General features: G+C 48.5%; 2 protein-coding genes across 3 annotated transcripts; both read right to left on the bottom strand.

Moving 5' to 3' along the window:
• Window positions 1-17,966: 17,966 nt before the first annotated feature.
• LOC122363544 lies at window positions 17,967-71,405 on the bottom strand. 2 transcript variants are annotated; one of them, XM_043332959.1, is made up of 13 exons: window positions 71,186-71,405; window positions 47,525-47,621; window positions 32,849-33,096; window positions 29,949-30,043; window positions 26,824-27,032; window positions 26,166-26,305; window positions 25,278-25,401; window positions 24,644-24,808; window positions 21,857-22,252; window positions 21,292-21,432; window positions 20,738-20,879; window positions 20,176-20,431; window positions 17,967-19,806 (listed from the first exon to the last, which is right to left on the bottom strand). In XM_043332959.1, the coding sequence occupies exons 1-13, from the start codon at window positions 71,260-71,262 to the stop codon at window positions 19,179-19,181; spliced, it is 2,718 nt and encodes a 905-aa protein (XP_043188894.1). In that variant the 5' UTR covers window positions 71,263-71,405; the 3' UTR covers window positions 17,967-19,178. The 2 variants fall into 2 exon arrangements, with proteins under 2 accessions (XP_043188894.1, XP_043188895.1); XM_043332960.1 differs by lacking the exon at window positions 71,186-71,405 and adding an exon at window positions 60,507-61,395.
• On the bottom strand, window positions 63,006-65,202 carry LOC122363545 (microfibril-associated glycoprotein 4-like). The gene has a single exon (XM_043332961.1). The coding sequence runs from the start codon at window positions 65,164-65,166 to the stop codon at window positions 63,976-63,978; it is 1,191 nt and encodes a 396-aa protein (XP_043188896.1). The 5' UTR covers window positions 65,167-65,202; the 3' UTR covers window positions 63,006-63,975.
• Window positions 71,406-72,089: the final 684 nt, after the last annotated feature.

Here is a 72,089-nt window from a genome sequence, read left to right as displayed (position 1 = left end):
AATTCAAATAATTCCTGTCCTCACTCACACCGCACACACCACGTGGCACACCGCGCGCGCAACTGAAGTCCAACGGCTTTCTAACGGTTTTCCTCAAGGTCGCACTATTTCGTCTTCGTGGTGGACCGACTAACACAAATGACGTCACAAGGCAATGCAGCCTGCTGATTGGCCTATTTCATCTTCGTGGCGGATCAGCTATATGGCTAGCACACACATGACGTCACTCGGGGCATTGACTCAAATCACTGAACCTACACCAGGGTTACGGAGTCAGAGTTGGAGTCCGTTGGAGTCGACAGTTCTGACCGTAGTCGGAGTCGGTTGGAAACGACAGTTCTGGCCGTAGTCGGAGTCGGAGTCGATATTGGAAGCCGGAGCTGGATTCGGAGTCTGATTCACCGAAAATCTCTTGACTCTGCAGTGTTGGTTCCTACCACCAGTGACGTCAAAACAAGTTCTGTAATAATATAGTGTTTTTTGATACTATCATGTGGAGTTTTTGAACCCTATGGGTGTCATTTCACTCAGTTGAGCGTTTTCGTAATCCGTGACTCGCTTATTAGGTGTAATTTGACCCTCAGTGGTGCCATAATATTCCGGTGTCATTTGAAACCAATGGGGCTCAAATGACACCGGAATATTATGACACTACCGAGGGTCAAATTACACTCAATAAGTCATTTGAACGGAATATTATGACACCACTGAGGATTAAATTACACCTAATAAGGGAGTCACGGATTGCGAAAACGCTCAACTGTGTGAAATGACACATATAAGATATAAAAACTCCTCATGATAGCGTCACAAAACGCTCAGATGTGTCATTTTACACTGACACCGTGCAGGATCTTTTGACACGACACCTAAAATGGGAGTCAAAATTTTGGGAGTCAAATGACCCTTGGGTATGTGATTCTGACCGAGATCAATTTACACTAAAAAACGGTGTATGGACACTGTTTTTCAGAATCGGATTACACCATGGGTGTCAGTTGATTCCCAAATAGGGGATCGTGATTCCCGGGGGGAGTAATTATTTTTCTCCGTGTACCTGATGACATTGTTTGGCCTAGGAGTTCGCAACAGATGCTCTCGACAGACAGGGCTGTTGCATGTACCGTAAACGACGGCGCTCCGCGCCGCCGTTTATAGCACACCTGTTCATGCATCTTTCCCGCACATGTTTTTAAAATTTCAGGCCCTGGTCACTCAATGTCAGGTCACCAGGTCACGTCAAGTATAGGATTAGTGTGATTAACGCGAGGGTATTAAAAGTTTGGTCGCGATCGGTCTTTTTTTACGCGAGCTATTTGCGAAAAAAACGATGTATCGATATATAGAGGATTCTTCATGACTCCGAGTGGAAGATAAGGATATCATCATCATCATCATCAATTTATTACAACATCCTTGACGGACAAACACATATACACGTACGCATACACATACACACACCTATACCTACATACACTACGAGTACGATCAGTTTTTCAGCCGACGGGGCCTATGAATGGCCTTGATTGAGAGCATCGCATGTCAACAGTCTGACGAGGCTCCAGGCACAGGTATCGTTCTGGGCCATCAGCCATCGTAGTGAGTCGGTTAAGCCACAGGGGACAGTAGGACATGTTACCCACTCGGGCGATACGTGGCCGCCAGCGATCCTGACAATGCTACCAAGGCTTCCATCACACAAGGCGAGCACATGGTTTACAATCGAGCCAGTATGTCACGTAGAACTTGTGTTCAGAAAAATTCGCGCTAATGCACTGAACAAAACGTCACGGAGACGATGGTCCCCACCAAAAGCATCCCTGAGGGCAGCAAATTGCGAGCGGCGCAACAGTGCCTGAACATTGGGGATGTTAAGTGCTTTCATCAGCGCTGAGTGATGAGCACTTCGCGGTAGCCTTAACGCTGCCTTAAGCGCAGTTGCCTGCCACCGTTCTAAGCGTTCGATGTCCGCGGAACTCAAAAGGGAAATAGAGCAGCCATAGAGCATGGTTGGGGACACAATCGCACGCCAGAGAAAGGCTTTGTCTGCCTCCGGTAGAAGCGGACTGAACATACCAGCTGGGTACAGTCCGAAAAATGCGCCTCTGCCCCTACGGATTCGTTCGGCTACCTGGTTGGCGCCCTGTAACTGCGAGCTCAGTTGGACTCCCACTTCCCAGGTGCTCTGTCTTTGGTTGGTATCGGAGAGTTTGCCCACACAGATGCAAGCAGGGTATTTGCGTAATGAGCTCTGCGCCGAAAATGAAGCTGTGACTTTTTGTCATGTTAGGCGAATTGTGCACAAAATCTATCCTCCTCTTGCTCGCGAAGCTAGTAACAACGTTCAGCATGCCTTGCAAATCACTCGTGTTACCAACTTACCGGACATCGTTAGCGTATGCCACTACTGGGATATGGTGACCGAACAGGATGGGGCCGAGGCGAGAGTCATCAAGCTCCTGAATCAGTGGCATGAAGAACATGTTTGTTAACCCGCGCCCCGCTGGGCTATTCAGCCATACGCGCCCTGCTGGGGGGGGGGGGGCAGATTCTGCCCCCCTGTCTAACTTCCGAACTGATGGTCGTAGAAAGACGGGGAAAACGGGCAATCGAAAGCTCTCAACAAGGCGGATCTTAAGAGCCCAAAATTTTTTGCTTAAGTAGGTCAGAGGTCAGGTCAAGGCCAGGTCAAGGGTACAAAATGCAAGTTTCTACAGTATCGGCCTTGCACCGTAGTTGCCGAAGAATGGACTGAGACTGATTGCCCAAAACGTGTTCTTAGACTACCAAGACAATATTCGTTGCATACAATGTCATTCAAAGGTCAAGGTCAAGGTCAGGTCAGGTCAGGTCAGGTCACCAAAAACAAAATATAGAAAAGGGCATGTGCGACACATGTTTTATGGGTCATTTTTCTCATAGAATTCAATAGGCACACTCAATAAGTGATATGGACCACCTCTGGATGAATTTCAGGTCGAGGTCAGGTCAAGGTCAGGTCAAGTGAGGTCAAATTTTGAAGTTGGTTGTTAAGGCCCAAAAAGGTGTCTATCTGATGCAGTTTTTCACGACGAATCGAATGGTGCTATTTTTGTTTCCGTACAAGGTATAGAACTTCCAAAAAAATCATTTTTCAAAAATTTTGTGTGTCGTGACGTCATAAAATTTTGAATAACTCCCACATTTTTGAACCGATTCTTCTAAAAATTGGTATGTAGATGCAAATTGACCACTTCTCTGACATATATTCCGTTTTTTTCGATACACTCAAAGTTTTGGAATTTATAACTATTTTCCCAAAAAAATCAGTTTTTTGAAAAATTTTGGGCCAAAATCCAAAATTTTCAAAAACCGAGATAGCCATTTGATAGACAACGTGGAATCACGTATAACCTTTTTGTTACGTCTTGATTCCTTTAAAAATGAAGATGTTAGCGGCGTTTGAGATTTTGCCGTTTTTGCGGCGAAAATGGCGAACATGACGTCACTTAAACGTCAATTTCTCAAAAATTTTCCGACGGATTTCGTTCAAATTTTCAGGGAACGTGTCAAATTGATGTATAATAAGGTACTGAAAGTTTGACGTTGCTGGCGTAACGCGTTTAGAAGTTATTGGCGAAAAACGGGAGGGGGGGGGGCAGATTCTGCCCCCCCCCCCCAGCGGGGCGCGGGTTAAGCATGGTGACAATAGAGCTCCCTGTCTTACCCCACGATGAATTGCGAAAGCATCTGACCACGCTCCAGCAAAGCGCACTCGGGAAGTTAAATGAGCGTACCATTTAGTCAAGAGCGCCCAGCTTCTCTTAGGTAAGTGTTCGTGTGCACGGAGCAGAACAGCTGAGTGCCAGAGCCGGTCGAAGCACCTCCGAGCGTCTAAATTGGCCACAAACAATGGAACCCTATGCGACAGGAAATGCTGCGCTGTCTCATGAATAAGGATAGAAGCCTCTCGTGTGCCCCTGTGACCAAGAAAGCCAAATTGCAGCCCTGAAGGTCTAAATGATTTGCTGATATGATCCAGCAAAATAAGCTCTAACAGCTTCGATAATGTACCTACTAATGAGATTGGTCGGTAGTTATCGGCGCAATTGGAATCCAGTTCTCTTTTCTTCATAATTGGCACCACTGCACTGTACGTGAAGCTATCAGGGACTCGCATCTCGGTTAAGCAGGCCGTCAGTAAGCCGGCAATGACCTCATGCAGTATCCGAGAGGAGCCGTGAAGCAGGTGCTCGACAGTGATTCCGTCAAGACCAGGGGCAGCGTTGCGGTTCAACTTGGAAACGAGGCCGTCAGCTTCATTAGCTGAGACGACTCTGGCGGGCCCCGGGTTCGCCTGGGCCTGGGCCAACAAGCCTGCTACTCGCTCACGCACTTCCTCTTGCTCTGTGGATAGTTTATCGCCATCCCTGTAGAGACGGCGGAAATGTAGTTCAAAATCACTTGCGGTGAGCGACGAACAAGAAGCGCGTGAGCCTCGCCGAGCTAGATCAACGCGTCGCCAAAATGACTGAACGTTTTTATTTCGACGCAGAATTGGCAAAAAGTGGGCGTAGGGATTTGGCTGCGTCGGAGCGAGCCCGTCTGTAAGCCCTTCGAGAGGCCCGGAAACAGTTGTGTAGAGCTGTATTCCGGGGCTGACCGGCATCGTTCCACATACGGTGCCACAGGCGGGTGCGATCTCGAGCAGCCGACACAGATGGAGTCCACCAGGGCTTCGGTGGTCTCCGGGGCCGAGAGCAGCCTGCTTCAGCTGCTGCCTCGTGGATGCATGATGTGAGATGCCTGTCCAGCTGATCAGCATCAAGATCAGGCAACTGAACCAGCTGGAGGCGCTCAGCAAGGATCCTGCGATACTTTTCAACCCGACTGCTGTCTTTCCAGACTAGGACCGTGGGCTTGCTTTCAACGAGGTTATTCACCAGTGTTTGTTTACACTTTCTGCCCTGATACTTAACTGTCAGCTCCAGTGTGCATTGGATGGGCAGGTGTGGGCTAAGGTTATCTGGGGATGCTGGGACTGTGGCACATGCCTGAAGCTGATGACCGACAAACAAACGAGGTACAGCAATGTGATCGATGTGTGTCCTATGGCCACCGCGCTCATAGGTAAAATCTATAGACTGAGGAAAACAAAACTCAGCAATGGCCATGTCATTGTCGTCTAGTAATTGCTGAAACTCCCCGCTAAACGCATTAAAACCACGCAGCCGGGGCCAAAAGTGGGGTCTTCTAGCTGGAGACAGCTTTGGGAGGGGACAGTTAAAATCACCGACTACCACTAGTGGAGCAGTGTGTGCACAGAACCACTAGTGTGTGCACAGAACAGTGATTCTAAGCTCGCGCAGGCGTCTCTGTAGCTTTCTAACTGATCTACATTCCCAGAAAAGTAAGGCATATAGCAGCCAACTATGATGAGACATGGGGTTTTGTGACTGTTTATCTGTATGGCTAGCAGCCGGTTGCATTCCGACTGCAGGTGAGAGAAGGAGAAGCAGCCACCTCCTCTGCATATCATGGCTGTACCCCCGTGACGGCGCCCTTCCCCCGCACCAGGCGGCATTTCCATCGCGTGCGTCTGGAATATCTGTACATCGTCTACCTCAAAGCTTAACAGAACATCAATTAATTAACATGGAGCTTTCGGCGCTGGAAACCCAAGTCTCTGAGAGAAATAAAACATCCAATTCTCCAATGAGCTCAGCTACGTAGGCAGCAACACTGAGAAATCCCTCACAGTTATAGGATCCAATGCGAAGTGGCTTGGAGCTACTGGAATCCCAACACCCTGCTGTGTCTGTGTCGGGCGAGTTACCAGCCCGACCAGTACCTTTGATGCTGTAGGCCAGTGGTTGATGCGGGCGCTGCTGTGCCGGGTGCAGAAGTTGAGACTGCCCTTGGGCAATACTCCGTTCGCAGCGGGTCTTTTCCTTTCGGGGTTATATATCTTTTCCAAGCGGGTTACTGAAAAACCGAGCGACGAGGGAGCGAGGTTTTTCTGTAACACGCGAGGAAAAGATATCCGATCTTCCACGAGTGAGCCATGAGGAATCCTATATCTTTCTAGTTGAGGTTTATATGCCATTGGGTCTACAGTGCAGGGATATTTCTATCTCGCACTCCTCTGAGATGCAAAGATAAGAATTTGTTATATCTGCATCCCTCTAAGATGCAAAGATAAGGTCTCGAGGGTTCATAGCGAGAAATCAAAAGTTCAAGTGATGATGGGTCAACAACCGAACGACATTTTTAACCCGCGCCCCAGTGGCGGTCTCAGCCAACTTCGCCCTAGTGGGGGGGGGGGGGGGGCATATGTTACCACCCACCTCTAACTCAAAAACTAAGAGGGCTAGAAAGACGCGGTAAAAAGCAGTCGATAGCTCTCAATGCGTACGTTTGAAAGTATTTCGGTCATTTTTCATCTTGGAGCAATATTGGGGTCACTGGAGGTCATCAAAGGTCAAAATTTGCCAAATGTCATTATATTTTTCAGAAAACATGCTTTTATCTCAGGAACTATGATAGCTAGTAAAACGCATGGAAAAGCAATCGATAGCTTTTGAGCTCTTCTTCGATAAGGTCATCATCAAAATTGACCTCAGGTCAACGGTTTAGCCTGCAGAGGGCAAAAACTCCAAAAATAGCTGTTTTTTCGCAAAGTGTTTTTGGACAATAACTTTTGACTAGAAAAAGCCACGACATTTCTATTGCCAGAATCGTGTTCCTCTCGACGAGACGCGTCGAATGAACTATAATTTGACCTTGAAAGGTCAACTTGAAAATTTGACCTCAGGTCAAGGTCATGACCTGACCGGAAAAGGTCATGTTGCATATCATTCGATGCGTCTCAACAAGACAAACACAATGAAGCCATCCCCACTCTTTCCAATCGCGAGTTATTGGCAAAAATCTGTTTGTAGCCTCAAATGACCTCGGATGACCTTTCTAGAGGCTATCAGCAAAAATGACACCTTGGTCATCACGGGCGGTTCAAATCATTGTGATTCTGAAATATTTGGACTGTTCCTATGCGTACACACGGATCTAGAGGCATTTTCATTTTTCTCCATTGACTTATAATGGTAAGGTCACGCCACTGACCTGACCTTAGGTCCCGGATATAAAAAATCCTAGATATACAAATTGTAGGCGCCTATAACATCATGCAATCCACCAAGTTTAAAACCTTTCTGAGAAACACTGCAGGCTGGACATGATTGCAAACTTTTTTAGGCCTGGTCAGTTAACTTGACCTGGTGACCTGACCTGACATAACCTGGGGTCAAAATTTCACACATGGTCTAAAATTGATGTACAAAAAGCTATGCCAAGCGGCGCGGCGCTACGCGCCGCGGTTTTTTATTTATACGCAAAAAACGCGACAGGGTGGTAACATATGCCCCCCCCCCCCCCACTGGGGCGAAGGTTTTAATGGTTGTTTATGGATGAAACTTACGAAATAAGAACAAACTACTCGGAATCTATTTTTACATAGATGAATGCATTTAAATATAATATTTTATTAATTAAGAATAAACCTCAACATAGAAAGATAATCCGTATTCCGTTTGACCCCCTTATACGGGTGAGGGTTAAATGTGAGTTCCACTTATGACCATGCCTTCTCCGTATAGTATTGCAATGGTTGCAATTCAATGACAGGTATCAAAGCAGTGGGTAAGCACTATTCACCGGATGACTAATCATGTCATTCATTCGGCTATTCATTCATTCATTCGGCTCCTGCAACGCCTAAGGTTCACGAAATTTCGCCATTTAGGTATCATTCATAAAGGAAAACCAAGTTTTTTGTATGAAAGGTTTGTTTGTAAATGCATGACGAGGCATAAGAAAATGAAATTCGAGGATGCTTTTTTCGAAACTTTTTTGAACAGTACGCCCTACAGGTAACGGCATCTCGACTCGCTTTCCTGTGTCCGCCAGTGGCACTATTGCCGAGTGCAGGCCCATGCCTTGAACCCATGATTTCTCTTCAAGCCAACCAGATAATTGTCTAGAGTTTAGAACATTCTAAAATGAGTTTCAGTTATCGAAAAGTCGTCTTTGCCATAAAAAAGCTCGACAGAAGCCGCTCTGTACCCATCAGTCCACGGACCACGGTGACCTGGTTTAGCTCGGGTTTTGCCCCCCTCTCTGTCTCTTCCCGAGGCGGGAGCCCGGCACCTCTGCTCTATACCACCTGCAACGGCTGCTGTGCTCTCAGGCTAACACCACAGAGCAATTTCGGCGCCACCATTCGTCATCGTCGCGTCGGAAAACTCGCACCGTCGACGTTGCCTCTCGCCCGCTGCCAGCACCGCAATTAGCTCCGACCAATCAGAGAGGCCCTCGTCCGCCCGGCGCCGCCCGTCCACCAATCAGCGCTCACCTCGCGCGGTAAATACAAAATGGGCAATCATAGACACCTGGCGAGTCCCAGCGAAATCATGGAAAATAGAAATAAAGATAAACGGTGGCGGCACGGATGCAGCGGCAGAGATTGCCGCCAGGTAGGCCGCTGGGGGTGAGAGGTGAACAGGAAGCTGACGAGGGAGGACGGCTGTGCTGCCGCTGCTGATAGACGAGGACTGGCGGAGGATTGCAAAGAACAAGAAGGGACTGAGAAAGAACAACAGAGGACGAAAAAGGACAGGCAAAAGATAGCGGAGGAGAAGCGACAAAAGGTAACAAACGAGAGATCCAGGACAATCAGAGAACAGAAAGAGGATAACAGAAGACAGGAAGAATCGAAAGAGGAGAGAAGATAGTAGGAGGCAGAAGGGCGCAGTCAGTCGTCGTCAGATGACAACAAAGGACAGCGGAGGAGGAGAAACAAGAGGATAACAGAGTTAGAGGACAGTACATACAACAAGGAGAGCAAGGGACAGTCAGAGGACAGAACTTCTGCCAGAAGACAGCAGCTCTCCTGTGAAAGACGAACCGGGAAGGACAGTCGCTTTCCCACGGACAGCTGTGAATCCCAAGGATATAAATTCCAGCCTCTACAGCTATGTCCGAGTGTGCCGACACAGCCGCAGTCTCGCGCGACTGCAGAACTCTCTCTCCCATCGCCACAGACGTTTGTCCAGGACTGACCGAGCTGTCGTCCACACCAGCCGCGCGCGAAGGGAAATCACACAGTTTCAGCATCGCTAGTCTACTGAGGTGTGATGATGTTACATCAAAGCAGGACGACGGAGATGACGTCGCAGTGCGTCAGGATGATGAAGATGACGTCACTCCACGTCAGGACGGCGTGGATGACGTCACTCCACGTCAGGACGGCATGGATGACGTCACTCGGAGGCAGGACGGTGCTGATGAGACCGACCAGGTCAGTTCCACCTCCGGTCCGGCGGAGGAACCAGCGCCCGCCGCTGCCGACCTACGGATGACGCCAGTGGCGAGCGCGATGACGGCAGCGCTGACGCCGTCATGCCGAGCGATGACGCTTCCCGCGGAGCTGACGCCGCTGGCGGCGCCGTGTCCGTCAATGTCGTCACTGTTCTACCATCAGCTGATGACGAGGGGACCGCTCTTCAGCCTACAGGGTGAGCCGATTAAAACATCTTACAATGCACACCTTTTCTTACCTTATTGTATTTGAAAGCATTGAAAATGCAATAAGGTCAAAATAAGCCCGAAATATGCATTTATGAAAGTTATTCGCCTCATCTTTCACTATCTTATTTTTATAGTTTTTACTCCAGATCAAGATTAGGGGGTCGTGCCCGATTAGGCCTCCCCGTTTTGCATTGTTTTTAAACAAAATAGGACAGGAATATGCTTTGTGATGTTGTAAGCTTACCTACTCTATATAATCATTTATCTGCAATCTTAACCCTATTAGTGGCAGGCTCCTGGCTACCCCTATTAGTGGCAGGGGGGGGGGGGCTGTTTACGACCCCCCCTTGATATCTCGAGATCTAACGGGCCGATTTTCAAAATTCAAACGGCATTCGATTTCGCTTAACGTGATCTACATTTCTAAAAAATAATTAAAAAAATGTCAATAGGGGGGGGGGGGGTAGAGGGGGTAAAAACGGGCAAATTGCAGATACATTTTAGACTGTTTATCACGGCCAGGTTTCTGAACCAATCTTAACGCAACTTTTGCCGATCGATAGAGAATGAACCAGGAATTCACATGGATCCTAAAAATATGCATTTTCAAAAATCATAGGCGGATACAGATAATTGAGATTGGGGGTACACAAAAAGTACAGTAAATAAGGTTTTTGTTGGTACTGTTTCTAAAAAGGGTGGCAATGGTCTTGTTATGTTACAATTTTCTTATGAGAGAACGACTACAATTGTATTGGTCATGCATAGGCGGTGTCAGGGCACCTATGTTGGGAGGTAAAACATAACCCCCCTTTTTGGACGCCTGGATCCGCCTATTATAGCAAAAACGTGTCAAAAGAGGAAGCACAATAACTGTATATGTTATCACATGATACCTTTCATTCACTGTTCGTAAAACTGGTGCAGCATCGTGATCTTCGCCCAAATGACTCGCTTCACGAATAGGACCCCCCAATTCCCAGTGCTCTGGAGCCGCCCCTGGTAAAGTTATGAACTTGAAATTTTCAGGGGATGTGCCCAATTTAGTTTTAGGAAAAGTCAGAAAATTTCAGCATCGTAGCTTCAGCGGTTTCGGAGATATTCCCGAAAAACCTGAGGGGTGGATAAAAACAACCCCCCCTGCCACTAATAGGGTTAATTGTATGCTGTCTCTTCTCTGTTGGAAGGGCGCTTTAATTTAAGCTTTGCTTTTGCGCCTATCCACTATTTTGTTGTTTCTTTTCATGTTTTGGAGAGAACAAAATAAAATGAACTGAACTGAACTGAACAGGAAGCACATCTTTGATGTCAATTGACTGGTTATTGCAGTCCAGACAGGCCCCTTTTAGTGACTACGAGTGATGAACTTTCCTTAACCCGCGCCCGGCTGGGGGTCCTGGATTTCCACGCCCTGCTGGAGGGGGGGGGGGGGGTGTTTGAACACCACCCTCCTAACTCGGCGCCAAAAATAATGACGAAATCACTTCAGTCACTTTTTTGGTCAGGTCAAAGGTCAGGTCACCAGAGGTCATTGAAGGCAAAATTTCGCCGATTTCCAGGTCGAATGTCGACAATTTCCAAGAAGCCAACGCATAACTCGGGAACCAATAGAGCTACAGCGCCGCGGAAAAGCGCATTCGATAGCCCTATTACCGCCCTTTCTGAATAATTCTCTCAGATTTGACCTAACGTCAATGGTTTTGCCTTCAGGGGGCAAAAACTGCAAAAATTGCCGATTTTTTCGGAAACTGTTTTTCTGCAATAACTTTTGACCCAGCCCTTGTACGAGCTTACTTTTACCGGCATCGTGTTCCTCTCGTCAAGACGCATTGAATAAACTATAATTTGACCTTAAAAGGTCAACTTGAAAATTTGACCTCAGGTCAAGGTCATGACCTGACCAGAAAGGGTCATGTTGCATATCAGTTGATCCGTATCGAGCTGAACACACCTAAGGCGTTTTCATCGCTCTAGCATGCCTCTATCAAAAGTTATTTGCGAAAAACTGTTGGATACCATTCGTGACCTGAGATGACCTCAGGGGTATAAACAGGGGTCACGGACACCATTTTCATGATCAGTGTGTCTAAACCACTTGTAATTGAGTGTTTGGGAGTGTGTATAATGTCTTTCGTCCAGAAGAAGCGCATTTCAATTTTCTCCCATTGACTTATAGGGGAAGCGGGGGGAACACCGCCACTGTGGGAAACACCGCCACCCCATCTGGCGGCGAAAGTATGAAATGTGAAGTGTAAAAATCCGTTATTTCCTATTAACCGCACGAAGGTAAGCGTCTTCTGATTTGTGTTCCGGTGTTTCAGTGTAATCGAAGCTCAATGTGGGCATTTAAAGAAAAATGCACATTCTCTTATAAAAATTCGATGAGTTGGGAGCACTTTTGAATGTCTTTAAGTAGAGACTCATTTTGATTTACTTGATTACATCGAAAAATAACTGATCGGCTTTGTCCAGTAAGATAGCTTTGCTTGAACCGTGTAGTACATTCTTGCCGCTGGCGATTTTTGCTTGTGATCACTTATTGGGGAACACCGCCACCCCGTGGCGGTGTTACCCCAATCGAGGTTGCGGTGTTTCCTGTTTGTAGCGTGATAAGTGATGAAACTCCAAAGACACGCTTTATTTATGTTCGTAGATGTTCCTAAGTCGGGAATAAGCAGCTTATTTGATTTTTTTACTTTATATTTTTCACGCATCCCGACCAAGCACTTGCCAGCTGTATAAAACTGGTAAACAGCTGATGAACCTATACCTATTTAGGTGTCCATTACCGATTATTTGCGAAAATTACCACTTACCGACAGGAAACACATCGCACGCGATCTCTGAACAATTAAAAGCTTTCGTAGGAATGGGCTGGGTTAATATCAACACCGGTGGCGGGGTTACCCACACAATTTGTAGGCAGCAAATATGCAAGGTATTTTTAAAAGTCGTGATACATGAAAAACTTTTAGGAGCATGCAAAATAAGTACCTAAAACACGTGAGAAAATGTTTAAATATTGTAACCAAGACAATAACTACCAAGAGACTTCACACATATTCTCTCATTTTGGCGAAAAGCTTAGGGGGGCGGTGTTACCCCCGCTTCCCCTAATGGGGAGGTCGCAAAATTGACCTGACCTTAGGTCATCGATATCAAAATTCTGAGATAAACATTTGTACATGTTATTGCTCTTAGCAATCGCTGAAAGTTTCAAAGCGATCCGTCACTCGGTGTAGCTATGGCAGACATTGAAACTTTTTATGAGGTGAGGTCACTTCAAGTGACCTGGTGACCTGACCTTGAATGACCTTGGTCGGAAAATTTCTCAACATGTGTAGAATTGATGTGTGATAAGGTGTACGCCGTTTTTTTAGATATTCGCGAAAAACCACACGGGGTGGGGTGTTCAAACGCCCCCCCCCCCCCCTCCAGCAGGGCGCGGGTTAACAAAAAACTTGTGGTTAAATTTGGACAAGAAACGAAGTAAACACACATGATTTGCCCCCCCCCCCATATCTTGATTTTTTTACGTAAGGTATTCAAAATTTGGCACCGTCATTCCAATAAAAGGTGAACCAATCAAAGATCAAAGACGAGGATTGGCTGGGGTCTAAAACCGAGCCGGGTGTCGCTCAGTCATAAGAAGTGCGATGAGAGCATACGACACATTTGATTAATGAATTCGCATTCAACGAATTGAACGAACGCAGTGAGAAAAGTTTGGACTACGACATTATTACACCACAGTTTGTCTCCTACATATAGATAACAGCCGCAATAAATAAAGTCATGGCTTGAATGATTAAACCTCGCATGTGTGCGGCGTTTGCCAGCGTCTAACGTGTAGGGGGGGGGGGGTCGGTTGGACCCCTCTGCCATTCGGCCCCTGATTGAGCTAGAGCCTCGCGAAAAAAAGAACGAGCGTGTTGCCCGTTACGAGAGGAAGCCGATGATACCCAAGTTTAAGGTCCTAGGTCATTGGTTGACCTTCCAGGCCAGGTCAATGACACGAAAGTCAGGAAAGTCGGGACCTGCTAGAACTTCGTAAAGGGAAGTTGAAATGCTTTTCCGTGGCGCTAATCACGAATATCATGTTAGTTTTGATCACAGATGATGCCTTCATGCATTTAGGCGAGGTCGGGTCAGGTCAGGTTAGGTCAACCAGTAGGTACCTAGGCGTCCTGCCGGCTATCCACAGTAGGTGTCAACTACCACTAACGGCGTCGTAACATGTTACGAAGGTACTAAAACTACTTCGTAAATGTTCAAATAGATGCTAAATTCGAAATCAGCCCGAAAAAAACTACCATAGAGACATGTAACACTCGAAAAAAGTGACCCGAGGTCATCAAAGGTAAATGACCTGACCTGACCTTGACACTCACCCTAATGCATGGGAGCAGCATCAAATCACATGTTTGAACGTTTATAGTCACAAAAAGACTGGAAATGCGCGGATAATTTGAGCTGACATACGCTGAATCGCTATTCCGACCAAACATGGTCTCGAGAAATAGGTCACAGGTCAAAGGTCATTTGGGTCAGGGTCCTGACATTTTTAAAGAAGGTGTAAAATTGATCAACTCGATAGTGCTGAAAATTTCGTCGTGGTCGGCCGCGTTTTGCGCGAGTTATTTTGGAAAATCCACTAGGGGTTCATCCGACCCCCCCCCCCCCCCCGCCTGCACATGCGAGGGTTAAACAAAACATCGATCGAATGCTTGAATGAACGGGCTGAAAGAAAACGGACTCTTTGTCTTTACAGCCCAGAGTGATGTGAAGCTGAATGATGAAGAACCTACGTGTGCATTGTTTTTACGCCCGTGTTTTGCAGCGCCCCGGCCGGCGGGCAGACGTGTGCGGAGAGTGGGGGTGGACCGAAAACCCCGCCAGGCCTACAGCAGCCGACAACTGGAGGTGTTGGAACATGAGTTCAAGGTGGGTCAATGGGTCAACTCAGGCCAATGCGCATCATGCGGTTGGGTCATAAGGTTATGGTGGACAACACTTGCAGCTCTGTCGTAAGTGAGTCGATAGTGAAAAGGTCTATCGTAAATTATAAAAGCTATCCTTGCCGAAAAACAGGCCAGCACGAGGTCAAGATAGGTCAACAACCGATAAGTTAAAAAAAATCAAGCTGGATCGGCAGTTCATGAAAAATTGAAGGCTAATATTTATATCAAAGTGAATCAAGTTTGGACACTCGCTAATGCTGAGAGGCTACGAAACAAAATGCTTAGAGGTCAGTACAGCTAATCTATGGGTCGCTGGTAACAGATACTGGAGCAAGTATGCTGTCTTTTCTTTCCATCACTCTTTTTGTGGTCCTGTTAACCAACACCAACATCATCTGATGTCCATCAACCCTCCATCAGGTGGACAAATACCTCAGCGTCAGCAAACGCATGGAGCTCTCCCGGGAGCTGCAACTAACCGAGGTGCAGATCAAGACATGGTTCCAAAATCGGCGCACGAAGTGGAAGAAACAGGTGGCTTCTCGTCTCAGACTGGCTCCACGCCCCGGCCTGCTGCCGCCACTGCTCGGCGCTGCGCCACTTCTTTGTCTACCTGCGCCATTTATGTCTGCAGCTCTGCGAGAGGCAGCTGCTATGGCGGGAGCAGCTAGTCATAGTCGCGGCTCGAGCAATGATGGACCACATGGTTAGAAACGGTTAGCAATGCTAGAGAAGGCAGTAATGCTAACCCCTTCCAGAGAGGGGAAACAAAACCCAATACTCTAGTCTGAGGGATGAGTTAGGATAGGGCAGTAAAGTCGTGCATTGCTAGAAAACATAGGCGAAGCCTAGGAAGAGTGGCAACGGGGAGAACAACTAACTAGATACGGAGTGGCAATGGTGACTAGAACGGTGGAGCTATCCGTGTGAGTACCTATTTACCAAAGATTGGGTGGCCCTTGCCGTGTTAGATCAAGGGATGTAATAGTTACGGTCTGTATAACGAGTAGGTATATAATATACAGACCGTAGTATATGACGTATTATGTGAGTACTGAGTATATAATATGTCCCGTATTACACACTCATTCTCATTCGTGAAGTCAGTACTAACGGCAGATGATCCGGTGCTCGTAGTCGAGCAGGTAGGTATGACTTGAGTCTAAGCACAGCATGTGTATGGCAGAAGACAAATGTATGGCAGGAATGAACGAAACAGGGCATACCCTTATCAGGCTGTCCACTGTCCAGTGGTAGCCTTTTAGCAGGCAATATGCGGCACTTGCTTATCACTAGGAACCTCATTCAGAAACCAGTCACTGAATGCACTTCTCAAAAGAGTATTTCGCAATAGAGACACTGAGCTACTTCACCTCACTATATTACGAGTCCTTCAATTCTTCTGAGCCACCGCACGAAACAGCCACACGACACGCATACTAAACTAATATTGTTTTTACCACGTCCAATGCCAATGCCACCCGTTTCAATTGGTCTGCGCCTGTGACCTGAGACGGTCACTGACTGGCTGGGTCATGGGTCACCACCCCACAGCGATCGAGTGCAGGAGCGGATCCAGGCAACGGAAAAGGGGAGGACATTTCAGTATGCAACAAAAGGCATCGGAACTAAAAGCATTGGCACTAAATGCCAACATTGGCATTTAGTGCCAATGTTGGCGCCAAAGTAGGATTCAAGTAGGCAAGTAGGTATGTGGCTATTGCAAAGCAATGTGACCGTTGTACGTACGTTGACCGCTGTATGTGTAACTACGCGTGTATGCAGTGTGTGTGTAACTATTTGAGTTGGAGGAGGTGGGGAAAATATGAGTGGTTAACCCTATTAGTGGCAGGGGGGGGGGGTTGTTTTCATCCACCCCTAAGGTTTTTCGGGAATATCTCCGAAACCGCTGAAGCTACGATGCTGAAATTTTCTGACTTTTCCTAAAACTAAATTGGGCACATTCCCTGAAAATTTAAAGTTCATAACTTTACCAGGGGCGGCTCCAGAGCACTGGGAATTGGGGGGTCCTATTCGTGAAGCGAGTCATTTGGGCGTGCTGATGTATTAGGTATAACTGTATGCACCAGTTTTACGAACAGTGAATGAAAGGTATCATGTGATAACATATACAAAGTTATTGTGCATCCTCTTTTGACACGTTTTTGCTATAATAGGCGGATCCAGGCGTCCAAAAAGGGGGGTTATGTTTTACCTCCCAACATAGGTGCCCTGACACCGCCTATGCATGACCAATACAATTGTAGTCGTTCTCTCATATGAAAATTGTAACATAACAAGACCATTACCACCCTTTTTAGAAACAGTACCAACAAAAACCTTATTTACTATACTTTTTGTGTACCCCCAATCTCAATGATCTGTATCCGCCTATGATTTTTGAAAATGCATATTTTTAGGATCCTTGTGAATTCCTGGTTCATTCTCTATCGATCGGCAAAAGTTGCGTTAAGATTGGTTCAGAAACCTGGCCGTGATAAACAGTCTAAAATGTATCTGCAATTTGCCCGTTTTTACCCCCCTCTATCCCCCTAATGACATTTTTTAATTTTCATTTTTTAGAAATGTAGATCACGTTGAGCGAAATCGAATGCCGTTTGAATTTTGAAAATCGGCCCGTTAGATCTCGAGATATCAAGGGGGGGTCGTAAACAGCCCCCCCCCTGCCACTAATAGGGGTAGCCAGGAGCCTGCCACTAATAGGGTTAAAGAATAGGTTGCACTTATCATGCTTCCATATAAAAAGTTACCTCTGTCTAGCTTGAAGTATTCTTATCAAACTGGTGAATTCTGATGTGCCAAAGACGAGCATTTAGCAATACTGCTTTGAGCGACAAAAAATGTGCTTGGCTACCGGGGCAATTCGTGTTTTTTTTTTTAACCGCACCTATGCACTACATCGTGTCTGCGCTGCGTGTGTCATGAGTGGTTTCTTTTTTTAATTCCTGTAGTAAGTAGGATGCCTATGATTCGACATTAATGTAAAGACGCTGTGAATTAGTTTGGCTCAGTGTTACAAATAAATGAAATATATCTACACCGACGTACGTACAGTCCACAGCAAAAGTAATGTGCGGTTTCAGTCATGGGTATGTTGTGCTTCTAAAGCATAGGGGCTATTAACCAGACTACAATGAAACTGTAAATGTTGCTTACATGTATCGTCACCACTGCAGCTTGAACTTTATCCATTGACGTCTTCTTTTAGATCACTCCGCATTAAAAAATCGCCAGTCAAAGCCATCCATTGAGATTGGTAAAACCGCACATTATTTTAGCGGTGGGCTGTATGTACAATACTACCGAGTTTTCCTACTATCATTCTATGCATGCGACCACCAAGACGCATTATGGAGACCTTTATGTCACAATATCTTATGTTCTCTGGCGAATGTCTAAAATTCATCATAAAAACTTCGCTTATTTCGGGACTAATGCTTTATTCACAGAATGTAACACGCACCAGCAATTCATCCACTTCGCCGCAGGCGCTCTATACGAATTTGTCTTCGGTCAAAGCAGCAGCACAAAACGCGGGCTCAAATCCGCACATAACCACGCTATTTCAACAGGCTGATTTAACTGTGTGCAGAAAATAAATATGTGAATGAAGCGCGACTCCATTGCTTGCTTTTTCTAACAGTTTGCCATCTGATACGAGCATCCTTATGAGACGAGCAGCGACTTATATAAAAAAAACGGGCGCTCCGATGTCGGTAACCAGCAACCGATAACCACAGCGGGTAGTGCGGCTGTAAATCCAATGACGTCATATTCATAAACACGCGATTGTCCGCGATACAAAACCACCTCACATAACTCACAGAACTCCGACTTTCCAACGGTAAAACGCACAGCGGTACACGCCTAATTTGGGCCACAAGCACACCAGCTCTTTCTAAAAGAAAGAGTCTGGGTGAGAGGTTAACGGGCTTCCATGGAATTTGTCAAGGGTGCATCTGTTGGTTTCAATCCACATCTCAAACCACTGTGCACCACACATCAGTCTTGCGTGCACAGGTGAACGTTACGGGTCAACACGCAAGTCTATTTACACGAAAAACTTCATCTCGATTCACACACGAGGGTCCGGAAAATCGCACTGGAAACCAGCTTGACTGGGCGAACCGAGTCGCGAGATTTCCGATTCATCATCGAAAAGCACACAACGCATATCAATAACAAACTAAACATAAGACATGAGGCGAGCTTTGTCAGCATCGTTACCAATACGCAAATACACGGCTTTGGCTATTGCTGACACGAATCAATACTCTTCTTACCAAATGGGGTCAGCCAGGTATCATCAGCTGTTGGTCATCAGCAGTAATTATGACAGTCAGATCGATGTTTATCAACACCGTCAACTGTCAGCTGACCCAACTGCCACAAAACCGCGAGATGACACCTACATGACAGCATAGTGACAGCACACAAGCACCCCCATATCCAACGATGAGATTCCCTCTGTACAAACATCCCAATTACCGTGCAGATAATCGACCCACGAAATCTCTCATGTGAAGCTTCATACTATGCCAACACACATGAGATTTCACCGCGGGTCGAACGTACACACACTCACTCAGTGCCAAACCTTCTCCCCCTCCCGTCCCCTCCCTCCCCGGCCTCTCAGTACATTGCTGACGGCATGTCCATAATCCTGTTGGAGATGTTGAGTCTCACCACGGTGGATAGCGTGCTTCCACTGCTGTAGTCCGGAGAAGGAATACGAACCGGTCTCTCCGAGTACAGCCCCGCATTGCGAGGACCTCTACGCAGGAACCCCCTCGCCTGGGGTCGGGGACATTCGGTTGGAGGTGAATCAGGGAGGGGTTCTTCGGGAGTTCTCCCGCGGCGAGTCGCTGCAGCTCCCCTCTCCGTGATCCACTGATCCATGCGCCTCTCAGCTGCTTGATGGTACCTCTCTGCGCCTCCCCCACTGGGGGAACGTTCGAACCTCTCCGCAGGCCAGCGAGGCTCTTCGACACGTCGAGAGAACCGGTCGTCGAGAGCGTCTCGGGAGCGAGACCGCGGCGGCGGACGGCGGCTGGAGGAGGAAGGGGCGGGCTCGCCTCGCCGACTCGCACGTCGCTCGACGCTCTCCCCCGAGACGCGGAGGGTCGGTGGATCTCCCAGCTGGAAGCTACCAGCGCGTCGCACGGCGGCCGGTCGGGTCGACTCGTCGGTGAAGGTCTCCCGACGGCGCAGCTGGGGCCGGGAGAAGTGGAAGCTCCGGGCGCTCTCAGAGTCCAGTGCGCTGCAAAAGGGGAGAGGGATAGAGTTAGATACACCCCGGGTTGTACTTAGTTTCCATGATAAAATGGATGAGGTTTATTTTTTAGTTTATTCATTTCTTATATGCAGCACCAACATATTAATTTTTTATTATGCGTCGATTATCACCCCAGGCTCTGCCAGCATGCTCCCTCGCTCATTCTCTCCGCTACGAATTCAGTGATACCCCCATCTGTCTCTCCTTGTCTTTCCGCTGTATTGACCTAAGATCCGTTCCCTAGCCTCCAACCCTCCCTCTTCTCCCTCCCTCCCTCTCTCTCTCTCTCTCTCTCTCTCTCTCTCTCTCTCTCTCTCTCTCTCTCTCTCTCTCCTCCCTCCCCCTACCACTAACCTGGAAGCTCTATGCTCCTGATGCCGTGCTGTCCCATAAAAACTCGCTGTCGTATCGCTTCCCTCTGATGTCTCCGGCTGGAAGAACAGCGCCGCCTGCTGCTCAGCGCCAGCCGATACGGAGCGAACGAACCGAGCAGGGGGCTGTGGGACGCGGTGGGGCACGATGGCCTGCTCCACGGGCTCCTCGGGAGAGGTGGGCACCGGCGCTGGCTCCGGGGGAGGGCGAACGGTCTCTGCCGAGGAGCTGCTCCGACCTGTGGGAGAAGGTGGAGGTTAGAGAGTGTTTGAAACAGATAAAGTAAAATAGTGCAAAGCAGAAACTTAGTAGAGAGGATAAACTGCGTTATGTAGCAGCTGGGGTACTTTGAAGAAAATATTTCTCACTTATGAAATCCATACTGATCTGTGGACCCCAGAATTCACTCTGCATGTACTCAGCGTAAAAAGCCAGCCATGTACTCGATTTAGACTCGAATTACAACTCGTAATCGGTTGCAATTTCCACCGAGACCAGGTTCAGTGTGGACTCAGAGTGCACTCGGCGTTGACTATGAACTCACCCGAGGTGAGGCTGAGCGTGGACTCAGCGTTGTGTATGACGCTGGTCAGCTGGTCCATCGCCTCCTGGATGGCCGCCGCCTCGGAGCGCCGCTTCAGGGTCTCCTCACCAGGTGTCGCCTCGAACGCTCTGTTCTCGTACACCTGGTGGCGTCAGCAAATAAGAACGAGTTATAATTCTGAACAGAATGACGGTCTAGGCATCACGGTGGACGATGTATGAGTGAATTATGTGTGGTTCATAACACAAAGCAAAACAGCAATCTTCTGAGGCAACGGTGCAAAGTTAATGACGAAAATCAAATGCCATGGTATCTGGGCTTGGTGTTTGAAACAGTTCACACGTTATTCAGAGATCGAAATCAGTGCCCTTAGACAACTAACGACGTTAAATATAACCTGCTTTCGCTCTCCTCATTCCCCGAAAGAGTGAATCAGTGCTCATCACTAAACTAAGTATTACTGCGGCACTAAAGACGCAGCAGCCATTACCCCCCCCCCCCCCCATCCTTCCGAGTGTTTTTTTTTTATTCGATCAAATTTGGCCAATACGAACCTCCTGCGGTTTGCGGCGCGGCAGGGTCAGTGTGTCCGAGCCGCGGTGAGGGTCGAACAAAATCATATCGTTTTTGACCTCGATCGTTTCTTCGCAGATCTTCTCCTTTTCAAAGTCGTCACCGGCCGACCGGGAGACCGTCTGTGGAGATAAAGTCAAGGGTCAATGGTGACAGGTCAGAGGTCAAATGTCAGTGGTCATGCGCCAGAGGTCAGTGTCGGCGGTCACAGATCAAGCCGAGAGTGCAGTTGTCAGGTCAGGACTAGACTGAACCACTCTCGACTAGACGTCACATGTAGGGCCACGGGCCAGGGACTTCTAGGTCAAAGTTAAGGTCAGAACTCACAGATAAGGCTCGAATAGTAGGGGGTGATTGATGGGAGATTTAGTTTAGCAACCAGAGGCCCTGACCTGAAGTCGAAGTCCCACGTGACGTTCTATCCACCACCGTCCTCTGCCATCATTAGGGCATTCCTGCGTTCAAATTTACCCTCTGCACCGCTTTAGCATTTTGTCCCTATTTTCTCTTCCCGACCTCCTCCCGCCGTCCTCCCGCCATTCTCACCTGTTTCTCATTATCCTCTTCACTGCTCTCCTTCTCTTTCTCCTCCACCTTCCCCTCCTTCACACTCGCCGGCGATCCTGTGACGTCACTACCCCCGCTCTGCACTGACGCAGACAGAGAGGAGAGAGACGACACACCCGACGCCGTGGAGCTGACCTCCACCCGCGCGCCATCTTCCGGCCGCGGCGAGAGGCTCGAGTACCGCGGCCGGCCGCCGGGCGGCGCTGCAGTCTGCGGGGAATTCTCTCGGCTGAGCCGTTTGCTGAGCGAGTCGCATTCTTCCTTGGTGAGAAGGAGTTGTGATTTGTAGAAGTCGATTTGTTTTTCGAGTTCTTCGACACGGCTCCGGTAGCGCGCCTCGTTCAGTCGTAGGGTTTGTATGGTATTCTCGTGGCGCTGCCGATGGAAGGAGGGGTCAGGTCAGGCCAGGCCAGGTGGCAAATGGCCACAGCACTTGAAAATTGAAAAGTATCTGACTGCTGACAGACATGGGCGCCGCCACCGGGGGGGACGGGGGGGACGCGTCCCCCCCCCCACTCTCAGAATGGAAGGGGGACGTCCCCCCCAAACTCATTACCGAGCGAGCGAAGCGAGCGTAGTCTTTCGTAGGTTAACGGAAATTTCTGAGTATGCCGTGGTCACGCTTTTGCTAGGCTTATAGGTATCTCAGCAACCACTTGACCGATTTACATGCGGTAATTTTTGTAGGGTAGCACTAGATTCATTCCTTCTAACGAGCATCGGACTACTCCCGATGCATGTGAGTGACCCCATATGCACGTGCCACGTGAAAAACGAAGAGTTGTCAGTTTTGTAACAATTTCAATATCTCGGCAACTACTGGGCCGATTGCGCTGAAAGTTGGCATGTAGGTAGGTATACCCACTAGGCAATGCATATCCATGTGCCAAAGTTGGGGTGCTGCTGCACGTGCGCACATGCAGGGGTCGATTCCAGATCTCGAGAACGGCTGAACCGATTGTGCTGAAATCTGATACATGGTTAGGGACCGGTTAGTAGGGTGCGCCGTGCAAAAGTCAGTTGGAACCCATTTTGCACGTGCGCACGTGCAGGGTGCCGCTTCCAGATCTCGAGAACGGCTAGGCCGATTGCGCTCAAATTTGGCACATCGTTAGGGACCGGTTAGAAGGGTGCAGTGCACAAGTTAGTTGGAGGTTTCGCAACTTCGCAATTTCGCACGTGCAAGGCCCACTCCACCCTCTCGCTCGCTCCGTTGGTCGCCCCGAAAGGCGTTTTACTGGTTGCTATCCTACTCGAAATTTGATTAGGCACTTCGGTCCAGTGAGACCATTTCAGAGCCGCAAGTATGAAAGAATTAGTGGGAGACATTGGTCGGGGCAGCCACCCCAGTGAGCCACTTGGGATGAACCCGACCAATTGAACAGGCAGCCCAGCCCACTGGCACTCACTGCACCCGGCAAAGGACTATAGCTCCAGTGGAGCCATTCCCGCATGGGATAGAGTTGCCCGTCCAGCCCGGAGCAGGGGGTTGCGGCGTGGAGGAGAAGGATTTGACTGTCCTGAGGATGGAAGAGATGGAACGGCCGGTCCCGAATCTGAGAGGGTCCAGGAGGTTTAGATACCTACTCAGTATATGGGGTGTGGGCCTACATGCATTGGTCTGATCCCTGCCACCTCGGCCAACAAAATCTCCAGCTCTTATCCGACCTGTCATCGCGGAACTGCCGATTTTTGATATCGTGATCAACGTGTGTCGTATAACTTGACTGGCCGAACACGGGCCAAATATATTTCGTCTAACCAGCCAAGAGCATTACTTTACACCAATCCGACCTCGAAGTCAAAATCCGAACATTTTCGAAGACTTCAACTCCGACTCTGGCGAAAACTGGCCAAAACAGTCAACTCCGACTGATTCCGGCTCCGACCCCACACTTCTGCAGTCACGCTACACTAAATTTCCAGCTTCTAAGAAACAAGCTATACGGTTGACAGGACCACAAAACTTTGAGGCGACTTGACTACTTGACTTGGTTTTCCTGACCTAAGGTTTTCTGGTATCAAGCTTGTTACACGGGCTGCAAAATTCGTATTTTGGAGCAGTTTTGCATAATGTTTTTTTTTTTGCCAATTTTCGCGGCGCTTCGCGCCGATTCGTGCACAAACCAAAAAGAGAGATTTGTGACTATACAACGCCCCCTCCCCCACGCGGGTATGCAATATGCATTACCTATGCAATATGCATTACCTATGCAATATGCATTATCGATCATATTAGTGGCATACATCAGCAATTATACCGTGATAGAACACGAGGCTTTGCCGTGTCAATCCGACCGAAAAAGCCACGGTAAGAATATCTACTTTTGGGTTTTCAGTCGGTCAGTCCGTCCCCCCCAGTCAAAAATCCGTGGCGGCGCCCCTGCTGACAGACACACAATAGCTGTGAGGCATCTGTAGCAGCATTATTAGTTATCCACACTGCAACACAGACAACATAAAAAAAAATAATCTAGTGCAAACAGCATCTGCCAAAGTACGGTTTACGGATGCCTTTTACCTATGGTGAGCGAGACAAGAGACTGAAAATAAATGCTATCATATCGAGGAAATAAAGATATACCTACCGTTGTTCACATCTAATCACTCATGACAAAGCAAATGAAAAAGTTTCCATTGACTTTAAAATAAAATTAACATGCTGGACCAAAGAAGAGTACGAAATAATTTCTACATCATCAGCTCTGCCTAGGCTCCCAGCCCCTTCTCTCCCTAGATTCTCTCAGCAAATTTGACGCCGCATACCTTGATGTCGTCCTTCAGCTGATCTTTCTGCTGTCTGAGCCGTGACGACTGTTCCCGCTCAGTCTGCAGCAGCTGGTACAGCTCCTCGACGTCCGTGTACTGCCTCTGCCACCTCTCCAGCTCGGCACGGATCGCCGCGTGCTCGTTATTTGATGATGACAGGAACTGGGGAGGTGTGGGGCGCAGTGTCAGAGACTGGACTGGAGTCAAGTTGTCAGAGGCGGGCCAGAGTGCAAGTTAGAAGACCACAAAGAGACATGCAAATGTCTTAGCAGGCTTCACTCAAGCTTGCAATGAATCATCAACCAAGTCCTGCTAAGAGGTTGTTATATCGTGGCTGGCAGTCGAGATATCTGGCTCAATGATTTTCCCGATTTGACTTTGCCGAAGAGTTAAATGTATGACGGACTTAAAAGAGAACCCCATTCTTTGTTGGAAATGTTTTGCTTTTATCGAATGTAAAGAAAACATGATCGATTATTTTTACGAACCGTTGTTATACAGGCGGCCACGTACCGACCACCACAACCAACGGATCGTTTTGATGCGATCAATGAATAAAAAACATCAGCAAGCCAATACGTCCGACCACAAACATCAGCTACCACTGCCATTTCAGCGAAATGACGCGCACCTTTTTGATGACGTTGACGTCGAAGCCGGCTTCCTCAATCTCGGCCTGCAGGTGAACACGCTCCTTTCTGTCCGCTGCCGTCTCGGCCAGCTTGTTCAGGAACTGCAGACAGGCCACCTGAAAACTGCAACAGCGGGGGAAAGAGAATATGTTAGAGTGCCAGCTTGTTCAGATCTTGGGGAGGGGGACAAACCACCCAAAAAACTTCAGCGGCATTGGAAAGGGAAATGCGTTACAGACTTAGTCAGCTTGTTTAGGAATTGGAGACAGGCCACCTGAAAACTGCAACAGCAGGGGAAAGGAAGCATGTTACAGACTCTGGAAACCAAAACCACACGGGGTTAGGGAGTATGTTACAAAATCGGACAGCTTGTTCAAATACATAAAAAACAGGCCACCTGGATCTTAAACAGTGCGGGGAAAGGACGGCTACAGGACTGCTCCAAATCGCACGAATGCAATATTGCATTCCACGAAGTTCTATGTTTCCACGATTTCAGCATTGAGTGTTGTTTAGTGTACGACGAGTTACAGCTAGGAATGGGCCACGATCAGGCGAAACAGAATGTCTAGAACTGCTACTGGCTACAGGTCGGCTGCATAGTTACAACATTGGAATGGGAACGAAATCATAATTTGCAGCCCACTGACATTAGAATACGTGCGTCGTGTGGCTGCGAACAACAGCCTGCATTCTTACGTGCCTTACAGAGAAATGGTGCCCACTGAACTTTGTGTTGTGAAAAATTCCAGCATGCAGCCAGTGCACTACTATCCTTGCCAATAGGGAGACCTGAACTCAGAATCAAGGTTGCCCCCCCCCTCTCTCTCTCTCCCTCTCTCTCACTCTCTCTCTCTCTCTCTCTCTATCCCCTCCTCTCTCCTCACCTAGCCACTCCAAACGAAGTCAGCATGCCGATGAGAAACTTGAAGCGGACTGGCTCTCCGAATCTCAGTCTCAGAGTGGAGGCTGCTTCCAGTACCTGCTCGTGACCGCGTGGAGGTGTCTCACAGGCCACAGTCAGCAGCTGAGACACAGAGGCAGTGTCAGCAGTCAGCAGGGTCAGCAAAGTCAACAGTCAGCAGAACATAATAGAACAGAACAGAACAGGACAGGTTCGAGGGAGGGGAGGTGCAGGGAGGGTCGGGTAGGATCGGGAAAGGGGTGATGTATCAACTGAATAGACTGGTAAAGCTGGACTTTGTCCACCCGCTCCAGGTGAATTTCGATAAAACGGAGTAAAAGCGCCAGTTGGCATAAACCACACTCGGAGGCTCGTAGAAGTAGGTAGGTATATAAAATTCAGCCTTGAAGTAAAGGTAAGTAGTAGCCTTGCCTTTCTAGCCTTGAAGCAAACTAAAGTATCATGGACCTAAAACATTGACATAAACAAAACATTTTGACGGATCAACTTACGTTCCGACTTCAGATAAACAAACCAAATGTATGATTAATTCAATCACGCTATAAAAATGCGAGTCGAGGAAGCACTGCGCTAAGAAGTTACAGCTCCCTCCATTAGATGGCAGCACTATCACCGCTCACCTCCAGAGCCAGTGTTCTCGACTTGCTGAAGTTGCTCATGATGCACACTGCCACAGTGTAGAGGCCGTGGGAGTAGCCCACCAGTTTGCCGGCTGTCTCCTCACAGCGCAGACAGTGTTTCAGACACAGCAGACAGTCGTATTCGTCCGTCAGAGCACGGCGGAAGAAATTGTGGTGCTCCTTGGAGCGCAGAGTGCCGTTCATCGAGGCTGAAAAACAAAAGAATGTTCGCGTGTAGGTTACAGAGTAACACAGCTAAAACTAAGAGCCAAACACTTATGGTGTTAGAAAAAAATGGGTAAATCGTAAAATGTTTGTTCAAACAGCGGTCAAATCAATACCAGAACCAGGCTTATGTTGCCCGTCACACGACTCAAATACCTACTCAAGAAAACGTAATTGGATCGACGATTGTATCCGAAGGTTGAGACTTTGCAATTAGAACATCACTATTCTTTATACTGTAGGTAATCGCAGTTCAAAGGTTATGCCTACTGACAACTGACAAGTGATAAACATTCATGTTCGAAAGACGATTAGGCCTCTTCAAGTGCGTACCCACTTCATAGCTGATCTAACATCGTGGTACGGCGCACCTGCATCCATCCGACAAACACGCATTTCCCAGACACCCAGCGGACCCACTTCCCATAGTAGCCAGAGCGTGACGTCACGGTATGTGCTCCAATGACGTCACGGTATGTCACCGCTGACGTCACGCCCCACTAAGGACCGAACTGTTGTTGATGAGCCGATCAAACGCAATGACTCGGTCCGACGGCTAAACAACGGTATAGGTTAACCGCTGGGGCGAGACGCACCGGTGTGGGTAGAGTACTGGGATGACCCCTCCGGCCTCTACCTTCCATAAATCTTGTCATTTTTCACCAACGATGGTGGTGATATTTTACCTAACGAGGTTTTTGAGATCAGAGCGACCATTTTCGCTTTGTGAGGCAGGTGCTAAGTGTTTCTCCAGTCTCATATCTTTCGATCAGAAGTCAGTTTCTGAACGATGACCCATATCTTGTGACCCGTAGTCCACTTTTTATCACATATCTCCCCATTTCTGTTCGGCTTCCGTGAGCCACCGAGTTCCATTAGAAGCTGATCCATCACCATCAAATTATTCGCGGCCAATCTGATGAGCTTCCAGCCTCCAATGATGGCTTGAACGCGCGCCAGTGGAATAATCTCCATTGGTTCCATTTGAGCACCAACATGTCATTAGAACCACACAAACCAACATGTCGGCGAGGTCGGGTGCGGTTTTGCGTTTTAGCAGAGCTAAGGACTGACTTCTCCAACCATTTAAAACACCCACCAATCTTTTTTCTCTCAAGAGACATCGACATGACGCACTGGCCACTGCAGCGAACTTTGCTCTCAGGGATTGCAGCGGTCCAGAGCGGAAGAAAACAAGGGAAGTGATGTAAAAACTCTAAACTGCTGACAATGCAGCAGGGTTGCAGACAGGTGGGAATCCTCGCGTAACTAGCCTGACGACAATGGAGTCCGTGGAACAATGGGCAGGTCAAAGAACAGCGACAAAAAGCTTCGGCGGCGTACACGGCGTGAAACACGGGCGACTGAAACGTCGCACCAATTACGGGTTCGGAAATGCAGCATAATTGACGTGAAATACCTAATGTCCGGGGCCTGCAACCATGAGAGCAAAAGTGAAGGAGCAAAAATCTTATGGATTTTAACTCTGGTTTGTGCCGAATTTAGGATGCAGAAAGCCTTGTTAGTGACAGTGGCAGTGACTTGTTGAACATAAAGGCTATTGAGTATTGATCTATCACATTCAGCAACCGTCCTAACCGATATCGTCAATGTATTGACAAGGCTCAACTGAAGTGACCTGAGCTCTCAGTACGCCTCTCCCTCCGGCCTCCTCCTCCCCGTGACACGCGGAAGACAATACTGATCCTAGGCTCCCCTCTGCCGAACCTGTGTGGTCTCCCGTCTCCCGTGGCGGTAACTGACAGACCCCGGCTGACAGCGACCACAGGGGTGCGATGGAGTCGCGTCTGAGACGGTTTGACAGACAGGTATATGACGGATGACGGATGAAGGATGACAGACGGATGACGGGCGGTCAGCGTGAGTCCTGTTGACGGGTCAACCGAACCACTCAGAGTGACGGGTTCCATCGTGATGGGTTCATATGTGTGTGGTGGGTCAGTGCGAGATGATTCGGACGACGTGTTGTCTTGTTGGGTCCAGCTAGGGTGCCTTTTGGTGACGGGTCATTGTGACAGGTCTGTAAATGACATATATGAAACATAATACTCTACTTGTCTGTCGTCTGTCTACACGTCTTCATGTCTTCGACAAGTCAGTGTGACTGTGGACATTTATTTAGTCAATGGAAATACAACGGCTTGACCGGTCGTTTCATAAACCAATGTCGAACAGTCATGTATGTTTGCGAGGACTAGACTGTACTCTTTTCTTCAGCCCACATCCGGATCTGTAACACTAGGTCCTACCGCTCAAGCCAAATTCGAGCCCGACTCCAACCACCGCATTAACTCCGTTCCGGTATAGCGGGTCGCCCTCGTCTGGTGAAGCGTCACTAACACCCGTGAACAGCGCTTACTCGACCGCGCCCATCGGATCCGGGTACGGCACCGATCGACAATCGACATACCGAGACGACCGCCGACCGGTCAAACTTAGACCGCCGACTGGTTCAACGGTGACTGACAGGCTGGTGAGAACTGTGCCAACATGTGACCACTTCTCTCAAGAGGGTTAGACGAGTGCTCTGGTTTTGTTGAGACGCAATCTCTCATTCGAGGGGTGAGGAATGGTGCAGTGGCCATAGGCTGTTACAGAAAAGCTCACTCAAAAGGTTCGCACAAGGACTTAGAAGTGAGTGTGTAAAGCGGCGTTGAGCTGAGAGAGTTCGTAACTTGAAAGTTGGAGCTACCGAGATTCAGCGAGTGTTCATCAGCAGGACTTTGTCATTCGCAATTTCTACGGCAGCCTTTCGATTCCACACCGACACGGCTGCTCGACGGCTGAATTCCGTCGCGATGAAAGAAGTTGTGGTTCCACCCTGTTGGATGATCTTTCTTGCCTCCCTGCCACCTCTGGCTGTATCTTACCGCTCTTACCTGCGTAATCGGTCTGTGAGAGCTGGATCATCTTGAGCAGGTCCAACAGCGCCGTGACGCCATCGTAAGGCTCCGCCACGAACTCACGAACGAAACTGGAACACGATGACGGCTCGTCACGGCAAGTCACGAAAAGTCACGGCGAGTCACGGGGAGTGACGAAACACGTAGAAGGTCACGGTGGCCAGTGCACGACTGTTTATTCACTTGGAGGACGGATACTGCATGCCAAGGGCAGCAAATGATGTGTAACGAATAACAACAAACGCTGACGAAAACCGTCTATCAGCACTTGAACTCAATTTAAGATGAGGCGTCAAACATTCAAGAAATTCAAACGATTCAAACTCAATCAAGCAAACTGTCATTCTGCATTCAGGTGCTGATGTAAAAGCGACGGTTAGCTTGTCAGACATCACGTCAATGTACTGTTGTCGGTGACATATTCATTGTCCTATGACAAAACTACCACTGACGTCGCCTCAGTAAGCTTCAGCCGCCTCAATTCTCCCGTGAGCCAATTCCTCTCGTCACCACACGACACGTAAAACGAGCCACTCGACCCAAAACCAGGCCCTTCAATTCAGCCGCCGCCGCCGACCCTAGCAGCGCTTACCATCTCCTGCGCTCCTCAGAGAAAGTATTCAGCTCCCACATAGATTTACGGCAGATTTTACGGCTGGGGACGCGGTGCGGACGCGAGTCAGCCGCTCAAGAACGGCGGAGTGCGTCACGAGAAACCTGTCAGCGCTCGACAAAAAGGTTTTAAGATGAGCGCTAATCATGACCTCTGACCTGTCGCCGACGGGGACAGGGCGAACGGCTTTACATCGTTCGCTCTGAGAGCTGTGCCGCTTCAGAACAGCCCGACACATGACAGGCACTGAGATGCTTATGACACGGTGGCTGCTGGGGTACGAGTATTTTAGGTTTGGCAGTCACGATCGCGCAATAAATATTTCAATATATATATTTTTTTTCGTTGCAAATAGGTTTTGACATAAAAGTGCAAAAATTTCCTTCACTCTACGTAAGAGGAGTTGAATGATTTTTACCCTACAACTAAGTTGACAGGCTAGCAACTCCGCTCTTAATAAAAAAGTTGACAGGCTATCCAGATAAGGCAGCTTGGTAGCTACTTTAGTTGTCAGCTAAAGCTGGAAATTCCCGCCCTTGATAATCTTTTAGAGCAATACCGTTTAAGGCTCATCACATTATCGCATTAAGCATGGAATACTACTGCTATTAGTTAGCCTAATTAGACAATAAGACATCTCAAAACGGTCCCAGCCTTTCCAGAGCGGTATGGACTCTCACACTCAGTGGCCTTTTATTCGGTGCTAAATTCTCCTCCACCCATGAGGTCCACCGTTTTTGTGAGACGCGCTCGCCCACGTTTTTGTGTTGTTTTCCAGCTTTCTGCGGCTGACGAACGAGGTAGCCGACCTGAGCGGTAGGTTGGGGTCTGTCTAGTTAGGGGCGGGGCTGCTGGGCGCGGTAATTGGTCGTAAAGAGCCGACGGTGGCGGCTACTGACGAATGGAAGGGCTGACGGACAGCTGCGGCACGCAACGTCATGACAGCCAAATCACGCGGCACTGCATGGCAGTTAGTTTTATCAGCTTTGTGGGATACGGAATGGTAATGCGATAGCGACAGTCTGACTCGTGTAGATCTAGGGCAGTGTTCGCCACGGGCCGAAAAATCCCAGCCCAGCCCGGCCCAGGCCCATGGGTTCACAGCCCGGCCCAGCCCGAGCCCGTTTACGGTAAAAGCGGCAAAGCCCAGCCCGGCCCAGCCCATCAAAAATGAATGAATTTAACATTATGGAAAGAAAAAATATAATGAGAGCAGCATGCACAATGCATATTAAACATGCATACTTCATTAAGTATGTCTTCAGTCTTGCACACTGCAAAATAAAAAGATAGTTATGGTTTTTGCCCCAGTCGCGAACTATTCCACTTCAGTCCATTTTCAAGTTCTCATGGCCCAGCCCGTCCACAGCCCATCAATCCTTCATATCTGAGGGCCCAGCCCAGCCCGTAGCCCAGCCCAGCCCATAGCCCACTGGGCTGGCCCGGCCCATGGCGAACACTGATCTAGGGCGCTCGATGTGCGCACTGTTTGGGGCGATATCCGTGACAAAATCGCTGCAGTGAATGTGTCTTCCCAATATTATTCATATTCTTTTGTTCCTCCCCCTATATCATTCATATTCCTTTGTTCCTCTTCTTTGCCTATATAATTGTTATTTAAAGCACCGTTTTGAACCACTTCAAAGTCCCCTGGCCCCACCAGTCAACAATCACACACGCGTCGTCATACCAAGCCTCGCACTGCACCGTAAAACACTCGGCCGTTCCCTCCCCTCCCCTCCCCAACCCCCCTTACACCGCCCATCGCCGCCCCACGGCACGTCCATGAATACACATTGTCCCTGATTGTCTATGCTTCACCACGGTCCGGTCTGAGACCAATTCAACTGCCGGCCTAGGAGCCGTTAGAGGCGGCAGATGGCGCACTACAGTGCGCCAGGATGGTCGCAGTGACGGCTGTGGCACGTATGGGATCATTGACATGAGACCAGGGGAATTTATCGGACTTGACTGGATAACGGAATAGTGACGAATGATAGCGACAAAAAAGGTGAAGTGTTTCATACATAAAGCTTCTTGAATCAAGCACACTTCAAGCATGCTTCAAGCACGCCATCGATAGTTCGCGGCTACTGAAAAACAAGCGAACTAAATTCGGACCTAAAAGCGAACATTTATGTACATAAACTCACGTTTGATTGATACGTTTGAGCTAGAAAGCATGCGGTTAAACGAAGATTTCTTTTTATCTTCATCTTTGGCTCAGCATTATATACAAAGTAAACTCTTCCCATTGACTCACCTCGGGAAGGAGAGTTTCAGGTCCTGTTTCAGCTTCTTCAGCAGCTCCGAGACGTTGGAGAACTGCCTCATCGACATCTCCTGCTTGCTGCTGCGCTCAGACTTGTTATCCTTCTTCTTCTTCTCCTTCTTTCCTTCTTTCTCTTTGACTTCGGATCCCTCAATGTAGAGCTTGGTGCCACCTTTCTTGCCGAATTTCCGCAGACCGACGATGTAGTCCTCGGCATTGTAGAGAGGCGGGCGAAGTTCCTGAAAAGAAGAGAAAAACATACGTCATTTCGTATGCTTGCACACCTGACAAAGCTATAAGGCACTGGAGTGGAACTCTAGTGTGTAGATAGCCTAGGCAGGTAGGGATGGCTATTTAGATGACACGGCCTGTAACTACCCATAGCGTTTGTTCCTGACGTGAGCTTCCTAGTTCCCACGGCCGCACTGAGGGCAGTGAAACTGGCCACTGAACCAGGACCATCCATGTCGCGCCAGGCTCCCACGCTGAGTATGAGGTGGGTACGGAACACTCGAACCTATTTACCCATCCAGGCAAGAGTCGTGGCACTGGCACTATAGCAACCCATCGAGGGCAAGTTGGTAATGCACTGCCATGATGAAATGACGTGTTTATGCAAAGCTGCTCTTCATTCCTTGTGCCATCGTGATCGCTTTTTATTATCGTTTTCTGTAGATTTAATGGTGTTTACTTTCGCTTCGCGCTTCCACTTCAGCACAACAAAGGTAACCCTGTTTGCATTGCTTTCTTTTCCGCTTTTTAGTTATTTCACGCTTCCATGCTGTGCTTTAAGTTTTTTTCCAGCTGTGGTATGTTCTTACCTAACGTCATAGCATGTCAAGGATAATGTAATAACAGATTGCAATGCTTCGAATGGCCAAAAATGAGCTGAACACGACAGTTTTGCACGCTGGAGAACAGTTGAAAGCACATCAGTTGAGCTCCGCTAGCGTACTGTTTACGGATCCAGACCTTACAGGATGGCATTGTCTACGGTAAAATATAGCCAGCGAATACAATGGAAGCGTGAAATCCTAATGGCACATTTTTCTAATGCCATAACAGCATCCCGCGCAGTGTTTTGGGGCCGTTCACCTTGTGATTCGTCTAGTGGAAACAGGTCAGACCACTTCATTGTGTGAGCGATGTCAGGAAGTGCCGTAAAGACGTCACTTTAGGTAACAGCTGGCGTGGCTAACGCTCCTACTTCCGGTCTAAGTAAAGGACCATTTATACCAGGAACACGAAGCTTACGGAGACGGAGACGCAAAGTGAAAAGTGTGTATAGTGGTTAGATCTGGGATCAAAGTGTGGGTGATGTGTGTGTTTGGTGGGAAAGAGGAAGTATGCGAAAGGCAAATAGGAAAATGAATGCGGGTTCCGTTCAACAAAGCACTTAGCGCACTTCCTTTTTTAACAGGAAAAAACTTTAAATGCAGATAAATGAATAGATACATCACATCACACCAGCCTTTACTTTGAGGCCAAAGATCACTTCCATAAATCCTGTCGCGCTCAGGCCATCGCCCGGCCATCAGTTCGTTCCTGACCCAGGCTGTCAGTTTGGACCTACCACTCGCTCTCAGCACTCCTTGCCTCTCAATCGACTCAAACTGCCCAATAGAATTGTAAACACCGGCGCAATGGGCCATTGCCAGCTGCGTCGGGTGATTGAAGCAGATGGAAACATGCGTGTCGCTCAGCGTTTGAGACGAGACGATAGAAGTAGGGGTCAAGATGAGCTCAGAAGTACGAGAAGGTCCGCTGACCAGTCATAGGGTCAGTGCGTCAGATCTTCGGGTCACTGTGTCAGGTCACAGGGCCAGCGCGGTTGACCATCAGTTCAACGTGTCACATGTCAGGGCCAAGTAAAGCTGCACAATACACCGTGTCGTGGTATATGCAGCTTTACTTGGCCCTAACATATTTATTGCTGCCAATAGAGCACTTCTGACCACTGTGTTACCAACATGTTGCTTGCTTGGCCACAGCGCGTGTATGTATGTATGTATGTATGTATGTATTGACACCAAAAGCCTTCCACATATGGCGTGGCGATTACGGCTTACGGCTTTAATAAGTCCCAGTCATATCTGCCTCTCAAGTTTCCTACGACTTTCAATTGGCACCCAAAGTCAAACTCGTGCCTACACCGGAACACCGGAATGGGTGCCACTGTACGGTGACACCGACACCACCCATGCCCACCTGTCATCATCCGTCATCCTGACAATACCTGTCATCACCTGTCACCATTCCGCTACCTCACATCTGTCAACTCTAACCTACCATGACCCGCCAAACCGTTTGTGACCTGTCCACCAGGCGTGACGGCGGGCCCTCTTCAATAAACGGTCCGGTCCACACTAAACGGTCCGGTCCACGATGTGACAAACGGTTTGGTCTCGGTCCGATCCGGTCCGGTTCGTACTAACGGCCGGGGCAGTTCCGCGGTCCATCGCTCTCAGGGTACTTTAGACCAATCAAGACCGTAAACGGGAGATGAGCGAGCGAGAGATTCGAGTTCGGAGGCTCGTAAAGATCTAAACAAAACGGTACAGTAAGGTTTATGGCAGAATCTTTATAACTCCTCTCTTTCCAATTCCATCAGTCTCTCTGTGCTTCTGCCTCTGTCTTTATTATCTACTCCTCCTCTCTCTCCCTATTCTCCCCTTTCTTTCCTTCTCTCTCTCTCTCCTCTCTCTCTCTCTCTCTCTCTCTCTCTCTCTCTCTCTCTCTCTCTCTCTCTCTCTCTCTCTCTCTCTCTCTCTCTGACACTTCCTCTCTTTTTCTATATCTCTGTCTCTTCCTATCTCTCTCTACCTTTACCTCTCTATCCTAGTTATTATACCTTGTCCAGCAGTCTGATCAAATTTCACAGCCTTGGACCCTGGGTACAGGCGACAGTCAGCAGCTGGATGACAGGCTGTTATAAATATCACGTAACGGGTCACTGGCCGCATCTGCACCGCACGCCACTCCGCTCGAGCGTGACGGATGCACGGGTGTGTCACGGATTCATCGCGTTCGTCACGGACGTAAACATTTCGCTGTGTAACAACTGTGGGCGTGTGACAAACAGCAAACATCCACGCGAACAGCTATTCCAAGTGGAGTTGAAGCTTTATGAGGACTATTGCAAGAAGCGCACTGTAAGAGGAGCATGATTAACGGAACTAAGTGTATGCAGCCCTGGCAAGAAATAACACTGCAACAATATTATCCAATATCAGCTAATTACGTGATGCTTAAAAGCAGGAGTGTCCATAATTCTAAAGCCAGTATAAAGCCTATGATGCATTGCTTCTCTTCCTGTCAGTTTTCTCGAGAGCAAACGCATCACGCGACTGCAAAACACCTTGAAACCACGTGAACTTTTATCATGGCAGTCATGCAATCGAGATCAACAGAGCAAATCCTCTCCGTAGACGGGGAAAACACTGCAATCAGCAGGCTCCCACTCCCTAAACTGCACGTGGGCTTATGGTTCACGAGTCTGAATCGCTCGCTACGACTCGAGGAATGTTTGACACCGCTTGGACCAAGGCTTGGACCACGCGTGGCCTTGCAAGTCACCGGTGCAGCGAGGAAAACTAAGAGCAATAGGGTGTCTTTTCGGCCAGAACGGTTTCAAGAGCTAGACACGACTAGTCAATGGTCATTTGACTCACGATTTACCTTTTTAGTGCCAGTTGAAGCAGCTGATGTTGTTTTCCACTACCGTAACAAAACAAGTATATAAATCTGGCATGAGATTTAGATGAAATATGGCAGAGTAGTACAGGTTTAGAACGAGAGAAACTGTATGAGACAGGAGAGAAAGGCTGGGAGACTGTTTTGTGAAGAGTTGAGCTGCCACTGCTTGAGAAATATGAACGACTGACTTATCTAAACTCAGGACGCTGCGTTTCAGACTGGGTGACGTGACCGAGGGGGGGGGGGGGGGTCCAGCACTCAACAGGTTGAAGTAGAACAGGCATAAGACAAATACTACGATAATGTTCCGCAGGATTTGCCACATCATAGCAGCAGGACAATTTTCAAATGGCGAGATCCAAATATAATTTTTTGGAATGTTCAATTTATAATTTTACCCATTGCTCCTAAATGAAAAATCTCCAGACTTAACATTCGAAGGTATTTGTCTCGGTCTCGACTGTCGGAGCTGTTCTGATTTTAATAGGTTTGTGCAATATACAGCTATGTCCCAGTTTCACCGTTCACTTATGATGTTTCAACACGATTCTTCTCCAAAAGACCATCATACTTCATGAAGCTCCTGAATACCCAATTTACGCAGACAGTAGCCCTCTCCACTGTCTGTAACTAGCCAAAACCTGAATTAGCGACCTCTGTTCGGCTCAGAGAAGAACAAAGCGGGCCGACTGGGCCTTCCATGACCGAGATCCGTCAGCCACTGCCGCCGGCTCGTCTCCACCAGAACCCCGGGCCAATTACACTTTATAATGACGCCACCACCCCCATTATCGATTGGCGGCGAGCCATATGAGACGATATCGGCGCACCGTAGACGATATCGGCGCACCAGAGACGTCCAGCGGCGCGCCAGATCACGCTCATCGATCGGATACGATTCTGGCGCGGCGGGGAGCCGTGATCGTCGCGCCGTGATGGTCGAGGTGGCGCGTGTGACCTCATTATGGCGCACATCAATCATGTGATTGGAGTTGGCAAGGTTTTCGGAAGGTGGGGAGTAGCTGAATGAAATGGGGCAATATCGACGCGCTTGGTAATTTATGCCACCATTCAGCACCTTGAAAGTGTAAATTTGGAGCATCGATGCTGTCAAATAACTTCAAAGCCAAATTAGTTCCGCAGATTACATAGCAAAGGCGCTTGTAAAAATAGCATTTTGTTTTGCATAACCACTGTGCCTTTACCCGATAAACTATGTTTTGCAATCTACACAACACAGCAATACAACATAATCCAGCATTGAAAGTTTGATAATTTTTAAAAGTTGAATTATTTTTAGTTGTTTAGTTTAGCTGTTTACTCACTTTAGTTTTATTATCATCCACGCTAACGTTCATCTCATAGCGCGCTCCTGCGCCTGACCAAAGCGACTGTGCGCTCATAAGCACGCCTCGTCTCTCCCAGCGCACACAGGGCCAATTGGCTGTCGACACGTGATAAATCGGCGAACCAAACTCCTAATGTGGCGAGCCGCTTTAGGTTCCAGGCGCCACGTTATTGATATCACAACAGGAGGCCACTCATTGGGGTGATCACGCGCATACCCAGGGCTTAACTTCACAGAACACCCAACGAATAGACGACACAGAATGGAAATATCGGGGCACAATGGCTATCCCGTTAACCTCATCGGCTTAGTTCTAAATTATCCACAAGGTTACTCAATAAATCGTTGCGATTTTTTCAGATTGTTTAGTCCAAAGTTTGCTTCCGGTCTCCAAGGTTGTCTCGCCTCCCCCAAAGTCGTCGCTGGCTACGCCTCTGCCGGCGCCCGATTCTTCGACAGGCGATAACGATTCTGTCCCAGATAGATTGAATTCCGTGTGATTTATTTTCGTCGGCGATGGGCCCGCCGTCGGGGCACATCTTCGATTCATCAAGTAGGAGAAATAAAACCTCTCAATTGGCCCATCCGTCTCTGGGACTGATGGAGAGCATCTCATGTGGAACTGCTCCACATACGGATTACCACATTGGAATACGTTTAAACATGAGCCTGGAGACCCCACACGGCACACAGCATCTGCACACGCACTAAGCGGTGTTCTTTCTATTTCATGGCCTTTTTTATAGTCAGTCTAAACTAGAGTTCGAACGCTAGGAAATGCCTAGAGTGATTAGACTTCTGTGTCAATAGATGCGCAGCCCGACTAATGTCAGCAGTTGCAGCTCACTTTGAGCTAATTGGTCGGAGAAATCGTAACCGCTTGGCCGCCTGCCTTCACCTCTGTTTTGCAGTAGGATAAGTGTTAGAAAGTTACCAATTCTACCGTTTTTAGATGACCACATGCCATGCAAGCGGTGACGGTGTAATTTTGGTCAGTTGCGTGACGCGTCTGGCGCCTGTATAAGTCAGGTGGCCAGTCCCGGGATGTTCTTGGTCACTGGGACTCCCAGGTCACGAAATGAAATGACCGCAATATCACGTGACCGCGCCACTAACGCATGCACAAAGCCATGTGACACGAATGAATGGGGTCTGTGTGTCATTACGCAAAGAGTGACCCATCTAGTAAGTGTGAAAAAGCACAGATGTTGACATCAAAACTTGCTTATAACATTGACAAATTAATGCGGGTGCCCTTCCCCGATGAGTTAACCTATAGCATACCTTCCGGAAGATATTCCGTTGTCATGCAATCTGAAGCAAGAAATAAAAAGCATCACATTCACAAGATGTGGAACCTATAAACCACCATGGTATCGAACCTATAAATCCATGCCATTCACACTACCATACACAGATATTACATATTGAAAAATAGTGCTCTACGGACCGACATTGCTGCTTTCAAAACAAATGAAGCGTAAGTGATAGACCACCCATGCACTGTGCCATCTCACAATAGCCACTCTTGCTATGGCTATAATTATCCCGAGACCCCAAGTATCACACCCCTTCCTACCCATCCTTTGTTGTCCAGTCCCATCGACACTAAGACGTCGTCACGGTATTGAACTGCAGACCGGTACTTATCCTCACCCCACTATTCGCCTCGGGGCTGAACTGAGGTCAGTGGTTCGACCGTGGCCAACGCGTTACGGTTGACCGGCGCGGCGACCCGACAGAGCGAATTGTCACGCGTCGCGGACGGTAGGGGTCACGAAAGGTCACCCGAGACGAGCGAGCACGCGGGCAGGCGGATGGAGCAGAAAGAACAGCCACGCAAGAACGACCGCCGACAAACATGGTGGGGGAAGGGGGAGGAGGGGAGGCGGGACAATAACGTAGCTGAGATGACACACAGTTAAATAGACGGAGGATTGTGTGTGGGGATGAGCGGTGGGATTGTGAGGGATTGGACTGCAAGAATTAAGATGGAAGAGTAAAGGGACAAAGGGGGTATGGAAACATGCATGAACTTACAGTTGATTGGCGATTAATTTGGTAAATAAACACATTGCAGAGAGCACCTATATGGTAGACGAATTAGGCAATATAAGCTTACATGGCAACTACAGCCTAAATAAGTAAAATACATAAAGCGCTATCCCAGGGCAACAACCGTTTACGCATTCAGAGAACCATACTAAGCGCAATCGATCGATTTCAGACATGCTCAATGAAAATTGGCCATCATTTTGTGTTTACACGAAATGAGCCACAATTGCTCACAGATAAATCTACTAAGTGCCTTTCATCTAACCACCGAATATCAATCCATCAGTGTCGTCGGAATTCATCGCACGCGGTGGTCCGCCAATGTTTCCCAATCAGGGGTCGAGTGCCGGCTAAGCGGGCCCGGCGCACGACCGGCCGATCTTTCGGTCACGTCATAGGGACCGAGAGCACTATGGGGCCAGGCGTCCTAAGAGGTGATGTCCTCAAATATGTGACCATCTCATGCTGAAAACAACGCAAAAATATAGACTTCTGACCGATAATATTGTGAAAACATCCTTTTATTAGTTCGGAAGAGGTAATTATCGATCTCAATTCTCAAATAATTCACACCGGAACGGGATGGCAAACCCACTCCCAGTGTGTGAATTCGATCACACCAGCATCCCCAGAACCGACCCTGTCCGCACCAAGGTCCCTCGCTCCTGGCCCGCCGCCGCGGGGGTAAACCACACTCATCTCAACTTTCATCGGCGATTAACTAATGAGGCGGCAGTGGGAGGAAGGCGGCGGCAGAAGCCAAGAAGAGGCAGCAGTCGAGACCTAAACAGTAGCACCTCGGGCCGGGAGAAAGCCCCGCTGATTGGTCATCGGTGACCTCGGGTCACGAGGATCTGCATAATAGGAGGGAGGGTGAGGGCTGGTGGAGCGTCACCGAGCCACTGAAGGTGTTGGCTCCATGTGATGGCTGAGGGATCGTTATTTCACACACCGATTTGGCTTACCTCAACGGGGAAGAAAAAAAAACGGGGGATAACAATGCCCTTTTTAGTAGTGTTAGCATTACCCATTCTACTGAGAATTATGAACTGTAGAGCGTTTCTTTCCTGTATCGTCTCCTTTTACCATCATATTTTCTCTCTCTCTCTCTCTCTCTCTCTCTCTCTCTCTCTCTCTCTCTCTCTCTCTCTCTCTCTCTCTCTCTCTCTCTCTCTCTCCCTCCCTCCTCCATCCCCCTCCACCCCATCTCAACTATGACCATCGATAAAGGCAACAGTACGGTACTCGCGTCCACCGTTAGGGCACCACCCGGCCCTATCCGAGTGCCTTTGTACTCAGTAGCGCTGCCACGCTAACGTCACGGATCACCGCCGCTTACAGCGCCTTCCGTGATACGGTTCGGTGAGCGCGACTTCGGGAGATGAACGCCAAACGGTCACGAAGTACACAAGACCAGTTATGTATTGTGGGATGGCGGTTAGGAAGTTGTTGTTTTAACGGTTGGTTGGCGATGCAACAAGTGATTGATGGAATACTGGGGTTTAGCTGTATTTTTATACACTGAGGAGCAGGTAATATACTATGCTTATACGAGTTCTACACAAGATAGATTACGGGGAATACCATGCGACGCTGACGGCACCCTGAAATTGCCCGCAGTGTAACGTAACATGACAAAGTGCATCAAGTACAAACAGTTTCACAACAAGTGCGAAAACTACAATGGACGGAGGATAATCTCGCAAATTTTACCAGAGACTGCAACTTTGCACAAGAGCGTATCACCAAAAGTACAGAGACTGCAACGCAGGAAGTACGATATCACCACCACAATATATATATACTGGAGACTGCAACAGTGGGTTGTAGCATAGCACCAATATCTCGGAGGCTGCAACTGCGTGGAATAAGGTAGCACCGATGCTGTAAGATTGCATCCGCTTTGTTACTCTTGTTGGAAATTATAAAAAAAATGACTACGAATTTGAAATCACGTCAGTAGAATGCTATCATATTAGGAGGGGAAAGGCTCTAATGATCGAGGGCAAGACAAAAAATGTCGAAATTTTGAATGAAAACATATCTCGAAGGCTGTGACTGTGGTGATTTGCATCAAGAGCATCTCTGCAGCAGATGCTTTCAGTACGCCACTTTTCTAGTCTTCAAGATGTTTATTTTAAAATCAATTACAATCAAAATTATAAATATCTATGAACGGCCCACATATCCACCACCTTTTGTATAGCTCACCATGATCGAATCCATGCCAATAATGTCCCTGATGATGACCATCGCCTGACTCCTGTCTTTCCTCCGCTGCCAATTCTCTCAGTCGGATTCCGCAATGGATCGTTCGCGCACGATTATCCACTGAATCCGCTTTCTGTCTCCTTATAACTTGAAGGGAGAAGTATTTATCCACCGGATGCACTTCTACGCTGGTCAAACTTGATCTTCCACAGAAGCCCGTTCCTCAGACAGCGGCAACGAATGCTTCTAATGTAACCAAAGTCAGGCCGTTATGTTCTTGCAACTGACAGCAGGGTTTTCCACCGTCCACTGTCCAACGTCCACCGCCCACCATCCACTGTCCACCTTCCACCATCCAAAATCCACCGTCCACCGTCCACCGTCCACCGTCCGCCCGGCGCCACCTCTCGACTCAGACTGACTGCCACTGCCCCGCCGCCTCCGCTGCCGCGCCGATGGCCGCGACGCCGCCACCCGTACCGATGCGGTCTACGGCTCGCTACCTAGCCGTCCATCAGACGGTGCTTAGAGGAGACGCAGCACCGCGTCCCCATGGACGCTATAACGGTTTTTTCCTTTCTCAGTGTAGGGGTGATGTGATATTTTCCCAGTGGACGTATACACAATTACGGGATAAAGGTAAGGGAAAAATGTAAAGGCAATGGTTATTTTGGGGGAATTACCTCGACTTTAACCCGAGATAGCCCGAGAAACGGGTGGGTCTCTTTGTGAATCCAGACGTCTTCTGCCTCGAGGGATTCAGCCGGGGATATAATTAAAATTTAATAGTGAATATGATCACACTAGTATACGGGAAAGTTTGAATAACATACTAAGCCACTATAGCGCACCAGCCAGCATTGATTACACACTGCGCCTTCGCCAGAACACTGGACAGCATTAATTACGTACCAGCAGCCGCCGGGAGGGAGGGCAGGACGACAGGACCTGAATACGTCAATCAGTGATGGCTGTCAACAGGATGACGTCCTGATGTGTTATTCCATCAGACGGGATGGGAGGGAAGATGAGAAAGTAGAGGAGAGGATGTGGTACACCCTTGTGGTAACTAAGTAGGATATCGAGAATGAATGTGACAGTAACAAAGAATACGGATGCTAGCATGGCCGTTATTTTCTCATGAAGGGTTTAGCCAGTAATCATCTTCTATCTGACATTTAAATCACCCCTCGTTCTTAGCTACCCAGCTCAGCTAATAATTGCACACTTGCTTGGCGTCACGGAGTCTATTTTGCATCTATACTGTGAAGTCTAGCTCAACTAGTCGGATGGCATACCATTCCATGGATAACTGATGCCTGCTGGAAAGAGAACAAGCCCCACATCCCCCTCTGTAGTGATTGTGAGTTATAGCGGCTACTTCGGAAGATCGATGATCTAATTGTGTCGGCAGTTGGGTTTTTATCGGCCCCAATATTGATCAGTGCCGACTGGGAAGTGGTGTATGAGTTACTGGACGCTGGCCCGGCCAGTAATCATCCTATCAGGCGGCCGATTTACAACACAGTGGCTGTCCGCGTCGTCCCGCCTTCCGGGACTGCCTCTCTGCTCTGCTCTGCGCTCCTCTCTCTCTCTCTCTCTCTCTCTCTCTCTCTCTCTCTCTCTCTCTCTCTCTTTCTTTCCTCTGCTCTATGTTTTGTTTTGTGCTCTTCTTGTCTTCTCTCCTCTGCCCTGCTGCCCCTGCTCTTCTTCCTTTTTCACTCTTCCCTTTATTTTCTCCTCTCATCTCCTCTCATCTCCTCTCCTCTCCTCTCCTCTCCTTTCCTCTCCTGTCCTCTCCTATCCTCTCCTCTCATTTCCATTTCCTTCTTCCCATGACCTGACGATTCTATAGCTAGCAGAGCCCGCCTCAACACAACATGGTGTGAGAAAGGATGACTGGACCGGATCTCCCGGAGTTTTACGATAATAATGAGCACATTCTGCGAATAACACATCAGACAAATGTTGCCGTTTGCTCGATGTAAGCCATTTCCAGGTGTATATTGCAATTCAAGCAATTCGTTAGAAGGCCGCATCTTGCAATTGCCACAGAGTGTTGCTGATAACCGCTCTTTCATCCACGTAACACCCTGCCACGCTTATTAATGGCGACAGAGAGGCGTTGAAACTCTCAGCTCATGACCTGGCCAAGACATCCAATACGCCCCCGTGGTGAAGAGTGCACGCAGGTTGCACTAATTGAACACGATCGCACCGTCCCGGTCAACCCTACCTGACCCGGTGCAGGTATTGACGGATCGCCCTCCGCTGAAAGAAATAGACTGGCAAGACAGAGCCAAGCGGCGGGCATTGAAAGCGATGCATTGAATTGAAGCCAGTGCTGACTGCTGGCAGGGGTATTGAGACTTGTTGATTTTCATGGATGACGAAGGCGCCCAAATAGTGAGGGAGTTTGGCCAGTGATTCCATTTACTTTAACCACTCCTATTTTCCACTGTACTCTATTTTTATTTATTTTCCACTGTATTGTATTTATGTATTTTCCACTCCTATGTAGGATTGCCATATATGTAATGTTGGTATTTTAGTATCACATTTAGTTATAAAGGACGGATGAGTGTTTTTTCTGTACGCACACACGAATGTTGAACCTCCACGAATGTTGAATGAGGCCACTGACTCCCAGTTCATCTCCCATCCCCACAGAACGGATGGTCCCGAGTGCACCCACGACCAATCATCCCAGCTCTCCCAGTCACCATCCCGTCATTCGTGACCGAACTCCAACCTCTCCGGAGCTCTATTGTATTCTAATTTCGGCACGCTTTCGGCCACGCCGAGCTACGGACAGCCACGAAAAGGCGGCACTTTCCCATGCGTCGCTCCTCCAAAGGCACACGGTATCGTCCAGAGCCGATTCAGAGCCGCTCAATCTCTGCCGCGATCTTCTCGAAGTCAGGTTTCTCTGTGCGCTGTTTTCCGATGTCTCTTCACCGATATCGATCGATATAGTTTCGCTTCATTTGGGTGGATTGTCCAGGGAGTGTGCTACCCGAACAACACTCGGGTGGTCCTTTAGAGGAAGAGATGGTCGATTCTCCCATCACTATCGAGTGGTAAGTTCCGTGAGACGGCGATCTTACCAACAGTTTGGGAGGATCTCGAATCAAATGTCACTCCTAAGCCTCAGTGATACAATAAACAATAAGCTGGGAATCAGTACTATGAGCGGTTCCGAGCAAGCCGATCTACCGATAACATCTGAGAGAACTGTTCCTACAGTTTTAGTGGACCAGAAAACCAAATGTCACCCCCTTAGTCTCCATGATACAATGACACGCCTTCGGGCAGCGCCATGAGCCGTTCAGTGCCATCACGCTCATCAAACGACAGTTGGCGGCCGTCAGTCTGGTCACACCCAGCTGGCGTGGACGTGGTTTACGAAGCAGGAAGCAAACGGTCCCATCAGCCAGCTGGCAGTTCAGTGCAGTTCAGTTCAGTGAACCTGGTCAGGAACATCATTATACCCGGCCCCGCCCGCAGCTGGGTGATGCTGCAATAAACGCAACAGATGCAACAGCAACGGGTTTGAATATTTCGGAAGTTTAAGCATAGGTGCCGCAATCAGAATATAATGAAACTGCGCATTTTCGCTGTTATCTAGATTTGCTGAAGGGCAGCCAAGCCCGATCTTTATTCATTTTTCTCTTATGATGATGAGCGTTAAACATCACATTTTAAAAAAGATAGATGCAATAACGCATGATTCATTATCCTCGACAACGGTAGAAGCAACCAGAAAAAACTGATATGCCCACTCGGAGACTCTCACTTGGTGAGAAGCTTTGCACTCACACTCTAACTCAAAACTCAAACAGTCTCGCGTGTGCACAAACACTCCACACTTCCCGTCAAACAGACGCCGTATTTCACTCTCGCCCCTGTGCGAGCGCGTCTCAAGTTTTCACTTTACCACCATCGCCCTCCTTCCGTGCGTCTCCAGCGCACAATACCAGACTAATCACACATCCATTCAACATGCTTCCAGCGGCCGGAACACACCGCCTGAGTAGCCAGCTGATTGCGCGGCGACGCTCGCGATGCAGCTACGACGATGCCGGCGCGTCACGAAATGTGACGGACGGCGAGTGAAAGTGGGCGGTGCTCGGGTGACTGTCATCAACCGAGCTGAGAGTCAGAGTGTTATTATCAGAACGCGCTATTAAGTCGCCGTCCTGGTACGAGAGTATGATTGGGGTCGGCAGATTACGAGAGGAAGGGTGAAGCTGGGAGCGGGAACTCGGTCACGTCCAAAACGGGAATGTCAGTAACTGAGCTTTGGGGTGGAGCGAGAAGTAATTGACCTGTAGCTAGGAATCTGCGAAAGAGAATAATCTACCTATTGAACAGAAAAGGTGGTCTATTTCATTATTTTGATATAGGTCATCTTTTTATATTATTTTTTAAAGTTTTTTTTTTTTCAAAGCGTTTACCGTCATTAGGAAAATGATGATGGTTTTCAACATATTTGATATGACCGAATTCTCGGGAAAATATACCTACCTACCTAAGCATGACAAGAATTCGGGTATATTAGAGTAAGACTCTTTATAGTCCCAATCAATAAAGCACGCACTTCAACAGAAATGCAGCAATACGACTGCAAAACAGTCCAAATGCCACCCTACCCTACTCTTACCGGTCTTCTCTGTCTTTGTATCTCCCTCTTCCCAGCCGCCCCTGCATCCCCTAATAGCTGCATACTCGCCACTTAGAGAAGGCAGCTTTCACCATATTTACGCACCGCCATATTGAACCAGTCCTGATAGCGCGGCGCCCGTGGCGCAGCTGGGGGCAAGAGTGGCGCTCCAGAGACGAGACAGGCGCGCCGCGGGCGACCGCCCAGATATCCCAGATAGGGACAGGGATGATATGAATGAAAGTTAACTGGATGGCCGCAAACAGGGGCTCGGGAGTCGGGCGAGTGCCGGTGGAATGGCTTAGGTAGTGTAATGGATCCGGAACGTTAATGAACCAGACATGCATATATGTCAGCATTTACGTGCTATAACGGCTAAAATCACGCTAGTAAAATCATCTAGAAAGAGTCAACAATGAAGATGTTATCTCAATGGCACCTCAATTTCCTCACAACGCATGAATTAGAACGTCTTTATGTTAGTTTTATCCGATACCTTTATCAAAAATCGTTGGGAAAGAGGGAGATAGTCATGTCAGCACGTCGATTGCACTACATGCTACTTCATCTAAAAAATGATTTGACTGGGTTCGACCTTCACCTTGGCATCTTAGCTGCTGCGACCGATCACACTGGCCACAGTGCACCTGCTCAGTGAAGCTGAGGTCGCTGTCGGAGCCGTAGCGCCACCTACCTGAGACTCGGAGTCGGGCAGAGTGCCATCTGTCGGCAGTTTTCGGAACTCATCCTCTTCGGTCTCGGGCGAGATGTCGAGCTCATCGTCCAGTCCACTGCAATCGAACCAGGACGGGCGTTAGATATTCTGTCAGTGACAGCAGCGTGTCATAACCCACTTGTATTCAATAGTGGACAGGGAAAAACGACGGCACAAGACAGAAACTTGCATCATAAATGGCGAGATCAGCGACAAAAGGAACGAACTATGCAATTACCAATGTATTATACCAGTAAAACGCCTTTTGGGCGAAGAACGAGCGAGCGAGATAGTGAGCCCTGCACATGCGGAAGGGCGAGAGGGTACTTCCAATGGGCTTGTGCAAAACACCCTTCTAACCGGTCGCTAGCGGTGGGCCAAATTTGAACGCAATCGGCCCAGCCGTTCCTGAGATCTGGAAGCGGCATTCTGCACGTGCGCACGTGCAAACGGGGCCCAAACTGACTTTGCACGGCGCCCTACTAACTGGTTCCCAACCGTGTACCAAATTTGAGCGCGATCGGCCCAGCCGTTCTCGAGATCTGGAAGCGCCCCCTGCACGTGCGCACGTGCAGTAGCACCCTAACCGCAACACATGGGAATGCATTGCCTGGTGGGTGCCTACCTGTATGCCAAGTTTCAGCGAAATCGCCCCAGTAATTACCGAGTTACTGAAATGGGAACAAATTTGGCACCTCTTCCTTTTGTATTTTGCACGTGCAGTGGTGGGCCACTCACATAGATCAAGAGTATCCGACCTTTGGTAGAAGGGATGCAGCTACCCTATAAAAGTTACCGCAAGACAATCGCTCAAGCCGCTGCTGAGATATGGGCCTCTCAAAATCACTACTTTTGCAAAACTGCTTGAACACCCTTGACTTTTCACGTGGCACGTGCCACGACGGTCACTGAGATGTATCAAAAGTAGTCAATTGCGGGGTAGAAGGGATGGGGCTACCCAGCAAAAAAGACCGCAAGCCAATCGGTCCAGCGGTTGCTGAGATATAAGCCTCTCAAAAGCGTTACAGGCCGGGCCGGGCCGGGCCGGGCCGGGCCGGGCCGGGCCGGGCCGCTCATACTGAGATTTTTCCGTTATATTGAAAAGACTCGCTTCGCTCGCTGCGCTCGCTCGCTCGTAATTATTGGTTGTTGCGGCAGTACTACATAAGGATGGATGATTCGTCAATCGTCAACAACGAAGCATGAAACAGTCATCTGAACTGCGTATCCATCAACATCTGCAAGTTGTGAGATGGCAACTGGCGCCAGAGGTCACGCTAGAGCATAATGACCAGATTCGTCATTTATCTATCGTACGTTTAACATCGATTAAAACTATACCAAGGAGATAATGCACGAGAGCAAGGTCGAGATGAATCAGTGGAGTGTCTGCTTGGACAAATGGTAAGAAAACATACAAACACATACAAAACGTGCCCTAGAACGGCGCGCGGTGGGCGGAATTAGTATGTAGGCATAACCGAGCACTGTCTCATCAGCACATGCTCTTAAATATCATGCATGCAAAGCAATCAGCGATCAAAGTATGGTATTTCATGTGCGGTTGCGACATCTTCCAGCTGCGTGGAGGATTGTGGAGAGAAACGCTTAAGTCCTGCAAGACTCCTGACTCCATCGGCCCGACTGAATGAACAATGATCAATTGACCATGTCTGTTATAGCTTTCACGTCATAGTCTGCCAATGTTAAATTGACAGCTTCGCAGATGCCTGCTTATTTTCCAAGAAGAGCACGGTACCCGTAACTGTTCCTCCCCTCATTTCCATACCGAGTTGCCACCATTCCTCCATACCGTTCCCGCATATAGAACACATCCCACAGTGTCCAAATCAATCAGCTCCTCTCAGCGCTGTGGTACTTCGCAGCCCTGGAGTGACGTCATCCATCAGTGCCGCTCCGGCCCGTGTGGAGTTTCACGCACCGGGAGTGACGTCATCCATCAGCCCCCGGGACCAATGAGCGCCCTCGGCTGACCTATCAGTCAGTGGGGAGACTGATGGGCCGTCATCAGTATCTCATCAACGGAGGACTTCGGACATGACCGAAGCGTGGACTCAAGAAAAATGTGTCATGGAGTGGTCACAATGGGATAGGATAGAATAGAATCGGATAACATGGGATAGTACGGATAGTAAAGGACAGGCTATGGATAGGACAGGGTGGAAGGTGTTTTTTTATTATAGCAAGATAATGATGATAAAATAGGATACTGATAGGGTAGGATATACCTAGGTGACAGGCTAAGGAATGATAGGACAGAACAGGGCAGGATAAGCCAAGATAGAATGCATACGAGTAAGTACCTACATGGGAGAACAGGATGTCAAAATAGGAGAGGATAGGATTGAATATAAACTGTTAGGATGGGATCGACATGGCATCGATGTATAGGTAGGTCAATAACCAAAGACCTTGCTTTGCTGGTTCCTATCATCAGTCGATCACCCATGTCACAAAGTTCCGCACAAAAATTTCGGTTTCGCGGAAACTCACAATCACCATTCGACACACAAAACTATCACACTGTGTCTAAGATATCATATCATGGACCCATGCCATCCTCCTGAGCCTAAGGCACACACCAGCACGTGATATTATTGGACCAAGTCTGGGCGAACCACGACCGTTCGTTCACATTAGCATGAATAAGCCATCGAAGGAGAAATATGACCGGGATCAGGGTGGGTGCGACGCCGAAATACCAGTTCATTATCAGCCGATGCCGATATGTATTTGTGTCGGAAAACTCGCCAGAGAGTCTAGAGATGAATGGTTTGAGGATAATGACAGCTGACAAGGCGTTAGAGGACGGAGGAGACAGCCGCACCAGGTCAAACATGAAGCCATGGAAGAGAAGGCAGGTTTGAGCTGCAGAGGAGCCATACACTGTAAAAAATATTGACTAGCCCCTCGTCAAATGATTCTCAACGCTAAATGTCGGGGGTACAGACTAGTTTTGCATCCTACTTTTGACACACGCTGCGAGCCCCTGGCTTGTTTTGTGTTCGTCAGATGACAGTTACCAGGTGTCGGTTAGTTTTTACCACGTCCCAAAAATAGCTGGAGCGTTTCTGCCTTGTTTTGGAAGCAGGTCCTCGTTAATGCTGTGTATGATAACAAAGTACCTAGTAACAATAATAACGAAAAACAATGTCAAAACGAGGGCGGCTTGTTTAGTGACGATGTTCAAAAGAAGCATCGTCTTGTTCCTACTTAACGAATGAAGCTCAAACTAGGTCAAAACTAGGGGCCCAACTAGGCCCTAATCAACCGATGACCAGCAGATCCTACGCCGCCCAATCCAGTCATCGAATTTGCCAGCGAATTCGTTTGAAGACCATCATATTATTAAATATCGGTGGTCTTCAAACGAAATCCCTTACCAGTTTGATGACGAATTCATCCGGCCCATTCCAAAAACGCTCAAGATAAAATGAAAGTGTATTTCTGAAACAATGTGCTTTCTTGCAATGCACCTTCCGTATATCAAGCGAACCTTTCACTTCCAGCGCCCGTTTACAGTTATCAATCGAATCAGAAGCATGCACATACCTATCGATAGATCTGAACCTAAGAACACAGAAGACATTTTGTAGAGTACCTGTCTGAGCCTATGCAGTGGAGCCCGTGAGCCGCCCAACCGCAGCTGCCTCATGAACTTGATGATAGGTCTGAACCTCAGATTGGCCAGAGCTTGGCCGTCAATAACCAGCTTATTTATATCCACAGTTGTAGTGACTTAGTTTGCCAAACCTAAGTTTTGATTACCAAGAGAAGTTTTGTACTTCTTGCACTTGCCTTTTCTTCATAACTTTGGCGGAAATCGTCGTAGTGAAACTTCAATGTTCCGTTAGCTGTCGGTTCTTGAGAGAGTTGGCCAGGCCGGACACCGGGGGCGGCTCCACAACTTTCGAAAAATTAAACCTAAGTCCTATTGCACTGCATGGAGAGCAATTCATTTAAAATCGCTCTTGTTCCCCCCCCCCCCCTCGACAACTTTGCAAACGTCTCTGCGCGATTTGGTTGAGAATAATGGCTTATGGCAAGTTATTGAATCAGAACGTCGATCACTGCAGGTCATATATCGGCAAGCAATTCTTCATAACTAGACACTGCACAAATGGAAACGATACAGGTTTGCCCAGTGATAAACACTCGCACTTCACAGACGCGCGCACCCCCGACCGAACGCGGCACGGCACAGCGCAACTGGCGCCGGGAAGCCGGGAACGCATTAAGTGAAGGATTCACAGGTGCGCAACTTTATTGCGAACAATAAAAACCTACCGCAAACGATTAAAAAAAAAGTTTTAGGGCAATCGGAAATACAAATGTATTGACTTATAGAAATAAAATTGTCATTCACCTTCCAAATAACCCAACAATTTATTTGCCGTAAAAAGTGTCTGGAAATGGAAAGTTGCAAACATGATTCAGCAAGTAAGGAAACGCAGCAGCTACCTGGCGAATAATCTCAGGCTGGTTTAGTGACGAGTGCATTGCTACGGCTTGTTCCTCACCCTTCACAGATTACTATGACAAAACTACCCCTAGTATTTTGATCATCCTGAGGCTGGCTTTCACCTAATAATTTGATGAGGGTCTTCCTCGTTTCGGATTTAGGCGAAAACAAATGTCAAACAACCTTGATAGTTAATTCAGCACTTCAAAACAAAGGTACACCTAGGGTATCATTACAATACCGGATCATAGCGATCTGGATAGTTCTCAGCCTGTAAGCTAACTAAGCGGTAACTAGTCAAGTGGTAGGTACCGGAAGCATTGACAACCTGGTGACTGTTTCGAGACCCTTGTTTTGACACATAGCTCGTCAATATTTTTTACAGTGTACTCCAGCTTTGATCATCCGTCGAATGGGTTAGGGAATATGCTTCGTCTCAACGAGTTGGGAGACCAAACCTAAACTACTGCTCCACATCCATCGACCTTCAGTCATTTATTGTCGCCTGCACATTGCGGGAAGTCGGGCATCTGCCTGCATTTGTTCGCATGCATCCGTATCTTTACGGCTATTTTAAACTGTCGTCCGTCAAAGCACCGTCACATAGAGAGACTACCGGCTCCCTGCAGCGACCTACGCCATTTTCCATCTCTGACCACCCGAACCATCGACTCCTAGGATGAGGTCACCTGAGGCCTCCGGCACCGTCTCGATGGAGTTTTAATGACACAAATTGGAGCGGACGGAGAGACTGAGGGCTCCAGGGACCGCCGTGGCCTCACCAGTGTTCGCCACGGGCCCCAAAATCCCCAGCCCAGCCCGGCCCTGGCCCATGGGTTCAGAGCCCGGCCCAGCCCGTAGCCCGCTCTTGGCAAAATGTCCAAGCCCAGCCCGGCCCGGCCCGTCAAAAATAGCAATCTAGTTATTGTCTTAGTCTATTGCTATAATAAGCATGATTGATTACACTATTTTGAGAACAATTCAAATTGCATGAATATTAACATGACAATCATGACTCCCTTCTTTTCAATGAATATAATCATTTCAAGTACCTATGGCACAAATTTTAACAGTAACAGCAAACACCTCAGTCAATTAGGTCATGATTACACACCTATAAAAAGTTAACATGATTATATTAACCACATTCTATGAGTAAAGTTATCTTGCAAGCTGATGTGTGTGAACATTATCATGCATAATTGGTGACTCTAATGCATACTTGAAGGAAGTATTTGCAACTTACTCTATACTTCCCAGCACTTACCAGCAGAAAAAAAGCTTGACTTATGGGAATTGATGAATCTGTCTCATGTCTGGGATTGACCTTGCTGTTAAATTCACTCCATTGATGCTGCAATATCAAAAGCCTGAGAAAGCATACAGAATAGGTGACACTAGCTTTAGCACTGTCTTCCAAAAAAGAGAAAATCCATCCATTTATCAGCAAAACTGATTTAATCTATTTTCAATTCATGCCCACGTGTCAACCGAATCTCTGTGGACAACCAAGGCCGTATAAGAGAGGTAGAATCATCCCGTGATTTCCAATGGACCGGTCGCTAAGCATTAGCGTGACGTCACTGGTGGAGACCGGGCGGCGCCCGGCTCCAAGCTGTACGTCGGGGACATTTGGCACTGTATAGTTGTTATTACTGAACGTAACGACAACTAATGACTCTTGATAACTTTTTACTCATCTAAAGCTGATTTCCTTGCCGGTACATTGCCGACCCGAGCCCCAGGGTTGACAATCATGGGATATGGGTCGGATGGGCGACCTCGCGACGGGAGAAGGAACGATTGCAATTGTTGTGTCCCGCACCGCCGATTGCATTCTCTATCTGCACCCGGGGGGGGGGGGGGAGCAGGGGGCACGTGCCCCCATCGGATCAGGGGGCCTCTCGGGCCCGAGGGGCCTGGCGACGCTAATTGGCGGCTGAGGGTCCACGCTGGCTGGCATCTTTCGACTCAGAAGGGCCCCACAGGGCTCGGAAGAACACCTTATGTGCTCCGCCCGAAGAGCCACACTTCTCTCCATAAGAGCCCCACACCGGCTTTTTAGTGTCCCTTGTCGGCCTTTGAGGGCCCCTTGCCGGCTTAAGCCGGTGAGAATTCTCAGGGCCTATTGGCGACCTCTGAGGGCTAAGTGCCGGCCTCTGAGGGCCCTTACCAAACACCTACAGGTCACTCCGTTTTGGCAGTTTTTGGCGTGTTTGAGGACGTTAAGGACAGGAGCCGACGCCCGGCACCGGGCAGGCGGCGCCGAGGGCAGGCCTCAAATGGCCAAATGGATGACATGCATCGCTGGGAGGTAAGCACGGGAGTGAGCGCTAAGGCCAGGAACGGTTTGTTATCGCACAAAGATAACTGAGGTTCTGGCCAGCGGGAAACGGACGGGAGACCAGCGCAGCGACCATCGTGGGTTGGATGAGGGCTGAGGCGGGGAGGGGTCGGAAGGGACGGGAGAGGAGAACGGGGCGGTAAAGTACACACGGCCGGGCTGCCGGCAGTGATAACACCCTAGAGTGGCAAACAGGGGAGGCGGGCCGACCGCGGCGCCTCACAGACAGTCAGTCGCCGCGCGGGGGCGAGAGGAGACGACGCTGTGCGGTGAGGCGACCCGCCCCCATCCCCATCATGCCACCTAACCTCGGCTCACTTTCCTTTCCTCGCCCTTTACCGTCTGCCCTCGGGCGTGTTTGAGGACGTAAGGACAGGAGCCGCCGCCCGGCACCGGGCAGGCGGCGCCGAGGGCAGGCCATTTAACGACCTATCAGGGATCAGCAGCTCTAAGGGTTCCACACACGCCTGCGATGACCCCCTAAACCAATGGCTGAAGGCCCCCACAACGGCGCCTGCGAGGACCCTCACCGGCGGCTGTGAAGGCCCCACACCGGTGCCTAGCTGAGAGCCCCACACTGCCACCTCTGAGTGCAACCGGCACCCCTGAATGAGGTCCCGAAGCCAGTGCTTCTTAAGGGGCCATATATCGGCGGCTTTGGGGGCTCAACGCCGGACTGCCTCTGACGGCCTCAGACGGGACCTGCGCATCGGACGGCCACACACCGGTGACTTTTGAGGGCCCCACACCGACGACTCTGAGGGCCCCACTGGCGTTTGACTTTTGAGTGTACCTTGCTGGTCTCTAAGGACTCCACAGGGCTCCCGAAGGCACCGCAGACCTCTTGAGAACCCCTTGTCGGTCTTTGAGAGCCCCTGTCGGCCTGTAAAGGGTTCGAGCCAGCAGCTCTAAGGGTCCCACAACCGACTGTGACAACCCCACAGTACTGCAGTGTCTCTGAGGGCCCACAACGGCAACTGTGATGACCCTCACCGGCGCCTCTGAGGGCCCACAGCGGCACCTCTGGGGGCCCCGCACCAATGCCTCTGAGAGCCTCACACCGGTACCTGTGAGTGCCTCCAAAGGCTTCATAACCGGCGGCCCTGAGGGCCCTACACGGGTGATTTTGAGGGGCTTACCGAAGGCACCACACAATCCCTTAGTCTCGCTGAGCTTCTATCCCAATCCCATACCGGCTTCTATCCCAATTCCGGCTCAACTAATTAGCAGCCCCCCCCCCCCTCCATGGATCAGCAGCGCCGCGCCGGTGCCGGGGGCCAGCGCCATCGGGGCGGCAGTCGGCCACGCGCACTCAATGGTTAGCGCTTAGCACCAGCGGCTAGCGCACGCCCGGTGTGTTATCGGCCGTGAGCCGCTCCAAAACAGCTGCAGTAACTAGTCGATATAGGTAGTAAGCAGATGCAGAGATGCAGGTGGATTGATGACCTGCAAGTTTTTGTGTTTTACGAGGGTGACGGGTCGAAGTCGGCTGCTAAGTGGTGAGCGAATTTTATCAGATGCCGGTTCACCATGACCTTTGTCCGGGTCCTCATACCCTGACGCACTCTTGGAGAGCCGAATCACAACAAAAATCCATCCACCTCTTTATCTATACGGCTTACGCTTTTCTGAAAACGTCTGCGTTTGGCCTTCTACGGGCCCGGCCGGCCGACCGGCCGGCCCCGATTGGCGGTCCTCCAGTGACGTCACTGGTAGTGTTAAGCTGATTGGCGAATAATACACGGGTGGTCCCGGGATGACAGCCCCCTGTGGACAACTATCTGCTGCTTTCCTTGCTATTTTATGTTAGAGTCTTTTCAAGATATGGATATCGCTAGCAGCGTAAGCAGAAAACATGGTAAATTTGAAATGTCATTGGGTACTTTTGCGACTTTTACGCATCATCATCATCAATTGAAAATGAGCGAACACTTCTTGATTGTCGCAGCTGCGGCAGGTAGCGATTCTGACCAATTGTATAATAAAACATATATAATCAAGTTCTTATTTTGTTTTTCGTTCGAGTTTTCAGACTTTGTGATCTAGGTTTTATTTTCTATTTGTTTCATTTTGTTTTTCAGCTTGATACTCACTTAGAAAACGTATTTATTTGATATACTGTTGTGTATACGATACGAGTAGTAAAGTAATCTTGGTGTATACTATGATGCTACCACCTATAGATGCCGCCACATAAACATAGCGCCATGATGATCGCAAATTTTGTTGAGAAGGGGCTGGGCTGTTGTTGTTGTGATTTATTTTGACAAATTTATGGACATTTAAGGAAGCTTTCATCGCGAAATACTCTGTAGAATTCCTCGTTACTTACAGTGTGTTTCGTGAGTATCCTTTTAAGGTTCTGTTCGTTAAAAAGCCGTCGGTGAAGGAAAAAAGACTGTGTTGGAATTGTCTCACTATCGCCATATATAAGTGTTAAACTTAATGTAGCCCTGTAGCCCATCATTGTTGAGTGGCTTCTTAGTTTTTGGAGTTGTAGTGCTAAGTAAGTTATTCTGATAACTACATTTTAACTTTTATTAACAAACCAATGATGCTAGAGATTCTCTGATCTTTTTGGTTGCGGAATTTTTATGAAAACCCTCCTATGTGTGACATGATGTGATATTGGATAATTCTCAAGATTCCCAAAATTCAATATGAAGTAGGTTTTCTTTCACATTGCTTAAATTTGGTTTAGTTTTAGTATTTTCCCAGTGGGTTTTGTTTGCATCAGTTTCCAAATTTTCTTAAATTGACATTAGTCGCAAAACCCATAGTCCACAAAGCTCTTGGCCCGGCCCGTCCATAGCCCGTTAACTAATGATATTTGGGGGCCCGGCCCAGCCCGTAGCCCAGCCCGGCCCATGGCCCGTTGGGCTGGCCCGGCCCGTGGCGAACACTGGGCCTCACGCAGAGCGGATCACGGATGCTACGGGGCACACCGGAGGCGGTAGAGGAGCAAACTGGCAGACGGGGAGGGTCGGCTGAACGGTGAGAGAAGCAGACTTCGCGGGAGCAGGGTAAGGCAACGAATAAAATATTCCAAGAAATGTGCGCACGAATTAGCCACCTCGGTACCATGTAGTCATAAAAAGCAAAAAAAAAAGTTTTAAAAATTTCTAAGCAATATAATATTGTTCCGCGGTGCCTGTGCAAATATATTTCTGATAGTTAAATACCAAGCCAATCATGTTCCTCATAAACTCAAAAGTCAGTTTGACATGCTCTAAACCACAATTCACAAATCCCGTTGTAAATTTCACGCTCCCCAAACCAGGCGATGCTCTCCTAACCGCAGTCGCCTTATTCCCACACCCTGTTGTTGTTGTTCCCCAACAATACGGCACCGATCTCTCAGCTGACCGCTCCTCCGCCCCTCTGCCCCGCCCTCCACCGCTCTCCCCGCCCCCGCTCCGTCTCTCTGCCCCGCCCCCCTGACCTCTGCACTCTGCCGCCCGCACAGTCAGGCGTGTCAGTTTGCCCCGAGGCTATGCCAAGAGGATCGCGGCGGTCAGCGAGACTAGAGCAGAACGGAATCCGAGCATTGCGGTTTCACAATTCCGGACTGGCACAGACCCTTGAGAGGACGTCATTCCTCATGGAATGTGAGCGGAATCTCTATGCTTATTGTCTCCATTCACCTCGTCACAGGGAGACGAGGCGGAGCGCCAGCGGAGGCAGGGAGACAAGCTGTGAGGATAGATGAGTGTTGAAGGACGCTGCAAGGACTGGAAAAGTGACTAACAAGTGCAATTGGCTGATAATGAGAGGCGGACCTTTTTTTGAAAATAGCATCTACCGACGATACATGAGCATGAAAAACGTAATATAAACGGTTTTTGTATTGATCAAGAGTCGCTAAGCCGTTCGTATACACATAAACTTTTCTCAAGAATTTAAAACAATACGAGTGCAGTGATAACTGCCGAGTTTGAACCTAGATATTCACGCTCAGCAGCCTACTGAGTGCCTTGCACTTTGCAGTCTCTGACCGTTCAGTCAATCATTTTATCTCCTCTCTTGAATGATCTCCATCACGCAACGGAAATTCAGACGAGCCTCCGCGCGGCCAAATACGCAAAAGTGAAAGTAAAATTGAACAGAACGATTAATGGCAGTCTCATTAACTGTTGCACTGGCTTGCAGGTGACGGCTGGAACGGTGAGGTAAGAGAGACAGCGCCAGCCGCTAAGCGGGGAGGAAAGGAGACGCGGTCACGGAGGTGTGGAGGCGAAGTCACGTCTCATGGAACACTGAACGTGACGGCCCGTGAGAAAATAATGGTCAAACCAAATAGCGGACATATTTTCGAGCCGACAGTGTGGGTTCAGAGCGCGCTCAGAGACGGCGTTTGAGCCCGGCGACTCTCACATTAAATTACTAGCGCGAGACTATGTGCTGCTGAGAGCCGGAGTGATGCGACCGTTCGCGGGAAAATCTACACCGTAACCGCTTCAAGAGTCGCGGTTTGATGCAGAAAATCTACAACTGACTATATACCGTTCAGTTGTGGGGAGGAGCTCGATGTTCACACAGTATACACTGCGATGCTTCCGAATGTGCAAGGCTGTCAGGACTCCTTTACTTGCACGTGCGACTTCTATGGAATTAATACGATGGCAGAATACCATCTTACAATATCCATCTAAATTTGGATCGTAGACGGTAAAATAGCCTAAAAATGTTTTACTTAAAAATTATAATGAAAAATAAGCACAATCAAATAATCGCGAGGCAATCGAAATCCATAAAAAACGTTTGTATCGTAACGGAAAAAGTGCAGGGGTCAAATTTGTTCTATCCTAGAATTCGACAGTGTCAGCATACTTAGACACATGCCATCGCTGCTCCAGTTTTCCTCGCGATTCCCCGCGGAGCAGAGATACCTGAACGCCACAAAACTACGCTCAAGATGGTCTTTCCAGCCTCCTAATGATGCGCCATGGGTTCGTCACGCCCACTTTCTAAGAGTTATGGCCGAGACAAGATCACACGATTTTGTATGTGTTTCTGCCTCCTGAGTCTCATGCATCAATGGTGTAACTCGTTTTCTTCCTTGGAAACCTAATATAACGCAAAGATATGTCCATTGATCATACGGCACATGAGAAGTGCTGCACAATATGATTCCATGCGAATCAGTGAATGATGTTGATCCGCTCTATGCATGCATTCTCATATTTCTTCACAAGTGTTGGGAGCATGCACCCTAAATCCGATGATAAGTGTGTGCTTTTTCCACGCGATGAAATCGGAAAGAGATCGTGAGTGTCTGAAGTCTAACAGAGAAACCCTTCAGCTAGTTACTGGGAATACCCAGCTCTGAGAACAGGAAGCAATAAACTCCCAGAAACGATGGCAAACATGGAACTGTTGAGCAAAATGCGATGGTTGATATTGCATTATATTACCGCGAGGGTTGATATTGCATTAGGTATATTACCTTATCTGGATAATCTTTTACCAACTATCAAAGACAGACATCGCTGATTATCGTTAAGCTACAGAAAATATCTACCTATGTCCCCGTTTCATAAGCAACAATACGTTCATAGCGTTATTATTTTGTTTTATATCGATAATTTTTACTCTGATAAAAGACAAACTGCAATGTCATCCAGGCACTGTGTGCCGCGCCCAGTCGCGCAGTTTCCGTTCGATACAAGGAACATTCCTCTATGTCCTTATCTGGGACCAGTTTCACCTGCAACTGACAAGCGCGTAAATTCTCGAGAGCTGTGGTCCTCTAATTTTCCTGGGCTTGTACAGGATTCTTGTTAAATGTTTTCACACTTCAATTAAAGTTTCACATCACATTGAAACATAAAAACAAAAGGCAGTGAAAATCCAATTTTGAGGAGCGATTGGTGTGAACTTCCGGGGCTCGCGTTGTAGAAATTCAACGAAAACTAGGATAAACTAAATGAGATCTCTATCAGCGCATGAACGAACAGATATCATAATAATCCCTGACCACATGAAACATGCATAAAACACACCAATGACCCCAACAATGGAAACAGCAATGAGTATAAAACAACACTCATACTGCAGAACAGAACTGAGCGTAAAGCAATTATTTCTGACATCCCACACGGCCAGTGCTGGATGTCAGACCGTTTTAGACTTACCAGCCGACGCAGCATCCACAGAAAGTCAGCAGACCTCTGCGCCTCCTGGCACGGGGACGAGACTTGCCCATGGTATCCAGCTCTGGTTCTCCGATACTGGCTTACACTCGCTTACCACTCGGCTGGTTCTTCGAGTTAGCAGCTGTGTGTGTGCCAAAAGGGGCGACCTAGCACTCATGAGTCCCAGAGGTACTTTCCAGAAAGTCCAGAGGTAGTCGCAGGTCGAAATCACCACCTGTCATGAGTATTTCTGCCTGGTTTCTTGACAAAGTCAATCAGAGCTTGCCGCCTGCAGTATTGTCCAAATCATTCGCTAGTTGTGCTTTCTTTTCACAGCAGTAGCACTGCTTTTTGCAACTACAACTGAGCATCAAGGGGCAAAAACGTATTAACTGAGGTACACACAAGATGCCAATCACAGACGTGCTCTTGGAGTCACTCTTGGTCTCACAACTGGCCAACTGAGATGGGTGACATTTGTACCCTTGAACCTCAAGGCGGTAGCATAGACACAGTCCTGATCAGTAGCGTTTAGCGGAGTCAAGGGACCACCTTTCGGCGCACTGAAGTCCTCTCGTTACTGTTCCAGACAGACTCGCAGTGCGAAATCACGAACAATAGCAGTTAGCACAATCGCCAGAAATTGCCACCACCAGTCATAGACCCGGTCGCTCTCAGGTCACCACCAGAAGCCCACCATCAGGCATCACCATCATCACCAGCCGAAATCACCACCAGCACCAGCTCGCCACTCCACCAACACCTCCCCTCGCTCCCTACCGCACCACAGACGTCAAACTCCAACAGCTGCGGCGTGCCACTGGTCACTGCTCGACACCGCCGCCGAGTGCCGCCCGCCCGCCCTCCGCAGGTCGCGTCAGAACTGCCACAGCCACAAGATGACGCCCCTGCCGGCCGGACGGCGCCCCAGGCCATGGAAATCGGCGCAGCGGTGCGACGCGGCGGCGGCGGCGGCGGCGAGGCGCCGGGGCTGGCCGGGGCACGGATGTGTGAGCATGAATACCCGGCGGAGGCTCACAGCGTCTAGACGTGCTCACTCGGGCGTGGCGGATGCGGAGAACGGCTGGCACGAGCAGCGGAGGCTCGAGAGGTGGTAGGGTCGGTTGGACATTATACTTGTACAGCAGATGATGGGGTCACTCCCCTCAGGAAATATAAACTGGGTACTCCCCAAACGACAGAAGGCGGCAGTCAGCATGGCTACTCAGACAAGAAATTGCAGAAGGGAAGTGGCCTGCTGCCCCGGAAAGGTAGAACTCTGCAGAAAAGGCTGTTAATCATTTGGTTGTAAAAGGACACCTTGCGTAAAATTCGCAGTGGATCGCAGTAGCAACCTTCTGGAAGCCGCAGCTATACCATCTATAGAGCTATAAGCTAAGCACGCGAATATGATAAGTCGATTTCAAGTGAAATTTTACCTAGGTTGTATTTTGTAAAAATTACCCGCCGATGGGCGATGACACTAAAGGCAAAGGAACCAGGCGATGGTGCCTCTCATCTACATTGCATCATCACCGATCACCCTCAGCACGATCGAGAGGTCACGACAGGTCAACCAGTCCGCCCGGATAGCGCCCAGACGACACACTTTACTGACTGGCTGGGAAGTTATCACCACGAGCGCGTTGGAGTTAAAGTTTCGGCATTAATAGAGCAGACGTCACACGAAGGTTTTCCAACCAAGGAGAGGCGTTGTAGGACTGTAGGTTGTAGCTTGTAGGTTGTAGGAATTGTAGGTTGTAGGTAAGGTTAGGTCAGGGTAGGTTAGGTTTGTTTTGGTTTGGTTATAAAGAAGCATCTCCGGGTATAGCGCCTCTCCTTGGTTGGAAAACCTTCATGTGACGTCTGCTCTATACTGATACAAAGGTTTCTCTCCTTGTTCACGCTGATCTGCTGTCTTCGCTGAGGTTGTAGACTACCGATCACGCAAGGATCATATTGCTTCTCATGGTAGCCACATTCATAAACCAGTTTATGTGTACAGTCGGCGCCCTTGTCGACCGAGGAAAAGCTCGCGGCATCTCTATAATTCGCACCGCGCCTGACTCGCTATAAGTCCCAGTCACGAACTCAAGTAGAACCAACAAAACCTTTTAAACTTATATTTCTGCGTTGCGTGGATCATTATTAGTACCGGTCTGAATTTTCAGCGTAATCGGTCTCGTTATTACCGAGTTATTGTAATGGTCACAGACTTGACACTCCCTTGTTTCATACGTGGCACATGCAGAAATGACCACTTACATACATCGAGAGTGGTCCGATACTTATAGAAGAGACGAAACTACCCGAAAAAAATACCGCAAGTCAATCGCTCTAAGTTGCTGTCATATAGGCATATCAAAAACGTTACGTGAGCGGAACAACTTTGGAGCCCCTGACTTTGCACGTAGCACGTGCCGTGTTGGTCACTAATGTGCATCGGAAGAAGCTGACTTTATGATTTAAAGAGAAGATCTATATACCTGATGAAGAACACCGCTAGTCGATCGGTGGAGCAGTTTCGGAGATATAAGGGTGTAAAAGAGTCATGGAGCCGAGCCGGGCCGCGGGACAGGCCGCCCATACTGAGATTTTTTCGTTAAACCACAGATAAACTCACTCGCTCTCTCACTTCGCTACGATTACTCGCTCACTGACTATAGCAATTATAGCATAGTGTAAAGAATAATATTATTACACTATGACTGTAGGATAACAGTCAACATGAACACGTTTGTATTAAGTTTGTATAGGTAGTTATATTTTTCACACAAAGAACAGTAAGTTATAACTATAGGTTATATAAGCATTACAATGCCAATTATATGTTCCCGAAACAAAAACATAAGATAGCAGTTAGCACCATCTACACTGAGAACAATTCCCAAGGCCGGCGAGTAAACCGGTGCCTCGAGTGTACCCCTACTCGCAACAATTTTTAAACACCCTCCCAGGAGTAAAGTTAGGGCCCATTGCATAGAACGTTTTTTTTCTGACACCAGCTTTATTGTTTGTAAGAAAAAAAAATGTTAAGTATAGTCGTACCCACTCTCAGCAGACATGTCCGCTCTCAACGGATATTTTCACTAAGGCATGGGTACGACTACACTGCAATGGGACCTAGCTTTACTCTGGGAGGGTGGTTAAAAATGGTTGCGGATAGGAGTACACACGAGGCAACGGTATACTCGCCGGTCTCAGGTTAAATTGTTTTAAGTGTAGTCAGATAATAGAAGCACTGGGTACAATATAAAAAGGCGTGTATAAATAATTGCATATTATGCTTCCGTCCGCAAAAAAGGCGCCGAGTTGTACCAACATATAACGTTACGTGGAGTAAGAACTCCACACTCTAACGCTTATTATATGTGTTAGTGTTAAGAGTTAATGACGGTGACAGAGGCTCCGTACACGTGTCACCGGGGTAGCTACACAACTGTGATGTCCTCCTCTGCGTGTAGGTTAGTTAAGTGGGCCTGATCTTCATCTCGGTCTTCTTCAGTGACTGATACTCCATCCACTCCCACCACCATATTCCAATGATGGTCCATTTAGCGCTGTCCTGGTATCGTCCGTTCAGGCTGCTGGACCCGCACGCGTTGTGCCACCAGGCCCCTTGACGGCGCTCTGCACAGTGGCGGACAGACGAGCCGTCCTGGTCACGGTCACGGGTCGAGAACTTCTCATTGACGTTCAGCCGCAGACCATCCCCGGCAGTTCCCGTGTAGTTGGAGACGCTCAGTCTATAGCCGTCCACCTCAGACGAGATACGGAACTCTTGGTATATGGCGTATGATCGATTGCCGTCAAATGCCTCAAGGTCAATGCGAAGCTCGTACGGTCGGTCCTTTGCTGACGTCAACTGCCATATCTTTTCTAAGCCCCACCAGAACTCCTGGGCTAGATTTCCGAAGCCTTCCTTGAAGTCCGTCCATCCGAGGTAGAAGCCCTGGCGGGGTTCAATGTCGTCTCTCCTCTGGAACACCGTCCAGTTCCCTCCGGCAGTGTCCATATCGCAGTACGCCTGGACGGGTAGCTGTTGACTGTCACCACTGGGCCGAAGGAGGTAGACTCCAGATGGGGAGTCGACAGGCAGACCGCTGCAATCACGTGGATACTGCTGATTCACTGTATCCATAGTCACTGTTGCGTCACTGTCCATGGTTTTTTGTTCTGTGAGTTGAGAATCGAGTTTGGTCAGCTGTGACTGCTGGCTGTCGAGCCTTGTAGCCAATTTACGCATTTCAGCCACATGATTTTCTATGTTGATGGCGATAGCACTCAGTCGTTCTGTGAGGTCGTTCACTGTGGCTGTCGTCTCGTCCTGCTGGGATTTTTGGCCGTTCAGCTGTGCGACGACCTGGTCTAGCTGAGTCTGCTGGCCGTCCAGTCGGCCGGTCAGCTCCTCCATCCGGGAGTAGAGCGGAGTCAGTCTGTCTTCGATGGACTCAAACCGTGACTCCATTCTGCGTTCCAGAGCCTGCATCCTGGACTCCAGCCTGCTCCCCAGACGTTCCGTTCCTGACTGCAGTTCATCACGCACCAGTCGTTGAGTAGACTCCCTCTGCGGGACGGAATGGCCCCCGTCACAGCCGGCCGTCTCGATGAGCAGGGCTAAACTAAGAAGCATTACCACCCCGCCGCTGAGGGCCGACATGGTGACACGGGCACAGGGATAGCAGGTAGGCCTCCGGCGTCGGCTGCCGACCTCGGACTGACGGCTCGGAGCTGGCAGGACGTCTGCAGAGCTTGGTGCGGCTGACCTCTATCAGAGGCGCCACATCCGGTGACGCGGCCCGGTCCCGTGACCGACAGACCGAGCGATAAACATTTACAGTGGCCGATAAACATTTACAGTGACCCCTACATAACCACTCTGTTGCAAGGATCGCCCTGCTGCTCATACAAGCCACATTCATAAACCAACGTTTGTGTACAGTTGGCGCCGTTGTCGATCAGGAAAAACTCGCGGCATCTCTATATTCATAACGCGCCTGAGTTGGCATATTGCTCAGCCACGAACTCAATTATAATCAACACATCATTTGAATGCAACAAAATGAACGGAAAGCAAGAAAAATGAAGATGAATGATGACTACACTAAATGAAAACTGACACATGAGATTCCGAATATAAGTTTTACAAGGTCCTAGGCCGTTCAAACCTTAAGACGTAAGCAAAACACCAGCGACTCGCACAATCGCAGAATTAGTGGTTTCTGGAAGTGTTGAAAGATGCGGGCTAGGGCGCAAAAAAAGTTTAATAGAGAAGTAGTCATTTGTATGTCTAACCCTCTTCTCATCCGATGAAAACCGATGATATCGAAGACTCTTAATCAATTTTTGTCGACACATTAGTCTTCAAGGAACACTTAATGCAATTCGCAGAGAAGCTGTTTTATGGGATCGTAGATCTATACACATCGCCTGGTACTGACGTCTCACAGCATCAGTGTTGAACTGTTGTTGTTGAACTGTTGAAGATACCGCACGAAGAGGGTTTGTTGGTTCAGACGGACAGGGGTCACTTTGACGGCCCCGGCGGCAGCGACCGCGGATGCTTTATTTGCACTGTCCCGGCCCTAGCCGAAGCTTGGTCCAACCTTATGAACTGCAGTTCCTAGTGACTGCATTTGGTAGCTCCTATCACGATTCTGTTGTTTGCAAATGTGTACCTGAATTTACTTTTTTTCCTTGAGAGTGTCAATATACAGTGGACTGAAATATGTAAAAAAAAAAACAGCTACATTTAACAGTCGTTTACCAAGACTGACCCCAGCCAGTTCTTTCAAATGCCATTTACGACACTCGTTCAGGTTTTCTTCCGGCCTTGGAGTATCTCAGTGAGAGCCGAATGACCGAAGGATGATGAGATCACTAATAGTGACGTACTAACAGGGAACTTAACACTGAGCCCAAGGCCCTATATATATACGAGTCATCTCGTAAGCACTGAGCCCACTGATATTTGTCGCTCGTGATCTGTCTTCACTGTGTAACCTCTGGCGAGGATTTATGAATTCACCGCTGCTGGTCGTGAAGCTGATCGATCACGAGGATCAGGAAGGCACAGAGTTCATGGCGACCCAGATCAGCAGCTGCGCATTGAATGCTTCCGGTTGACCGTTGAATCCAGCACGTGCAGAATTGTAGGTATGCTGCTGCCAATCCTGTTTGTCCGATGAGGATGCTCTACCGGTGGCATATCTACGCCCCTTTACCAGTCGCAATGTCCGCAATTCAAACCAGCACGTGTCAAATTATGCTGATCGTGCTTGTTACATGTTCTCTCCAGCCCACTGTTGTCGACTGTTGTCGCCGTCGACAGTGGCTATTTCAGCCGCATCTGCCAACTCTCGCGCCGTCCAGTTACGTACAAACGTACACCTTCGAATACCCGGACAGTGACTTTGCAAATAGTGCAGTGACGCTGCAGCTTCTTCGTAACACAACCACCCCACCAATTGACGTTCCTCGGCTGTAAAAGGGTCCGTGACTGATGGGGGCTTTGTGCACCAGGGGTTAGCCGACCGAGACAAAATGATGTTTATGATAATGATAATGATAGGGCTGAAGATGATAAGCTTCCGTCCTCTTCTCATCAATATTTTGATGCCGTATTAGTCTGGCATGCATAAGTCGGGGGACAATGCACTCGTCGGAAAGTTTGTGTTCAATAACTTCAACCAGAACTCAGCGAGCATGATGGCTGGAGGGGCAGTGCACCAGGGCAACACACCTAAACAACACACCAGGACTAGGAGTTAACCACATTCATTTTATTTTAAACAAGAGTTCAGGTCATATCAGCCGCTCGCGCGGCCATGCAGCTACACCAGTTCAGAACCATCCTCCGTCTAGTTTCGTTCCAGGTGACTGGACATCTCAACGTCACCTGTTCGCCAGTGACCCCGCGCAGAGCGGAGCGACCGGTATACCGCCGTTAGGTCACTACTTCTAGTCCTGTGACTCACGGATTGTCCGTCCAAGCATTGAGCCTCAATGACATTGCATAAACAGGATTTGTTTGTAGGGAAGGGGAAAGGATGAATTTGGCTCTTTATGTAGGGTATAAATGGGGAAGTATTGACACAGGTGCTTTTGACAAACTCTGAGACAGGGAGATACAAAATAGAAATAGTGAGAGGATAAGAAAATGTCTTTTATTTGAGGTGGAGGTGATAAAAGCACGCGTCAGTATAAAAATAGACAAATGATGCAATGAAGATACCGAAACCAAGAGGCTGCGTCCGCGTATATACAGCTAGGTCAATGGCCAAGACAAAACACCAAAAGCCGATTTTCATTGATTCTCACAGAACTGAAAAATACAACGAAGTTTGAATTACAAACCGTGAACAACATATAAATCATCCTCCATGATCAAAGGGCGGCGCGTCAGCCCACGTGCAGCCAAACCATATCAGGAGTTCGGTTTTTTGTTACTGTCAAGCAGGTCGGAACTGCTGAGGTAGCAGTGTGCGTCATTGTTGTCGTATTTGGAACTCTCAGTCCGTTATTGTTTGACGTCAAACATATCATGAACTCCGGGACTGTCTGGACGAAAATGGCGCTCATAACTCGTCTAGTAAAAATGGCAGCTTCATGAGTTAATAAAGATCGGGGTATGGGACGTTTTTAGCTTGTGATAGCCTAGCAAGTAGCAAACGTTAGTAAAGCTGATAGAACCGATATCGTCTGCCTATAAAGTAGGTAGAACTTACAACAGAGAGTCGAATGAACTGTAGATTTCGTCATCTTCGCCTTCAAATTGTTTCAGTTTGCCCCGGAAACAGGACGACATCACGTCGTCATCGCTGTAACTCAGTTTTCATTCTATCACGGAATACACTGCGATCACTGTTCGCTTGTTCATTCATTTCACATGTAAACACTGGCATTCGATGCACTCAGTTAAGCCACACCGTGCCTTCATTCACTCATTTCTTCCACTCCTCACATATATTCTCGCTTATTATTGTCACTTCTTACTCTCGCTTATCACTCTTCCTTTCCACTCTGTCATGCAAATCGTTTTAAGACTCAGCAGCCCACAGCACTCTATCACACTCACTGCAAGCCCCACCTCAACTGAAACAACACTCGCTCCAGCACTCCATCACACGAGGTCAAAATCGTCAACGAAAGTCAACGTCACAGTCGCTGTCAACCCTGCAACACCTAACTGAGTCTAGGATTGACACAGAGGTACCAATTGCTGTAAACGTCAGACTTCACCGTGGTGGTGACGCGAGCGAGACAGGTCACGTCGTCAGTGATCTATCCATATCCACAGAGACTCTGCCCGAACAACTCAGTTCGCAGGTTGACCGCATGTGTCAGGTGCGAAGCCACACGTGACCCGTGCAACCGTCACGTGCCGTGGTTTGTGTCGGATTCGCTCCCACACTGCGCACAATTTGAGCTCGACTGCGTTTGTGTGTGAATGGTTGGTTGTGGCCAGACCTCCGTAACAGGATGGCTGTGAAAAATCCTGCCAGTCATGGTACAGTTTGCTGCGGTAAATGTTTGATCACGTGATACGCGGGATAACGGTAGAGGGTGTTGGAGTATCGGTCACGTGATGCTTGGCTAGTGTACGCGCGTGGGAAATGTGACCCACTACCCTCGTCAGTCCCAATGCGGGTATTATAAAAGGATGATTTTGAAATATGGAATTTTGGAAAAAAACCGATTGATTAAATAATTAAGAAACTCAAATGCCCAGGTAAATTAAGAATTATTTGTTTTGTTTTGTTTTGTTGGGTTAGGCCCTTTCGGTCTGACAAGACCATTTCAGAGCCGGGAGGATGATAGGATAGAGGGGGAGACATTGGTCTGGGCAGGCACCCTAGTGAGTCGCCGGGGCTGAGCCCGTCCAGAGGACAGGCCACCCAGCCCCAAGGCACTCACTGCACCCGGCTACGGGGTGCGCTCCCTCGGGAGCAGCGGTGCCGCTCCAAGGGAGCAGCCCGCATGAGATAAAGTTGCCTGTCCAGCCCGGAGGGGGGTTGCGGCGTGGAGGAGAAGGATTTCAGTATCCTGAGGACAGAAGCACGGAACGGTGAATTAAGAATTAAAAGTTTCACTTATCTCTTTACAGACAAAATAGCTCATGTGTTCAGTGTCGCGAAGTCGATTCAAATATATCAAGCTATGCGCTCGCATCCCAACAGCAATGCCGATCATGCCCAGCCCAACTCAGCGAACCGCCCTCCATTTACAGCCGAAAGGTAGGATCGCCGGCCGGCGGCGGGGACTGCGACCCATTGGTCACGTGACTGACCTCTGTGACCCAACACCACCCACACAGTCGCGTCTGGACGGTATAGGACCGGTGCGGGGTGAATCGGGGAAGACAGGCAGCGACTGCTCTATTTCGTGCGCAAGGGTAGTTTTGTGCATGCTCATGCTCAAATAGAAAAAGCAGAAACGTCGACTACAGTTGAGAAAAAATGTTTATATCCATGAAGTGGTTGAAAAATAAGCCATGACAGCTTGCCATTGAGTTTGCCATTGCAACTGATAAGCATAGCCTAATACATGCTGGAGGACGAGTTAACAAGCTTAGGTATGTGATGAACTGAGAAACGTTATATGCGATGCCTCGGGTGGCTGGGAAAGCACCCGATTCAATTATTCAGACATGCTAGCCGATGCGTCTTTTTGTGGCGGGGATAAGTCGATACTCGATAATGCGAAGTGGCATCGCGGTATTGAGAGGCAGAGATGGATCGTGCTAAAAGATCGTCGAGGATAGTGTAAAACATAGCCTGCCAATAAGAAAATATGTGGAATAATTGAACTTTCAAGTTGACAAGCATTGACCGATGGTGTCAGGTTACCAAGACTCGTCGAATGGCTTGGATGATTTGGCGTAAATATGCGGTTCTTGCATTGTCCTCGGCTAGGTACTCAGTTGCTGATAAAATAAAATGAAATTTTGTTTTTTCCCTTCAACGTAAAATAAAGTGAAACTTTATTTTCCAAACACAGGTAACACTGGATGTCGGCAGAGCCCAACCAGCAGTCAGTGTTTCGGAGACGGACACATATTGAATTACATAGGCCAGCTTTTGCTCGTGAAACTAATAGTTCAAATTCTGACCACCGCAGCAGCTTAGCGCTGCTATCGCACTGGGCCCAGGGTGAGATCACCAGTCTAAGTGCGGTTCCAGGGTGACACAGCTGTGATATGTAGGTGGCAGCACATGTCTCGCTAAATTCCATCGCAGTAAGCCCAAGAGGGAGAGTTGTACTAAAATGCAATGAAGCTTAGCTAGCTGCAAAGGACTGAGGGCTAGCTACTTACTTGGCGAGGCATAGCTTACCAGCGATTATGATGGTGATTTTCAAGGCTTTTGATGGCAGATAAAGACAAGGCCCTTGCCCTTCAAGCTGTCGAATTCGAAAGTCAAGCAGGCTCAGGCCTTGTCAGTTGTCAGACTCGCTTGGGGTACGCTTCAGGGGGGGGGGGGGGGGAGTGTGAGGCTCCATTTTGAGACAGCAGAGCGGCTCATAAGGGTTTACTTACCAGGCAGAGAGGTTTAAACAAGCGACTTACATGTAAAAAGCCAAAGGAACTCGGAAGGGCCGTGAAATGGTGACAACTGCAAATGACGCTGGTTTTATCGAGATACGGTCCTGGGCGTTATGAAGCAGACCCGTACACTTACTTCAGATGAAATCGCACCCTCTTCAATGTCTCCTTCTTGGTTGGTTTCTGCAGGCCGACCACAAGAATAGACTGCATGATACAGCCGTACCCAGGAGTTGGTTCACGCCGCCGCCGACAGGGCGCAGCACCGGCGTGCCGAGAGGCTGGTTCGTAGCGGTGCCGCTAGAGCGCAGCACCGGCGCCGACCGGCCGTCCAGGCTCGTCGCCTATACGATGACACAGAGTCGCATGGTTCACACGGATGAAGTATAAGATGATGGAAAATGTTACCCGAAATTGCGCGTAAAATAGCAGCGTGAAGCGCTATGCAACTGTTTAACTGCTTATACGTATCGCTAAACGTGATAATCAGATAAAGCGTTAAAATCTGCGCCGTCAATTCGATCCGTTTACAAGAGCACACCGAACGATTTGAATTATTTATGAAACCCTAATTGTGATGACAACCACTGCTGAAGATGTCAAACCGTGTCATTTGTGGCGACAGATTGATGGGTTGTGGTGTGAGTGTTTAAATAAATGCTTGTCGTGTATGATAAATGTCTTCATAAAATATTTCAGGCTCCGAAGTCTTTTCATCTTATGTCTCGCATTCATACTAGCCTTGGAAGCGTGCCCAGATGATACTGATTCTGAAAAAAAATCCTTCAAGACATATCTATCCAATGACTCGACTTGGGAACGAGTTTTCATAGTAATGTTTTGTCCCAGTCTGCAGTTCAGACCTAACATCGAAAGCAACTTATTGCAAGGTAGGCACTGCTAGAAAGAACCGATCGTATAGATTATGAAAATGTAGAAATCAGCCCCATCCATCACACTCGTAACAAATGCTCCTGACTAGACGTAAGTGTAAGAATTACACTCCCGGCCAAATCGGCTTCGGGAAAACACGGGAAAAT

The sequence above is a fragment of the Amphibalanus amphitrite genome, unplaced genomic scaffold (assembly GCF_019059575.1).
Source record: "Amphibalanus amphitrite isolate SeventyFive unplaced genomic scaffold, NRLGWU_Aamphi_draft 000626F_arrow, whole genome shotgun sequence".
Taxonomy (NCBI): Eukaryota; Metazoa; Arthropoda; class Thecostraca; order Balanomorpha; family Balanidae; genus Amphibalanus; species Amphibalanus amphitrite.
The sequence above is the reverse complement of the archived record's forward strand: the minus strand, read 5'-3'. Positions and strand labels throughout refer to the sequence as shown.

What these genes read in the sequence shown, in the direction of transcription:
- LOC122363544 (XM_043332959.1), bottom strand. Translation starts at nt 71,262, where the DNA reads ATGCAGTCTATTCTTGTGGTCGGCCTGCAGAAACCAACCAAGAAGGAG. An exon ending in TGCCCGACTCCGAGTCTCAG is followed by an intron (nt 33,097 to 47,524) that starts GTAGGTGGCGCT and finishes TCTTCTTTTCAG; the next exon opens with GAACTTCGCCCGCCTCTCTA. An exon ending in ACTTCGTTTGGAGTGGCTAG is followed by an intron (nt 25,402 to 26,165) that starts GTGAGGAGAGAG and finishes CCGCTGTTGCAG; the next exon opens with TTTTCAGGTGGCCTGTCTGC.
- LOC122363545 (XM_043332961.1), bottom strand. Translation starts at nt 65,166, where the DNA reads ATGTCGGCCCTCAGCGGCGGGGTGGTAATGCTTCTTAGTTTAGCCCTG.